At 31.0% G+C, this 60948-nt stretch overlaps 10 protein-coding genes across 13 annotated transcripts; 3 read left to right on the forward strand and 7 right to left on the reverse strand.

Annotated features, from left to right (window-relative positions):
- Positions 1-2434: 2434 nt before the first annotated feature.
- On the reverse strand, positions 2435-4594 carry LOC137831675 (UDP-glucose iridoid glucosyltransferase-like). Its single transcript, XM_068639449.1, has 2 exons — positions 3955-4594; positions 2435-3633 (listed from the first exon to the last, which is right to left on the reverse strand). Exons 1-2 carry the CDS (start codon positions 4445-4447, stop codon positions 2684-2686), a joined length of 1443 nt encoding a protein of 480 aa, XP_068495550.1. The 5' UTR covers positions 4448-4594; the 3' UTR covers positions 2435-2683.
- Positions 4595-15028: 10434 nt separating this feature from the next.
- Positions 15029-15796, forward strand: LOC137831681 (copper transporter 6). The gene has a single exon (XM_068639462.1). The coding sequence runs from the start codon at positions 15177-15179 to the stop codon at positions 15627-15629; it is 453 nt and encodes a 150-aa protein (XP_068495563.1). The 5' UTR covers positions 15029-15176; the 3' UTR covers positions 15630-15796.
- Positions 15797-21953: 6157 nt separating this feature from the next.
- LOC137831690 (uncharacterized) lies at positions 21954-25891 on the reverse strand. Of its 2 annotated transcripts, none has more exons than XM_068639482.1 (4): positions 25337-25891; positions 24935-25225; positions 24472-24729; positions 21954-22445 (listed from the first exon to the last, which is right to left on the reverse strand). In XM_068639482.1, the coding sequence occupies exons 1-4, from the start codon at positions 25520-25522 to the stop codon at positions 22434-22436; spliced, it is 747 nt and encodes a 248-aa protein (XP_068495583.1). In that variant the 5' UTR covers positions 25523-25891; the 3' UTR covers positions 21954-22433. The 2 variants fall into 2 exon arrangements, with proteins under 2 accessions (XP_068495583.1, XP_068495575.1); XM_068639474.1 differs by lacking the exon at positions 21954-22445 and adding an exon at positions 23477-23748 and having other exon boundaries at positions 25337-25888.
- Positions 25892-31583: 5692 nt separating this feature from the next.
- On the forward strand, positions 31584-33176 carry LOC137831706 (universal stress protein PHOS34-like). The gene is made up of 4 exons (XM_068639493.1): positions 31584-31910; positions 32011-32120; positions 32277-32395; positions 32834-33176. Exons 1-4 carry the CDS (start codon positions 31736-31738, stop codon positions 32922-32924), a joined length of 495 nt encoding a protein of 164 aa, XP_068495594.1. The 5' UTR covers positions 31584-31735; the 3' UTR covers positions 32925-33176.
- A 2029-nt stretch (positions 33177-35205) lies between these two features.
- LOC137831715 (protein THYLAKOID ASSEMBLY 8-like, chloroplastic) lies at positions 35206-37382 on the reverse strand. The gene is made up of 3 exons (XM_068639505.1): positions 36861-37382; positions 36158-36548; positions 35206-35515 (listed from the first exon to the last, which is right to left on the reverse strand). The coding sequence occupies exons 1-2, from the start codon at positions 37233-37235 to the stop codon at positions 36159-36161; spliced, it is 765 nt and encodes a 254-aa protein (XP_068495606.1). The 5' UTR covers positions 37236-37382; the 3' UTR covers positions 35206-35515; position 36158.
- A 962-nt stretch (positions 37383-38344) lies between these two features.
- Positions 38345-39259, reverse strand: LOC137831724 (uncharacterized). Its single transcript, XM_068639517.1, has one exon. It carries the CDS (start codon positions 39090-39092, stop codon positions 38484-38486), a length of 609 nt encoding a protein of 202 aa, XP_068495618.1. The 5' UTR covers positions 39093-39259; the 3' UTR covers positions 38345-38483.
- A 2854-nt stretch (positions 39260-42113) lies between these two features.
- Positions 42114-44929, reverse strand: LOC137823938 (pentatricopeptide repeat-containing protein At4g01570). Of its 2 annotated transcripts, XM_068629305.1 has the most exons (2): positions 43644-44804; positions 42114-43496 (listed from the first exon to the last, which is right to left on the reverse strand). In XM_068629305.1, exons 1-2 carry the CDS (start codon positions 44688-44690, stop codon positions 42387-42389), a joined length of 2157 nt encoding a protein of 718 aa, XP_068485406.1. In that variant the 5' UTR covers positions 44691-44804; the 3' UTR covers positions 42114-42386. The 2 variants fall into 2 exon arrangements, with proteins under 2 accessions (XP_068485406.1, XP_068485399.1); XM_068629298.1 differs by having other exon boundaries at positions 42114-44929.
- A 760-nt stretch (positions 44930-45689) lies between these two features.
- On the forward strand, positions 45690-48046 carry LOC137831253 (ras-related protein Rab11C). Its single transcript, XM_068638853.1, has 3 exons — positions 45690-46182; positions 46344-46536; positions 47356-48046. The coding sequence occupies exons 2-3, from the start codon at positions 46372-46374 to the stop codon at positions 47839-47841; spliced, it is 651 nt and encodes a 216-aa protein (XP_068494954.1). The 5' UTR covers positions 45690-46182; positions 46344-46371; the 3' UTR covers positions 47842-48046.
- A 4568-nt stretch (positions 48047-52614) lies between these two features.
- Positions 52615-54410, reverse strand: LOC137807169 (metal tolerance protein B-like). Of its 2 annotated transcripts, none has more exons than XM_068607685.1 (2): positions 54270-54410; positions 52615-53850 (listed from the first exon to the last, which is right to left on the reverse strand). In XM_068607685.1, the coding sequence occupies exon 2, from the start codon at positions 53818-53820 to the stop codon at positions 52651-52653; it is 1170 nt and encodes a 389-aa protein (XP_068463786.1). In that variant the 5' UTR covers positions 53821-53850; positions 54270-54410; the 3' UTR covers positions 52615-52650. The 2 variants fall into 2 exon arrangements, with proteins under 2 accessions (XP_068463786.1, XP_068463863.1); XM_068607762.1 differs by having other exon boundaries at positions 54193-54368.
- A 790-nt stretch (positions 54411-55200) lies between these two features.
- On the reverse strand, positions 55201-56962 carry LOC137807357 (tropinone reductase homolog At5g06060-like). Its single transcript, XM_068608004.1, has 5 exons — positions 56774-56962; positions 56283-56490; positions 55936-56152; positions 55743-55849; positions 55201-55506 (listed from the first exon to the last, which is right to left on the reverse strand). The coding sequence occupies exons 1-5, from the start codon at positions 56860-56862 to the stop codon at positions 55330-55332; spliced, it is 798 nt and encodes a 265-aa protein (XP_068464105.1). The 5' UTR covers positions 56863-56962; the 3' UTR covers positions 55201-55329.
- Positions 56963-60948: the final 3986 nt, after the last annotated feature.

Consider the following 60948-nt stretch of genomic DNA (forward strand, 5'->3'; position numbering starts at 1 on the left):
GGTTGGGAAGGAATCGTTTCCTCAAATGATTGTTGGTGGTTCCAGTTTTCGATTGTGGTTCTCAATCTCGGTCAGAAGTAGGATACCTATAAGAGGTACTCTGACACTCAAGTTATGATTATGTATTTGAAGGTTGAAGTATTAATTGTTGTAATAAATGCGTACCTTTATCTTGGACAAATTGCATATTTATAACAATGGACCTTCAATTTTAGATCTGAATCAAGATAAGTTATCCAATTAATCTCGATTTTAAGATAACATCTTGTATCATAATTATGTTAATCATGTTATATTGAGGAGTGTTCGTTATGTCTTGATATCTCATTGGCTATATTAGCCAAATGGTATTTGAGTGACTGAATCTATGTTCAGCCTTTAAATTGTGTCGCTGAAAACCTCTAAACTTAGTCAAACATATTGGAAAATTTAATATGAGATAATTTTTTGTAAGTGAAATATTTATATTATTTGGTAATACAAAAGAAAGTTTGTTCCCCTTAGAATATATTTGGCCAGTTCAGTGTCCTGTTGATAAGAAGTAGAAAAAAACAAACAAACTTGCTGTTACATTTTAGTCATAGCATAAAGCAAACAACAGATGTGAGTGTCTGTTTTTGGCTAAATTTGTGGTAAAAGCTTACCTTTTGAAGGGTTCTTTTTTGTTTTCACAATTTTGTCATGCAGAATGTATGAGTTAAAAAGAAATCGATCTATTTATTTCCACTGCGTGTGTTTGGAATACCTTTGGAGGTGTTTTATCAAAGTTTAAAGCCTTGAATCCATATATTAACAAAAAAAAATGATGAATTTGCAAACTATGGCTTATGGAAATTACACACAACTCAAAATTTACATGCACTGTATTCTTAATTGTTATATATAAAGTGAAAAGGACTATCTACATACAATTTCCTAGAAGGAAACATGAAAATGAAGTTTGCCTAAAAACCCTATTATGAAAAGAAAAATGTGAAATGTTAGGGTCCCTTTCTTCTTCAAACCTAATTAACATGTGTTGTGTTATTATTGGAGCTAGGAGTCGTAAGCATGAAGCAACAATAATAGAATTAGTGCAACCCAGCCAAATCGAATCTTGGATATCAATTAACATTAAATTTGGATTAGATTTGTCCTTATCAAATAGCAACACTTACTCCTTTTCAAACCATTCATTAATGCATGATTATCAAAGTCAAAACTAATACTCCTTCCAATTCATATATAAGAATACGTAATCTTACGATCATTAAAGATGTTAGTTTTTTAATTATATATATAATTATATTTGTTAATCACGTTTAAAATATTTTTTAGAATGATAACATCGAATTGAACTAATTAAAATTTATTTGAATTTTAACCCATCAAAAGTGTGTTTTTATTTTATATTTTGTTAAGAAATAATATCTGAACAAGATGAATATAATAGAAGTAAAGTGACGAAAATAAAAGATTATTTAATAAAAATATGAAAGCTAAACTCTTATTTGATTATTCTGTTTCTACTTTTATTTGAATAAAAAATGAAAGTTTTGCAAAACACATTTCGTTTGATGTTTGAAAATATCTTTAAAGAAAACGTTTCTAAAAATACTGCTAAGTTTGAAATGATTGAATTAGCTGACTTTTCAAAAGTAACCAATAAATGAAAAAAAATGATATAATAAATCACTTCAATTGTTCATGAAAACAGGAACCCGTGCCTATCGATAATAAATAATCATAAATTCATTGAAATATTAATTATTAATTTCCTCTTCAACAAATAAGAATATTTTATCCTTCACTTAGGTTGTGTTTGGACTAGGAAGAGGATGTGGGGAGATATAAAAGAGTGGATGTTTGAGGATTTGAGAAGAAAGTGCGAAGAAAATTAGTGTCTTTGGATTGAGGTATTTTAGACTAGATTTTTTAAGAAAGTTTATTGGAGTTTGTGAGTGATGTGATGGTTGCGAGATTTTTTTAATTTTTTTAAAAAGTGTAAAATATAAGTTTACAAACTTATCTTTGTATTTAAAAATATTTAAATAATGAAATATGATGTATTTTTTGTGTAGATTTAAATTAATTAAAATATTTTAAATTATATTTTGGTACAATTAAATAATTTATTTCGATACTGTTAAATAATTACTTTTGAAAAAAATACGAGTTACTTAATATTACCGAAACATGAAAAGAATCATAAAAACAATATTATCTAAGCATATGCAAATTTATTGTTATATTTATTTATACATTTGGAAAGCTTTCTATATTCATTGATTTAGATTGTATGTAGATACATAACCATGTAGCTATTTTAGAGGACATTTTATAATAAAAAAATATTATATATAGAGTAAATTGTACAACAAATTTATAAAAAAAGAAAACATATATAGAATAAAGTATGAAATATCATAATATGATGATTATGATGGAAAAATAATAAAAATAAAATATATTATTATATATATTATTGCATGAATGACAAATCAAAAAGGAAAAACACCACCATCGTAGGTGGTTTTCCCCTCATATCTTTGTATATGAGAAGGATGGGAGAAATCATTATTTATGCAGATTCACTATTCATGCAGATCCACTATTCCTCTTCCTTTTTCTTGTACATCCCTTAATACAAATCATGAATACCCATTCACATAATTTCTCTTAAATACAAATCATGAATATCCATTCACATAATTACTCTTGAAGCCAAGAATCTTGAATCAAACATAGCCTTAGAGAAATGAAATCCATTGAAGAGATGTTGATTTTTTTTCTCTTTCTGAAAATGGAAAAAACTAAAAGTGAGGTCTAAATTTGTAATGTTGGAAATAGCTATCTTAATTTCATTCTTCAATTTCAATGCTTTCTGCCTCATCTCCTTTCCTTCAGGATTCACCATCAATCTTCTCACTGCCCCTTCTATTTCATCCCTTTCCATCACATTGGACCACTCTATGCCTACCTTCCATACATGGCTCAACAACCTGGCATTTACCCTCTGATCCCCAAAATGAGGTTGGCACATTATTGGCACCCCTTCAGACAAACTCTCCAACGTAGAATTCCAACCACAATGGCTCCAAAACCCTCCCACACCTTGGTGTGCCAAAACCTCACCCTGAGGTGCCCATTTCACAATGCAACCCCTTTCTTCTATTGCCACTCTAACATCTTTAGGCAGTGATTGTAGCCATTCAGAAATATCACTGATTGTCCCTGGTCTAATAACCCAAAGGAACCTTTGCTTGCTATTTGCTAAGCCCCAAGCCACTTCAGTCAGTTCTTTCTCTTCCCAACTAGCTATACTTCCCAAGCTCACATACAACACAGATTTTCTTGGTTGGTTTTTCAGCCAATCTATGCAGCTATAATCTTCTTCCACAAAGCTACTACTAGGAGAATCTTCTCCAGCAATCATGTGTAAAGGGCCTATGGGGAAGAAACTCATTTTGTAAACTTGGTGTAGTCGATGCAAGGACTCCTCTTCAAGACAGTCCACTGTGTTGCAGATAACACCCAAAGAAGGTCTTACTGCAACTGTTTTCGCAATTTCTTTCAGCATATCACCCGAATTGAACATTGGCAGGTCTTTGAATCGGAGTGGTTCAAGTTCTGGCACCAAGTCCAACGAAGAATCTGCATGCAACGTGGAAGTTTCGTTACCACTAAAACCATCGTGCTGATCGACAAAGCTGAAAAGTTTCGTTACATAGTTTCTTTTGATTGGCTTTGGAATCATTTTGGAAAAAGTCAAATTTTAGACTTTTCTATGTAGAATTATAGACACTGAAATATTAGATTTAAATTTTAGTAGTACTCATAGTTCTCTAAACCAATTCTTTTCAATCTATGTTTATGTAAAACATTATTTCCACATTAGCCGCAAAAAATATAAAGGATTACTCGATTACATTAATATCATTTGGCAGAGTCATACGAGTTTATAATAATTAATACCTTGCAAGGGATGGCAGCCACTGGTTTGTCTCTGAAAAGATGCATGATAAGTGAGAAAATTAGTAGCACTGGTGGTTCTGAGGACTATGCTGGGTAGTTTCAGTTCTCTGGCCACAGAATCAATGGAATAAATTAACCCATCGTAGATGACGCAAGCGATCTTTTCATGGTTTATATTTGCTTTCTCAATCTGATCAACCAATACCTCTGTGATTGGAGACACACACTTTTCATTTAAGGTTGCAGTAATATCCACAATATTCTTGGAGGAGACGTGAGTATCAGATAAACCATAGGACAAGGGCAGAAAGCAAAAGTTAGGGTGATTTAAGTTAGGGTGATTAGAAGGATCGGAGGAATTGAAATGGGCATGTGCCACGGTTATGGAAAACCCTCTTGAATGAAGGATGGTGGCTAGCTGAAGCATTGGAGTTAAGTGGCCTTGAAATGGTGGTGGTATAAGTACCAAACGGTGCCTTTGAGTTCCCATCATTTTCCTAACTCAGACAAGAGTGTTGTCTGGTACTATGTCTATGAAATTGGCGTGAAAAAACATATGGGCACTACACATCCTTATAAACAATTTGAGAGGTGCATGAATCTTTCACATGGTGAAACCACTGTCTCTTATGTCTGTATTGACTTGTAATCAACGACTTTGAAGCTTTAAAGCTTTAATTAGTAATTCCACAGTATGGATTTCACACGCAACACCTACCTATATTACCTTGATTTCAACGAGCCTATGCTACGAAGGTGCACGACTCTGAAAACTCGTGTTCTTTATGATTAAAATTATTTGACCAAACTTAGTCATGAGTTGTTTCTATCTAGACTGGTACGAGTAGCATCATCACTCATTTATTCAAGACCCTGTATCTGACATTGACATTCAAGTTCTGGTCACATCTATACTTTTAGTGTCCCGAATTTACCCCATGTTTGACCCTCTGTCTCATCAGATATGTTCGAAAACCAAGTTGTTTACATGGGTATTTAAGTACTTACACACATGTTTAATTAATTAATAAACCTATAATTAATTATTGCCTCTAATCTTAATATAATTTACATGCATGGGAATTTTTTTTTTATCACCAATAAAAAAAAAATAGAGACCACTTCAGGAATGGTCCAACCCTTATACAGAAATACTTGATACCAATCTCCTATTAAAACGCCTATCAAATTAGCAAAGGGATAACCATACCAACACTAACCAATATTAATGAATCAACCTCATACAAGCCAGAAGATTTAAAACCCAACTAGAATAAGGAAAATAAGCAGAATGAGACTTTGCATAAATCCAAGACCATACATTTACTTGCACCGAAGCGAACACTTCAGACACATCTGTCACACCTCTATTGAAGATTACCGAGTTCTTATGTTTCCATATTTCGCTCACAATGCCAACCCAAATTGTATTCCAAACTTCGTTAACCGAAACAGAAGCCTGACTCATCCTGAATTGTGAAAAAATTGACTTAGGTTCCTTGTGAATTACAGACGACACACCAAGCCACTTAAAGCACAGACACCAGACACCAGACACGTCAAGCAAACCTGCAAACAAAGAACAAGTGACAAGACGACTCCTCCTCCTTCACACACAAACAACACAAGAGATTTTCTACCGCCACTTCGCGCGGGTATGTGAACTTGCCCTTCTGCTGTTCCAGTTGGCTCTTTTCCATTTGCTTTCATCCTCTTTTCACCGACTTCTACTTATCCTTCATAATTACCTTCATTAAGGTGTTGTTCCAATAAGCTTTTAGTTACAAAACAAGAAAATATCTATTTTCAAAATTTTCGTTCAAAGGTGATTAATTTATTTCTATTAAATAAAATATAACTAGTATTATCTTTTATTTTAAAATAATAAATATTGAAAATATATAATAATTAAATTTATAATAGAATAAAAATATTAAAAATAATAAATAAAATAAAACTAATTAAATTTGAATATAATTTTATTTTAAAATATTACTTTTTATTAATTAAATTTTTATAATAATTTTTTTTTTAATTTTAAATTTATTTTAACTCTAATTTATGTTTTTAAAAATTCATGAAATATATTATATGTTTTATTTGTTTATAATTATTATATTAAATATATATATTATTTTTTTATTTAAGCAATATCTGAATTTATATTCAAAAAATCTCACATCAAACAAAGCATTAAATAATGTTTCCTTACTTTGTTAATTTCACAATCACCTTCAGGTCAAATGGTAAAACTTTATATTACATTTCAAAATCTACCTATTTTATTAGTTTTCAAAAGAATTTACACTGTGTTGTAAATTTATAATTTTTATCAAGCATTATCTTTAGAAAAAAAATATCAATATAAAAAATAATACATTTTTTTCTTATTCATAATTAAATTATGTATTATACTATAATAATATATAGATTACAATAATAACAACAATAAAAATAATTGTAACTACAATGATGATTGAAATGAGTGAATATAATCATAATGATGATGTAAATAACAATAGATGCAAGGACAATCATGATAATTATAATTTGCAATTATTTTTAAATTTTTAAAATATAGATCTGTAATAAAAATTAATTTTATTTAAATTGAACAGGGATGATTCAAATAATTTATGTATATCTAACTTTATATTTCCACTTTCCTTTGAAGTTAGAAATAAAAAGAATCTTCCATATTTATTTTTAAAGCATACAATACTTTGATGTGATGATTCAACAAGTATTATCATGATTTTATTTTGGTATAGATGACACTAACAACAATAATTATGTTGATAAAAGATATACAAAAAATTTATAATAAAAGCACTCATTATAGATTAATTAATCTTCACGTTTTAAATTTTAAATAACTTTAAAATAATAATCTGCACAAACTATTTCATTAGAATTAGATTGTGATTAAATTGATTTAAGATTCCCTTTATAGTTCAACATCATTTTCCTAAAAAACATGTTTTTAATTTTCATTCTCCACCTTTTGTGGGATTTTGGAACATATAATAATTTCTTCTAAGTATTAGCTATAAAATATGGTCACCTTATTAATTAATGATATTACGAAATAAGTAATAATTAAAATATATTACACTCTCATTTAGCTACAAATTACAATATTAACATATTTTTTATTTTAAAAGCAATAAATTTATTATAAATAATTATTTGTGATAGCATGTAGATGTAAATTTATTTTATAAAGGAGATTAAAAAAATCTATTTCTTTTCCCCTAACTTTTGTTTTGCTGTGGAAATGTTTCTTCTTTCCACTTTCTTTAGTGTCTCTTCTATCCTTTACATATCATAATTAGAAAAGGTCATCACTAACCTTTCCCTTTAGCTTCCATTTCTCTCTTCACAAAACTTCCCTTTACTGAAGCTCTCTTCATTGATCTTCTCTTACTAAGGATGAACCTTGACATAAGAACATACATATGAAACTGATAATCAGTCAACATTGACACCGAAGACAAAAAAAGGTGAAAAATATTGCATAGCTTGTTAAAGATAATTAATAATGTAACATCTCACTATTTTTATTAATTAATTATTAATTTTTTAATCAAATATAATTAGTTTATTTTTTATATAAAAAAATTCTATAAACCCTAAACTCTAAACTTAAAAATTTAAATAAAATATTATCAAATATGAGAAATAATTCTGAATATATGTTCTTTTAAAATCATCTAATTACAAACCTATATAAAAATGAAATTTGTATGAGTTGATATCTCACTACATTATAATATAAAACTCTCTAAAAACTTAAAATATGTTTTTCAAATTATATGATGTATTCCTCATCATATGCAATTCAATATTATTCTTCACATAATGTATTTTACTATAAGAGAAGTGTAATGTATTTCACTATAAGAAAAGTGTGATATAACGTGGACCAAACATTGACAAAAAATTAAAAAAAATGAACGCTACATCATAAATAGCATGGGCATAGCGTCTTTGCACAATGGATGTTTTTCAATGAAGGTAATTTTTTTGCATCGATATGTAGTTATGAGTGTAGACTAAATCCTCTGTAGGTAAAAGCAAATCATGTAAATTAGACCCTCACTAATAGAGTGAGTTGAGCCCTTAAGTGGAAGCTAAAAGTCAAGGCAAAACTTTAGTTTAATAGAAGGTGAAAGTTAAAAGTAAGGGTCAAGCCTAATTAAGTGAGATGTAAAAGCTAATAGATTGGGGGTCAAGCCCTAGTTGAGTCAAACATCAACAAGGTAAGATATGAAAGGTAGTATTAAGGTCAAATCCTAATTGAACCAAACCTAAAGAGGGTTAAGTTTTGACTAACCTAATCATAGAAGCAAATTGCAAGGGTCAAGTTTAATAGTTGATATATAGTATCAAGGAGGACCAATTTCTTGACCTTGGAGTGGGCTTGGCCCTCGCTAAGCCCATGCAACCTAGAATTGAAAAAAAATTGTTGTTTCTATATAAAATCTCATTAGCTAATTATACATAAACCAATATCCTCTCATCACTCACTAATTGTATATACATTCTCATTATACATAATCAATATTATCCAATCACTCACTTAATTATAATTTTCAATTTTAAAGTAACAATAACTTTATTAGGCAAACAATAATTTTTTAATTGTTTAAAATGAAAGTTTGATAATTGCTTTCAGTGACAACTTTACGAAGCACTAGTAATGTTTGGCTATAACATCATATAAATTATCACTAATTCTCTTTATACATTTTATGATGACATTTATAACATATAATTTTAGAAATAAACATTTTATATTAAGAAGTTTTGTTACTAATACAATTTTGTGACAATGTGTAAGATGAAGTATTTACAGACAAATATATATATATATATATATATATATATATATTAAGAGTTGTTAAAATATTTATAAAATCTAATTCATTTTATTATAAAAAAAAATGTAAGACACTACCAAAAAATCATTAAATAAAAATTAATTTAAAATAAAAAAATAATTAGTTACTAGATAAAATTATATATTATTTTAGAGAAAAAACGATTAATACTTAAAGTAGTTTTTATTATTAATAAAATTTATAAACTAATTTCTAATTGATATCTAATTAACTACTAAAATTTTAGCTATCAACTCTAGAATAATTGATATCTAAAATTAAAAATAAATTAAATATCATTAAAAATTAATAAACATGATTAGTGTTTGAAAATTAAATAATATAATTATAAATTAATAAATAAAATCAGTATTTAATTGAAAATAAATTGTGTGACATAAATATAAATAAATAGGGAAGACTTTTAAATGAAGATAAATTAAATAACTTAAATATAAAGAATAATATGTAACTATATAAATTAAATAACAAAAATATATAAAAAAGTAAAATTATAAATAATTTAAAATAAATAAAAATTAACAAAATATATATTTATTAAGATTAATATAAAAAATTTAATCGGACTCTCCGTTGCCTTATTAGACCATGCTATTATAAAGTTATAAATGCTTGTAAAAGTTATCATTTTTTACATATATGGTTTCAAATTCTCTCATCCTTCCTATTATTACCTTCTCTTCCATTACTTATAAGTCAAATTTTATTTTATTTTAATTATTTTAAAGTCATTATTAGATGCATTAAATGAAGACACAATTCTTATCTCTTCCTATCTTATCTTCTTACATTTAAGAGATAATTCTTATATATTCCTATCATATCTTCTTACATTAAGATGAGATTAGAATATTCTTTTAAATAATATTTAGTAATTTATTTTTTAATTATTTTAATTATTTCCTTTTTCTCATTATTTATTTTTATTGTAATTTTTATATTACTTAATCATAATGCTTCTTAAAAACTATTTAAGTTGTTTTCTTATATTCAGACTTTATCTGAGAATAATACAGAACACATTTAAAAGATGAATTGAATTATAAAAGTTAAAGAGTAAATTTTTTAACTTTTATATTTAAAATAAAGATAAAATAAATAATATTTTTATTTAAAAATAGAGATACTACATGAATTACATATTCTTATATATTGTAATTTTAAAATGTAGTTAAAGTAAAAATAAATAAATTATTTATGTAAAGTAAACATACCAATCTCCGTTATTATATATTGTTATAAATGATGACAAGGATTTCTATCATAGGTTTCATTTAATAGCATCAAAACTTCAAATTTAATCTTTCTTTGTTAGAATATAATGAATTATTGAGTTAAATTTATGATGTGGAGGTAGGAATATAAAAGTAAATTATTGTTGCCATAACTGGTTTTTCTTAATCTTTCTTAAATTTTTATCTTAATTTGTATCAACAATTAAGGCTTGGTGTTACATATGAAATTGATTTTAAAAAATTCAAACTTTATTATACTTAAATTTTTGTATGAATTAAAAATGGATACATGATAGTGAATACTTTTAGTTTTTAAATATTCGTGTAATATATATGTACTATTGCTTTAAAAACATAATTACTTAAACTTTTATTTTATTTTTAATCATTATCTGAGAGTTACTTTCTCAAAATTTTGAAATGAGACCAGGTCTTATTAGTGTTGATGTATCCAAACACATAAAAAAATGTATAAACACTTTCATCGTACATATGGAAACACAAATAGCTTATTGAATTTTAAAACTTATTGTATAAGTTAGCTTATAAAAAAATGGTACACGAAATATTGACTGATGAGTTATGTGTTATTTTAATTTTAATTTAAACAAATTCAGTGTATATTAGATAAATTAAAATCGATTTCAATGTCAACTCCATATTCACATCACCTCTTCATTTTTATATACTGAAAATAAAAATTTTAATCATCATTGTCGTAAAGGGATGGATCATGCCTTCTGTGTATACTTTTCATTAAAAAAATGAAATATAAAAAAAAAATCTTTTAAAAAATATTTTCGTATTAAGAACAATGGGTAATTCTTTTAAGAGTTGAAGTATATTGAAACGATTTTTTGTCTTTTACACAAAATTAGAAGTGAAATATAAGTGGAAACGAGAGTATTTTTAAGAGCACACAAATATTTTTTACTCACATTGAGTACTGTGTGACTTTTACTCACAGTCAAAAGAGAAAAAAAAGTTTTCTCTTACTTTTACGTGTTCTATTTATGCTTATTTTTGTTCTAAAATTTATTAATAAATTAGAAAGTATTTTATCGGCATCTAATACTCTGTTCGTACAAAGTTACAGTGATAATTTTCTGCAAATGATTCGTTTTTAAAGATCAAATAAATAAATTAAATAGTTCAATATGAAAACATTGTCACTGTGTGAAATTCTTTAAGTTAATAATAAAAAATAGATATTTAGCACAATAAAAAATCCACGTTAAATTTTATTAATTAATAACTTCAAATTTATCATTACAAAAAATTGATTAAATATAGACTAATTTAAAAATAAAAAACAATTAATTATTCTATTGAATAAATTAAAATTTATTTTATATATTAAATTTATTAATACTTAAAATAATTTCTAATTAATTTTTTTATAATATAGCTAAATACTATATTTTTAGTAACTAATTGTAAGACAATATTTTTGAATCTCTCGTTAAGATGTAGAAAGTGAAGAATTATAATGGTGTTGAACATAATTGATTTTTACTTGTCTAATTTTTTCAACTTATTTTTTTATATAATTTTTTTAATATGTCATTTGATACTTGAATTAGTTATCTTCATATTTTCATTTTTTCTGTTTTAGATGTTAAAAAAAAAAGTTTTGATTTGTAATCTTTAAAAAAAAATTACTTCAAACTTATTTAACAAATTAATTAAAAAGTATTTACAATATGGGTTAGTAAAAACAAATCAAAATGTAATTAGAAAATTGTTTCATTCTAGATAACACGTGATACTAAATAGAGTATTTGGGATTTTTAATTTTTTTCAAAACATTTTTTGTTTTAAGAAAATTGAAAGATATTTGAAATATATTAAAAAAAATTATTCGCAAGATTTATTTGATTTTTTTTTTAGGAAAGATGAATTCTATATTTATACGAAAAACAGGATCGAACATACTCGTTCCACAAATATGTATATTGAAATCTTTTCATTTTTGCCATAATATCACTTTGATTGAACATTTTTTTTAGATTTATGTATTCAAAAGATTTTGTTTATATGTTATAATAAAAAATTTCTTATTCTTTCAATATGTTCATAAGACCATGTAGCATGAAAAAAACTGCATATACTAAATTTAATATTAATTGGTAAATAAGTGGAACTAAAAGTTTATTTTGAACAATTCAACCTTTTTAAATTGTTTCTTCTTAAGAATTGAATTTTTTTGTCCTAAAATAATATATGACAAGAAGAACAATAGACCTTGTACATGTAATGGATCTTGAAGTACTATTTTCGCATCCCCTGATCAAATCCACCAATATTAGGATTACTTGTTAATGGTTGATCAAGTTTGATACCTTTTGGAACAAGAAGTTCTAGTCCTAGAGGTATAATATCAATCACTTCATGCCCATAATGTTTCTACTATATAGATTTCGTATTCCCCTTTTTCTTTTTGTATGATTTTTTTTACTATATATGTTGTTGTAGCATTATAAACATTATACTACGGTTATACAAATAATTATTAGAACCAAATAAACTATTTAGGTTGTTTTTTATATTATCAAAGGACAAACTCCTCATATGATCTTCTAGTAATTAGACTGTCTAATGGATCAACAGATCGTCTAAGGATTTTTTGTCTAAACATATCATACAGATCGTCCAATGTCTTAACAATCTCTTTAATTTTTATGATGACAAAAAACACGTATTCAATTAGTAAAACATACCAAAAGTAATCAATTCAAACACCATCAATAATCAATTAGACGCTAGACATTGCAATTTCACCCCCTTTTTGGCATAATCAAAAAGGGATTTTAACAAGAAATCTTCACTGCATATTCCATCTTTAGAGAGCATAGAATTAGAAAAAATTATTTAAGAAAGTAAAGAATCAAGAAAGATGTGAATGTAAATCCTTAAGATTTATCAAAGAAGAAGGTAGCTCAACAAGAAAGATGTGTATATGCATTAAAAGAACTTTATGCAAGCAAACACTACCATAAGCTTAACAAGATTCTAATATTTACAACATTTGAGCAACATGTCAAAGATCAAAATGTCTTTGTATATGTTATAATGGTAAGAAACTATGAGATAAAATGCTTCAGTTTTATAGATAATTGAGGAAAGATTTCAAAGTAGTATATGTCTCAATTAGACTCCAACTTTTCTACTTTTTTAATTCAAAATTTCAATTTCTCTTCCTTTTGATATTTTTAGCATATTTTTTTTTTTGGTTTCTAGACATTTTTTTTTCTTTAATTTTGCATATCTTTTCCTTCTTTATTTTCTTTTTAATAAAAATTTATATACATGAATAAACTAAAATGAAATATACCCTCATAAATTATTCAAGAAACTTATTTCTATAATGATTCAAAAAATCTTTTATCTTTTAAGGTAAGAACAATTATAGTTTTTTTTTAAAGTTTATAATGTGGTTAGAAACAAGAAAAATAATAAAGTAATCAATGATTTATAAAATTAGACCAATATTATTGTTAGTGACTCATAAAAACAATTGCATCAATCATATGAAAGTATGGATGTGATCAAAGTTACAAAACATACAATCATTATAAGTTCAAGAGTATAAACAAACGAATAAATAAAATCACATTTAGCTTATAAAAAAAATGGTACACGAAATATTTACTAATACGTTATGCGTTCCTTTAATTTAGAATTAAACAAATTGAGTGCATATGAGATAAATTAAAATCGATTTCAATGTCAACTCCATACTCACATCACTTCATTTATATACCAAAAAATATAAAAGTTGTCGCTGAATATGAATCACAAAAACTTTTCAAATATGCCCTAAAATATTTAATCATCAGTGCTGAAATGTCGTAAAGGGATGGATCATGCCTTCTATGTGTACTTTTCATTAACACACAAAAAAAAAAAAAAGATAATATCTTTTAAATGTAGAGAAAAATATTTTCCTATTAACAATAGATGGGTAATTCTTTTTAAGAGTTGAAGTTATTGAAACGATTTTTGTCTTTTACCCAAAATTAGATGTGAAATAAAAGTGGAAACAATAATATTTTTGAAAGCACACAAATATTTTTTTTGTTTAGTAACAAGGGCAGTGTAGTTCTATTAAAGGTTTACAAGCTATTGAAATCAAATTTGTCGTTTTAGTAAAAAAAATTAGCTAACAAATAAAATCTGACGAAAAGAATAAATATAAATGGAAATATTAAGATACTCCAAATCATATTAATTGTTTTTATTATATATTCAGATAGAAATATATCTTGTCTTTACTCTTCATATTAAACAAGTAATTTATATCGGATTATTATTTCCTAATAAAAAATCAAAACCAAAACCAGCAAACAAAATTGATGTACGATGTATTTTACTATGTAAATAGTTTGTCAGTAGATAAAAAAAGAAAAATAATAGTTTCACTGAGTTGTATACACCTATCACTTTTAGAAATAAATATATATAATAAAAAGTAAAATTATAATTAAATAATATGAAAAATATTAAATAATAGTATTAGAAGTTAATTTTAATGTGATGGTATAAAAAATTGTAGTTGAATATATAAAAAAAATTGCATAGGCATAATAAGGAAAGATTGAAAACTCTTTCGAGTCATTAGTGGCGTTCGTCTCTTCACATCCATGTAAAGCCATGCCAATTTCTCCAACTATCACCACAGCATTGCCCAATCCAAATCATCAATAGAGTTTTTTTTTTTTTTCAAAAAAAGGGCCACAATATTAGATATATATTCAAGTAACATTTGAATTAAAATAAATTGGAAAATTTATAAATTATTTTTTTTAAACTTTGACGAAATAGAGGATGAATTTTTTGAAAAATATTATTTATATTTGAAAATTAAAAATTTAAAGCAAAAATATTTTTAATTTATTTAATCCGTTGTATAAGAGAGAAAAACTATCCATGATCATCATGTATATATTTTAGAGAAGTGGTGATAGTTGTAGTACCACACCATTGTGCTACTTTCTTCCCTTCTCTAATCTGATTTAATTACTCAGCCACACCTGCTTCTTCTCCACACTCACAAATCATTTCTAAAACCTAAACTATAGCCATGGATGAACACATGCACGGCATGGGAGGGATGGCGCCGTCGCCGCCAACCACAAACGACACCATGATGCACAGCAAGATGATGATACACATGACCTTCTTCTGGGGCAAAGACACTGAAATTCTCTTCCAAAACTGGCCCGGAGGCAAATCGGATATGTACGTCTTGGCCCTCGTTGTCGTTTTCCTCATGTCGGTTTTCGTCCAGTTACTCTCTCACACCCGTTTCATTAAACCCGGTTCCGACCATATCTTGGCCGGTCTGTTCAAGACCCTCTTGTTCGCTTTCAGGGTTGGTCTCGCTTATCTGGTTATGCTTTCAATCATGTCTTTTAATGGTGGCGTGTTCTTGGTTGCTGTGCTAGGTCAGACCTTGGGGTTTCTCATTTCCACCTATGCCTTCAACAAATCGCCCCACAAGGACGGTTTTGATCTTCCTCCAATTTCTTGTTAATTAGATTATGTTCTCTGTTCTTTTTAAGTTTTCTTTTCTTTCCTTTTCGTATTGGTTGTAACATATGCATATGTTTTTGTGTTGAACTGTAGATGACAATAGGGTTGTGTTTATGCGAATAGTCGTTGATGTTGCTGTTAATGAGTTCATTTGTGTTTGTTTGTTCACTTTGCGTCCAACCCACTATTATTCGCTCCTATATACCAGAACCAATTATGCTGACAAATATAATGAACGGTGCAGCAGAGAGAACCATGGTGACTAATTACCCAGTTTTAGCAAATTAAAGTTCAAAAGCACAGATTGAAATTTTGATTCAATTTCCAGTCAAGAAAATTTAACAGATTTTTTATCCTTAACAGATTAAATATTTATAACAGAATCAGCCAATGAAAAAAACAATTGATTGATTTGTAAAAAATAATTAAAATTCACATTAGATTGCATAGTTATGCTTAAAATGAAAAGAGTCAATAAGAAAGTTTTAAAGCTCTCAAAGATTTATACTGGTTTACTTAAAACTGAACTACATCCATTTCCATTATAATGAATTTCACTAAATTAAAAGAATCTTTTACAAAAAGTTTATCAAGAACAACTTTTTAACCCTATAAGAACTAAAACTACAACCTTTTAAAAACTATTACATCAATGTTATGCTTCAAGAAATACCATCTTACAAGCAAATAAATACAATCTTACAAAGTATAAGAAAAATCAAATGAATACACTTTTCTTGCAGACACAACAGGGATCTTCCAAACTGCAACACCTTTATGAATCCTTGATCTCAAGCTAGTGATGAAAATGACAGTATAAAGAACTCACAAAGACTTTTTAAAACCAGTAAACATGTATGTATTGAAGAGATGTCTAAGACAAAAAAATAAAAACAAGTCTTCCTTTTATAGATTTAAAACTGAATCTAAATCCAAAACAATTTTGAAAACTCTTAAAGAAAATAAGAGGTTGAAAAGGGAAATAACAGGTTGGTTTTCTGAAAAACACTTAGACAGTTTAAAACAGATTTTTGAATCGTTAAAACTGAAAATGGAAACAAAACTAACTCAAAAATAACTTTTGGAAGAAAACACATCAGAAAACTTTTAATTGATTGTTTCTTCAAATAACTAATTGAAAAGTTGTACTTTTCAGGAAAAGAAAAAATTAAATCAATTGAAAACAATTTTAACCAATTGAAAAAGTTGTAGTGTTTCTAAAGAAGTTAACAACACTTTTGAAAAACCTTATAGTTATTTAAAAACAGTTTAACTCTTTTGTTGTGCTTTGATCATTCATCATGTGCTTGAGTTAGAAGATAATTCAAGATACCAAACACTAGTCTAATCTACCTAGACTCTTTATGAGGTACCAAGTCTTCTTTTCAAGACTTATGACTTCATCAACTTCTCTTTAAGACTTATGACTTCATCAACTTTTCTTCAAGGCTCATGACTTTATCAAACATATTTAGTTGGATAGCTTGAGATATCCAACAAGATCAAGAGATCTTATACAAGGTATAATTAGGCCAAGGTGAAGGTAGAAAAATATGAGATAAAAGACTTAAGACCCGTAGATAATAGAAGAACTTTGAGTAAAGATTTCAAAGTAATGTACATCTCAATTAGACTCCTTCCTTTATACTTTTTTATTCTAAATTTTAATTTCTCATCTTTTTTAGATTTTTAGCATATTTTGTTTCTTTTTTTTCTAGACATTTCTCATTTTTCTTTTATTTTCTTTCTTTTCTTTTGCATATAATTTCCTTATTTATTTTCTTTTTCAATAAAAACTTTTTTACATAAGTAGACTAAAATGAAATATACCCTCACAATTGTTAAAAACCTATTTTTAAAATGATTCCAAAGTTCCTTTACCCTTTAAGTTAAGAACAATCATTATTATCTCATGTGACCCAAGTTACAAAATATAGAATTATTCTAAATTTTGGAGTAAACAAACGTAAGTAAAAGCACCCAAAAAAAAACCCAATTAGCTTATGAAAAAATGTATTTACTCATCATATATGTGCTCTTTTAATTTAAAATTAAACAAATTCAGTGTATATTAGATCAATTAAAATCAATTTCAATGTCAACTCCATACTCACATCACCTCTTCATTTACATACTGAAAAATATAAAAGTTGTCGTTAAATATGAATCACTAAAGTATTTAAACATCATTGCGGGAATGTCGTAAAGGGATGGATCATGCCTTCTGTGTGTACTTTTCATTTACCCAAAAAAAGAAATATAAAAAAGAAGAATATCTTTTAAATGTGGAGAAAAATATATTCGTATTAAGAACAGATGGGTAATTATTTTTAGCAGTTGAAGTTATTGAAACAATTTTTGTCTTTTACCCATAATTAGAAGTGGAAACGAGAATAATTTTGAAAGCACACAAATATTATTATTTTTGTTTAGTAACAAGGGGAGTGTAATTCTATTAAAGGGTTGAAGCTAATGAAATCAAATTTGTCCTTTTTGTTAAAAAAGTTGGCTAAGAATTAAAATCTGATGAAACCCATTTAAAAACAGACGCAGATTTTAGAAATAAGAGCGTCATGAATGTAAAATTAGGAAAATGTAAATATTTTTGTGAGTAAATAAAAAAATTACACAGATAGGCAAAATAAGGAAAGATTGAGAACTCTTTGGGTTCATTAGTGGCGTAGGTCGCTTCACATCCACTTAAAGCCATGCCAATTTCTCCAACTATCACCGCAACATTGCCCAATCCGAATCATGATAAAATCTTATCAATAGAGAATTTGTTTTTCAGAAAAATAGCCACATCAATATCTAGATATATATCTAAGTAACATTTTAATTAAAATAAATCTATTTTTTTATTAAATATCTTTTTTAATACTTTTTAAAACTTTGACGTGATAGAATGAATTTGTTGAAAAATATTTTTTATATTTGAAATTTAAAATTTAAAGCAAAAATATGTATTATTTATTTAATAAGTTGTGTAAGAAAGAAAAATTATCCATGATCACGAAGTCTATATTTTAGGGATTCTAAACTGATTGGATCATATTTTGTTCGCGTTCTATCTACGTTGGATTCCTTTTCTTTGTTGTTTTCTCGATAAATAACAAAGAAAAGGAAATAAACATGAATTTATTGTTTTTGAAAATCAATTAAATTGCGTATTACAGTACAATTGGAAAATACGTTTGGTTGTAGAGGAATACGTAGTACCACACCGTTGTACTACTTCCTTCACCAATCTCATTTAATTCACCCAACACACTCTTGTCACACCTGCTTCTTCTCCACACACTCACAAATCAATTTCAAAACCTAAGAAATAGCCATGGATGGACACATGCACGGCATGGGAGGGATGGCGCCGTCGCCGCCAACCGCAAACGACACCATGGACACCACGATGCACCGCAAGATGATGATGCACATGACCTTCTTCTGGGGCAAAGACACTGATATTCTCTTCCAGAACTGGCCCGGAGGCAAATCGGATATGTACGTCTTGGCCCTCGTTGTCGTTTTCCTCATGTCGGTTTTCCTCCAGTTGCTCTCCCACACCCGTTTCATTAAACCCGGTTCCAACCATATCGCGGCCGGTCTGTTCAAGACCCTCTTGTTCGCTTTCAGGGTCGGTCTCGCTTATCTGGTCATGCTTTCAATCATGTCTTTTAACGGTGGCGTTTTCTTGGTTGTTGTGCTAGGTCAGACTTTGGGGTTTCTCATTTCCAGCTTTGCCTTCAACAAATCGCCCCATGATGAGGGTTTTGATCTTCCCCCAGTTTCTTGCTAATTAATTAGATTATGTTCTCTGGTTTTTTAAGTTTTTCCCCCTTTTCTTAATTGGTTGTAACATTTGCATATGTAATGAAATTGAAGCTGTTTTGTGTGGAAATGTAGATGACAATAGGGTTGTGTTTATGCGAATAATTTGGTTGTTGGTTGTTGATAATTAGTTCATTTTGGGTTTGTTTATTGACTTTGCGTCAAACCCATTATTCAGTGGCTACTATGGCAGAACCAAGGATGCTGGCAATGTAATTAAGAACGGTGCAGCACAGAGAACCATGGTGGTACCACACCTTTATTTTGAATGATTCTCTTGTATTCATTTCCATTGGTGAGTATTTTTCACTGAGTGACTAACTTCTAACTTTATTGTTGCTGACAACGATGACCAACTACACTGACAAAGCCATCTTCTGGTCCTTCTTCGTCTCTGTTTGATTTGGTCAAGCCTTTGTGTTTGGATATGCGGTGGACTGATTCTCCACAATGTTTGGTTGCTAAGCTTAGGGGTTTATGTTTCTGCTCAATAGTGCTCTCTCCTAAGTGTACTTTATTTCAGATTCAATATTTGTCTAAAATTTCTTAGAGTGTACTTTATTTACGGTGTGGGGTTTATATGTTCACATACCAGATTACAACTTAATATAGTTTTTTTTTTCTGAATTATGTACTCCATTTATGGATGAATTTTAAAAAGTGTAAAAATTTTGTGACACGAAATTATAACCGAAGAAATAAATAACTTTTTATAAAAATAAGCAATTTTGAGATTATATTGTACCACAACACTTATAAATTGATACATTTTCACTCATTCCAATGTATCGAAAATACAATTATATTGCATTACATCATAGTTATAAATTGCGCTTTTCTTTTCTAGTGTTAAGTTTTTATGAAGATAGATACTCATATGAAATAGATATAATCTCTAAAATATAAGATATGAGAATAAAGATTTATATATTATATAATTATAAATTATATAAATTGATGATAAAGATTTATGTATATAAGTATGTTTCAATTTTTTTTAGCAGAAATGATTGGCTCAAAATGATTTGTTCTTTATTTTTATTGTTCTCGTAAGCTCGAAGTATGGATAGGTTCTTCTCGGATTCCTTTTGGTGTTCGGTCGGCCAAATGGATGAGGTGCTAGTAATTGCCTCCAGGCTTTAGCAAACCAATTTTCTGGGAACGATGGGGTTTCACCTGCGATTACACTCCGATACTCAAGTCAGTGAGTGTATATAGTGAAATTTATTGCAAAGATGCAAGTTGAGATATTCTCTTGTGGGTGGTTGTCTATTTATAAGCCTTCATGAGTTTGGATTCTTTAATAAAGAATATTGAGCAAATAAATAAGAGCATTTATGTGACATAACCAGGAATATCGTGCAGACAATTTTCACATTAATGAGATGTAATCGGAGATATTAAGCGGACATTGGTGGTAGGTGAGAGCTATGTTACGTTGACCCTACCACTACTACCGTTGCAGGGCTTGAAGATAAGGTCCATTGGGCTCAGCCTGTCACTTGGTCGGGCCCATACTGTTCCTGAGGGGATGTATGGTCGGGTCCATGCTGTTCATGAGAGGATGTATGGTCATCCATACACCTAGCAAATATGGGAAGATATATTTATAATCATAATTAAAAATTATACAATAAATTTGACTTTTTAGAAAATTAATGTATTTATCCTTTTTAAAATTATGTTAAAACTGTGTTATAATGGTCAGAAACACTATTCAAGAGGTGTGTCTGAACCTCATATTTTAGTTGTCAATATAATATTTTTAATTTAAAATTAAACTTTATATATTAATTATCATTATTTTTCTAAATTTATTATTTAAATAAAATGGAAAAATGGATTAAAATAAAAATCAAATTTAAATAAATAAATTTTTAATGGATTAGATCAAAATGTAACAATTTGACAAAGTTTTGTCAAATTGAATTTTTTGTTCACAGTAGTTATCACAAATTATTCACATTGTTATTGAGTTTCACATTAGGCGTTAGATCTCAAACTAGAGTATTCATAAGTGTTTTTATTTATAATAAGAAATATATTTTATAAGTAGTTAGTTGTTATCTTATCCTCTGGATTTTAATTAATATTATTTAATATTTAAATTTTTGTTATTTTCTCAACTTGTTTTAACTACCACAAGTAAATGTACTCGAAATTTTCACCTAAAATCTTAGGTAGTTTTATTAAATTCGTTATAGTAATTAGCAAGTCTTATAACTGATTATTATGTAGATAAATTACATTTTTTCAATCGGAGATTAGATTAACTAACTAATTTTACACTTTCTTTTGCATATATTTTGTTCACCATCTTTTTTCTTTATTTTTCTTTCTTTCACCGTGCATAGCATAAGATTCATATTTGATTATTCTTCGCATGTTTTTGTTATTTGTTGTCTTGCTAGAGAAAGTTTTAAATCTTCCCCTTCTGTTGTCCTATGCAGAGTTAGTGAAAGCAAGAGAAACCTAAGGAGAAGTTAATTAGTTTGTCTAGATCGAGTTGACAATTTTGTTCAATGTTTATTAGAACTGCAAGGGTTAATCAAAACGAGAGAAAGATGATGTGATTAAACAAGAGAGATTAAAGCCACATTATTGAGAATATAGGTCCCCTCTCTGATACAATATTTTATTCTTATTTTTTAATTTCTGTATGATCCTTCTTGATCAATAGTAAGAACTATATAGCAGACTATTAGACTTATCCCCAAAAGAAAGAAGCAAAGCATAAAACATGTAAAAAGAGTTTTGCCATTTATTGATCCAGTGTCTTCAATCTTTCACTGTTTCTCCTGCAGAAACTTCCAAAATGTTACAACATCTGTTGAAACTAGGAAGAGAGGTAGCTGTGAAGGCACGTCCTTCAATAATCAATAGGTCCATTCTTGAGGCAGAACCATCTCATTCTGTATACATGGCAGTTGGTTCTGTGATTGTCGATTTTGTAGTGAATACATGCCATCCCTGTTACTCACCAAAACATCTGCAAACATAACAATAACATACAAACTCAATTATAAGCAATAACTTTCACATCTAATCAACTTTTTAATTTTTATGAGTACCAGTTTTCTAAAGCAAAATCTGATAACCCAATTGTTTTACAACTCCTTAGAAGACTTCTAACCAAACTAAACTTGAACAGTGGAGTAATATAAATATATATATATATATATATATATATATAATAATGATAATAATAATAATAATAGATATAATAGGTTGGTTTGTAACATATTTAATAGCTAGCAAAGTTGGTTAAAGTCAACTATAACTGTTGTCTAATAACTATGGTGAATTACAGTTTATTAAAGTGAAGTCTAACTTTGTTTTTGATAGAGTTTTAACAATTTTTAGAAAATTTAAATATATTACTTTTTAATTACTTTCATTTCAAAATTTTAATTAAGATCATGGGAATTTAAATTTATTAAATTTAATTTTTTTTATTTAATATATTTCTATTACCACAAACTACAAAGATATTAAATGCAAAGCTTGCCAAATTATTCATTCAAACATCAATAAAAAATAATTATTATAAATTTTAATAAGAAATCTTGACATTTATAAAAAATAATCTCACTAATAATGATTGAATTTTTTTTTATAAACATTATGTTAAAAAATAATCCTATTTTTTTTATTAATAAAAAATAAATAAAATAAAATAAGACATTTCATGAGTGTCCTAACTCTTATACAAACACATCAGATGTTTTAACCCAGTAACAAATAATCCTAAACTTAGATTGTTGGATAAATAATCTTATCAAATATCAATACAAAAATAATATCTACTAGCATTAAATTAAATTAGAAAGAAAAAAAACATTAATTTATGTAGACTTGCAAAAATAGTTTTTGGTGTGAATAAAAGTCTCGCCTTATATATTTGAAAATAATCTCGATTAATTAATGTTAACATAAAAAATAAAAATAATATGTGAGGAGTTTAAAATTGATAATAATTAACTTTTCTTAACATCAGTAAAAAAAAATATGTCTTAATCTTAACCTAATGGATTAGGTATAATTGAAGTTGAATCAATTATGTATATACTCATATTAAAAAAACATAAATTTATATAGCAATATTAATTGTTATTTTGAAGTAAAATTTAAAATTTAAAAAGGTGGAGGAGAGAATGATGAGAAGGAGGTATCATGGAGGGGAGCGAAGGTAGCAGGTTTAGTAGGGTCAGACGTGGCAGCCATTTGGTGAAAGTGGAATTGCAAAGCCTTTACTACTCTGCTCGGTATAACAACTCTCGAGCATCCTTTACCTATTCAAATCACAAACCATCAAACAAAATATTTTTTATAAAAGAAACAACCCAGGTATATGAGATTTCTCATATTTTTTATACAACCTTTAATATTAATTTTTAATATTATTATTTTAATACTTTTTTATATTATTTAATTACAAATTTATCTTTTATTATTGTACAGTAATGGACCTGGACCGACACATAATATGAGAATCGGAATCCTATCCTTAACAGGAAACATGCATCATCCTTTATTCATTAGACTTAATCACCTTTAATGGCTCAATAAAGATAGAATTGAATTACGTCACATAAGATATGGTCAATATATATCAAAGGAAACAACAAAAGGATCTATCTTTTACACACTTATCATAGGTCACTTGGAAAGTTTATAGGACTAAGTCACAATTCGGTCCATCTCATATAATCTAATACACAAAAGAGAAAGTACTCTTAACTCATATTCTATCATATACTCATTATAACTTTGTTTTGTGTTTTTAATGACTTGAGCGTTGAAATATAATCGCATAACTAACCTTCGTTTTCCGAAAATTAAATTACTAAAAATGACCATTAAAAACTCATCAAATCCCTATCAAGCTCGAGTTGGCAAGAAAAATTATATATATTTAAAGTTATAAAGGAATATTAAGTCAACCACCACTGAACAAACAACTTGTGACCCAAAAACAAAGAACCGCCAAAATGTTATGTGAACTGAAACGATACCTGGTCTCTTACATGACCCGAAAGGGGCACTAGTTTCTCCACGAGGAAAGAAAACCCCAGTCCCAGAATATGAACCAGTCTGCTGGTGTGAACGAGCGTGCTGCAATGGTGGGCTAATCCTTCTTCCGTAATCACACCCAACATTAACTCCTTTAGCTTTCTTCTGAAATTGCTGTGATATCTGCCCTTGATTTTCCCCCCATATGCTGTTGGGTCTTGCTTCTGAGACAGAATCTCCTCTTGTCTGGTCCAAGACAACTATAATAAGGAAACAAACAACTTAAAACTAGGTTGTTGGAATGGAGTTTATGAATTAAATTATATTATGAACTAAAATTTGGCGACAGAACTTGGTTGCATGGCTTAAATTTAACTGAAAGATTAATGCTTTTAATTTCTTTATGGCCTTGCCAAAAAAGTAAAAAAAAAGGGTGTCAAATCAACGTTACTGTTATCATCTCACTTGAATAGATCGAATTTGTTCCTGAAGAAGTGAGTAGAGTCCAACATTTGAGGCCTCCAACCTCTGATTCACATAACCATAATGGTATTCGGAACTGTCCCTTTCGTCCAGCTTCATCTTCTCTAACATCTCCATCGTATCATAGGTGCTTTCCCAACAGAAGTCCTGGCTGGTAGGCGATGGTTCCTGAGAAGAAGAAGAAGAAGATGAAGAAGAACCTTCAGGACTCCCCTGAATTGAGCTCAAAGTTGAAGAGAGCGTTGACTGGGGCGAAGTATTTGAGTCCCATAGCTTCGGCAAGAGAAAAAGTACATGATAAGGCCATAGCAAGAAACCAGGGAAAAAAAGGCAATTTTAATTTTTTTTGACAGGGTGGAATAGTAGAAGAATTAGCAGATTTACCGAATCCAAATGATGAGAATGATTGGCTGAGAAATCGAATTTGAGCTGGTCTTGAAGCATGGTGTTGTGTTGGGTGTATGGGTGGGTGGAGCAGGGGAGTGAAGTTGTAAAGGATCGAAATTCACGGGGCTTCAAATCTGGTTCGTTGGTTTGATTAGTACGAGGTGATGGTGGGAGAATAGACATGATAAAGGGAGAGATTACAGTTGTTTGTGTGAGGATGATGAATGAAAATGAGATAGGTAAGGTGGAACTTTAATGAGTTGCAATTATGGTTGTCATGGGGAAGAGATTCAGTGATCACTTAGACACAGAAAGTGTAGACTCTTTGTGTGTATGCCCCTTGATAATGGCACAAAGAAGGTTTTAAAAAGGGGTGTTACATAAATTGAGATGTGTTTTGGGTTAAAGGTTAAGAATCCATGGTACTATTAGGACAGGGTGGTGAAGGGTGGCCCAGTGGCGGTTGAGGCTTCTGGTACAGCCATTTCAGGCTCAAAGGTCGGGGATGTGCTTTTAGCCAGCTGTGACTCTGATCTGTCTTTTCTTCCTTTCACTTCAAATTGCAACCACTCTTCTACTTCTACACTGTATTTTTTTCTCCCTAATATATGTATTTTTGTCACTTAAAAGGAGAATGTGACAATAGAGTATAAAATATTATACTTATAGATTACATTTTTCTTTAAGATTTCAACATTTTCGAAAACAAATTTAATGAATAATTAAGATGAACTCTCAATTTAAGGGACTTACACTCTTTGATGTTGCTTTATCCATGTCACATGAACTCTAAGTCAAGCTGACTATCTGCATAAACCTAAACAAATTGTAAGCTTAGGTTAACATGAAGTTTTTATAAGAGTAAAAATTTATTATCATAAAATAGTATAAATAAATTGTGATAAAATAAGTAGAAATAAAGTCCAATAGTATTTATAACTCATAAATATCATATAATAAATTACATCGAAGTGTATTTGCACTTACCTCTATCAAAAGCAAAATCAATATTACAAAATTATTAGGAAAAGAGACTATGACTTAGTTAGAGTGACTACGACCTTCTAAGAATAACATCTTTACTGTAAAAAGGTTTATTTAAATGTTGATATATGAAAGGGCAAATTTTCGGAAAAAAATTTGTATCTTTCATGATCGAACTTTTACTTCAACAAATAAGATGAATTTTTGTTGCCTTTTTTGCACGTTGCCAAGTAAAAACTTAAATTTCAATAAAAAACAGTTATATAAAAAAAAACTTAAATGACTATAATCAAATTAAATTCTATACTGAAACAGTTGGAATTGAATAATATTATATATTTTGAAAGAGTTAAAAGTTTGAGTCCACGTCTACACTTGAAAGACGAAGAGCGAAATTAAGGAGTAATGATGAAACATTATTTCAAACGTTTCGGCGTGAATTAATGCTTAACTTTACTAAGCGTACCTCCAACTGCAGAAATTTGAAGTAAACGAGACGGCGTTTATTCTTGGTATTATGTGGATGGGATATGGTACTATTGTGTAATTTTGATCTTAGGCCTAATGGAATATTTGGTACTAAACAGAAGGTTTAAGTCTAAGGTCACAAAATTAGCCACTTAAAGCACGGCGAAATTCTAAGTAATCGCAAAGAAGAAAAAGCTTGTATTTTAGTGCTGCTAAACTCCCTTAATTTAATTTAACATCTAAATTCCCATTTAGTTGACAACAGGTGTATTATTGTCGACTGGTCGTGTATGTGTGTGGGGTGGGTGAAGGGCGTGTGTGGGTTGTGTGTGCATGTATATTATTCTGGATGCACGTGTGTGAGTTGTGTGTATGTATCAAGTGAAGTTTTACATTAAAGATAATTTAATTTAAATTGAACGATTTATATAATTGTTTTAATTTAAAGATGAAGGAACTATTTATGAGATCATATTTCACATAAAGGTTTTTTTTTGTGTGTTTATGGTGTGTGTGTGATGCGTGCGTGTATGTGTGTGGGAGGGGTGGGGGTAGGGGGTGTGGTTGCGTGGGTGTGAGGGTGTGTTGTGTGTGTGCGCGCGTGTATTAAGTGAAGTCTAACATTAAATGAAACATACAAACATGACAACTTAATTTAATTTAAATAATTTACATAATTGTTTTAACTTAGAGATGAACGAACTATTTATGAGATCATGTCCCACACAAATGCCTTATTTGTTGTCTGTGTGGCGTGTGGCGTGTGGGTGTATGTGTGCATGTGTGGGTGTGGGTGTGTGGAGCAGTAGGTGTGTGTGCGCGCATGTATTGAGTGAAGTCTGACATTAAGTGAAGCACACAAACATGACAACTTAATTTAACTTGAACAATTTACATAATTGTTTTAATCTAAAGACGAATTATCTATGAGATCATGTCCCACGCGAGGGCCTTCTTCGTTGTCTTGACAAAGGTGAGCTATCGTCTTCATTATTTTCCCCTTCGTTGTCCTCACATGGAATATCAGACCCGTATGAAGGCATTGTGGATCGGTTGCAAACTAGACGAAATGTGGAGGATGGTATCGTTGTTGAAGTACCAAGCATCTATGATTGACCTGGAGAAAAAATACTTCCCTATGATGGAAAATTTGTGTAAGTTGATGACACTTGTTGGTAGGGAAATTGAGTGAAATATTGTGGTGATACTCCATAAACTTTAATATTTTTTATGTGGTGGTACTCCAAAAAGTTGAATATTCCTGATGTGTGTGTGTGCGCATGTATTAAGTGAAGTCTGACATTAAGTGAAAACACACAAACATGACAACTTAAATTAATTTGAACAATTTACATAATTGTTTTAATCTAAAGATGAACGAACTATTTATGAGATCATGTCCCACACAAGTACCTTCTTCGTTGTCTGTGTGTGGCATGTGTATGTATGTGTTGTGTGTGCGTGTGTGCATGTGTGGGTGTGTGCGTGGGTCTGTGGGTGCATGTGTGTGTGTTATGTGTGCGCGCATATATTAAGTGAAGTCTGACATTAAGTGAAACACACAAAGATGACAACTTAATTTAATTTGAACAAATTTTTATAATTGTTTTAACCTAAAGACAAACGAACTATCTGTAAGATCATGTCCCACACGAGGGCCTTTTTAGTTGTCTCGACGGAGGTGAGCTACCGTCCTCATTATTTTCCCCTTCATTGTCCACACATAGAATTTCATACCCGTATGATGGCATTGTTGGTCGATTACAATGTATGTTAGGAATTGAACGAAATGCAGAGGGTGGTGTCGTTGTTGAAGTACCAAACATCTGATTGACCAAGAGAAAAAATATTTTCCTGCGATGGAAAATTGGTATAAGTTGATGGCACTTGTTGATAGGAAATTGGGCAGACATATTGTGGTGGTAGTCCATAAAATTGAATATTTTTTATGTGGTGCTACTCCATAAAGCTGAATATTTTTTGTGATTGATGGGTGGCCGATTGAAAAAAGATTGTTCTCTTGATTGAAGAAGATTTGAAGAAAACTCCACATGACGATGACAACCTTCGAAATATTGAGATTTATTGTCGGGTTTGAATTAATGTAGCATTAATATATACATGCTTACCCTTTAAGATTACTAGCTACAATTTCGGACTTTACTACTCAACATTCTCAGTTTTAAGTTTCCACTTAAAGGTTTATAATTTATTAAGGTCTCATATTTATGATTTTTTCACCATAATTATTTTTCATACATTCTCTTCAATCAAAATAACACAACTAAATATTTTTTAAATTATTCCATCATTTAAAAAAATTAAAATGTTTTCTTTTAAAAAAATCACCATACTAAATAAGAGTTCAGTACAATATGATATAACTAAATTATACGTGACAAGTACGAGTTTAGTTAGAATTTTGAAAAGATCCTTTTTAATATATACGATTTCAATCTTATTATTATCTACCAATTAAAATCGGATGCATTTCTTCAAAAATGTTATCCGCTCAACACTATGTTCTTTATAAATTTCAAAAATCCTGAATGAGGTTAGCGATTTCTTTAAAATTGAATCGTAATTCTCATGTATGATTTATCCAATTCTAAAATATAAAAAAAACTATTTACTCATTTTTAAATATATGAAATCAAATTTCACTATTTTAGAACAAAAAAAACCTTTTGAATTGTTAGAACATTTAACAATGTAAATGGATTGGGCTAAATCATAAGTTTATGAACTAACCCATGGGTGTTTCTTCTTGCAACCTTCACATTTTATGAATTTTGAATTTTTCGAATTTATCATTCTGAAGTAGAAAAATGTGTTCTAAAAAAATATATTTCATAATGAATATTTTATCTTCCATGTTTCCTATTCCAAAAATATATTTTGATTACAAGACACCACTATTTTGAAATTACCCAAAACAATGAATTAAAAGTGTAGGGTGCTGGAAGAAACACTCTAACCCATTTTATAAAATAACAAGTACATCTAAAAAGAATTAAAAATAATATTATTTTATAAAAATATATTTATAATAATATATGTCAAATTTTATATTTAAAATCAAAATTAGTTTCAATAAAATAACTTAAATTTTTAAAATATATATTTTATTAAAGTTATTTATTGTTTTTACACATATTAGAATAACTGGTTATCTTGATATATAATTACACCACAAAAATATTTTACCTACAGAAAGAATCTAAAATTTATAATACACAATAATATATTTTATTTAAAAAATAAATTTTATTTTAACGTTCTACATTAATTTTGGGCATGAGTGCAAAGGCAAATGGTAGAATAGGATGAACAGTAAAAAGAAGAGAAAGAGAGAGAAAAACTGAATATTCAGACTTTTATTGAATGAACCTTTTACACGTTTTTCATACTTATCTACTTTACGGTTTCTTCCTGCACCTTCATATCTTCTTCTTTGTATCTTTCACTTTTATACATAATATGAAAATACATTTTTATTCTTCTTAATCATGTATATGAAAAAAGATTTTCGAATTATCATGTATATGAAAAAAGATTTTCGAATTATGTAATCCGAAAACTAATTACAAATTTAAAAAATAACTTCCGAATTATATAATCCAAAATAATATAGAGGAGTATTTTTTGAAATTTGAAAATATATGAAAGTGAGAGAAGAAGGTACGGAGGTGCAGGAAGAAACAGTCCTACTTTCATATGCAAAACAATGTATAGAAAAAAGAAGAGAGAAAAAGAGCAGAGCCCAAAGATCAAATAAGACGGCCCAAAGGAAAAAAAGAAAACATCAAAATTTTATTTATTACTATATTTTTTTTACATTATCTTATATTTGCTAACTAATTTATCAATTAATCTACTAAACACTAAACCCAAAAAAATTAGCTTTTGAACTAATTTTTCCCCAAAAAATCGTAAGCCCTTTTTTCCATGGCTATTTTCATAGGGAGAAGGATTTTCTAAAAAGAATTTTAAAATTTAATTAAATTTTAAAAAATTAACAAAATAGTTTTTCACTCTCATTAATTAGACTTATAATTATACGCATTAATTAAAGTTAGCTTTTAAGTAGCTAAAAGTACAACCTAATTCAATACTTTTTTCCTTATATTTTTAGTTTTTATTTGTTTGAAATTTGCAAACTAAACATTAAAAAAAAATATAATCTCGTGTAAAAGATGAAAAAATGTTAAGAATAAATCTTAAAATAATTATTTATTGTGTTCGAAAACCTTTAGAAAGGAATATTTTCAATTAATTTATAAAAATAATAATGTAAATTTGAGTTTTTCCAGTTGTTCCAAAAGAAAACTATTGTCAGTCAAGAAAGAATATAATATTTTTTTAAAAACAAAATAATCATTACCACCACTTGTTAACACTGATCATGATTTAATATTTCATAAAACAATAAATACTTATACTATAAATTATAATATAAAACATAGAAAAAAAACTTTAAATTTTCTCAATTAAGTATATTTTGTATCATCTCAATTTTGTTTGCTGGTTTATTTTCATCATTGATCTTGCAACGAGCAAAAAAATTCTCTCATGATCATCTCATTTTATTATATCTTTTTAATTGTTTATGTGCTTTAGTTTACAAATTTATTTCTATTTCTAAATTTAACCGATAATATTTTTAAAATCTATCAATGATAATTTTTTTTTATTAAAATTTAAATTATTTATATAATCTACACATGTAAAATATTTGTTTATTACAAGTTTCATTTTAATTATATAAAAACAAAACATTTATATGTTCATAGACGGAACACATGTTTTGACTTCCCACGTGTGACCGACAAGAATAAACGTTCATAAATTGGACTGTTCTTCCAACTGTGAAGCTTGACCAAACATTTCGAAAGCTTAAAGGTGAACAGTGAATTAATCAAAACACCAGAATTTGGTGAAACGATGAGCAGTGAAAGGAGAATTGGGGTGGCCTTGGATTTCTCCAAAGGAAGCAAGATTGCTCTCAAATGGGCAATTGATAATCTTCTCCGCAAAGGCGACACACTCTTAATCGTCCACATCAAGCACACCCAAGGCAGTGAATCCCGAAATCTTCTCTGGTCCACCACTGGATCACGTAAGCTCCTTTTTTATGCTACCCTTACCATAAATCCAAATATTTTTGTAGAATTTTGATCTTTGAATTCTGATTATGATGTGGTGTGGTGTGGGTGAAGCTCTGATTCCGTTGTCAGAGTTTCGTGAGAAGGAGGTGATGCATCATTATGAGGTGGATTCTGATGCCGAGGTGTTGGATCTGCTTGACACTGCTTCTAAGCAGAAACAGGTTTTTACTTTTTGACTTTACTAACTAATTACTCTGCTAGTGTACTACCTAGTCGTGTGTTGTTGGATTGAGTTCTTAGGTTTTCATTTAATTTTGTTAGGGTTGTTTTAGTCATATGTTGATTGTTGAGGTTGTTTGAATTTTCCTTGAAAACAGGTGGATGTGGTGGCAAAGCTGTACTGGGGGGATGCAAGAGAGAAAATTTGTGAAGCTGTTGGGGATTTGAAGCTTCACACTTTGGTAATGGGTAGCAGAGGCTTGGGTGCCATACAGAGGTCTTTCTTTTTCTTTTTCCCTCTAGTTTAGAGATAACTGCAACTGCATGCATCAAAATATGATTATGTGAACTTACAATAATGATTTAATAGTTTAAATCTTTATTACATTAATTTCTTAAATGAAATGGGATATAAACACTAAAAGCTCCCAAAGAACTGCATCTTGACTCAGGCTTTGGCTCTTGTACCTAATGTTCTAGAGGGAGTTATTTGATGAAAAGAAAGAGGGAGGATCTATTTTTTGTCTTTAACTACAAATAGTATACGACTTCCTCAAATTAAATATAAAACATTCTCATTTATCTTTCCATTGAAGGAATGTATTCCCAAACATATAAAAGAGAAAACAAACATACTAACAAATTTATAAGTTGTATTGATGAACATAACAGTGATAATTTAATGATGCTGTTTTTCAAAATTGGTTGATCGTAGGGTATTGCTGGGGAGTGTGACAAATTATGTCACCTTAAATGCAAGTTGCCCTGTAACGATTGTGAAAGACACTACCCCTTCTACCATCTGATATGCTACTGAATTTGGTTGGTCTTGCAATCGGTTGTTCCAGACTGTGTTTCCCTCCGTTCCACATGTGTAGTTGGGATTGTGAACACACTTGAAGATTAAGGATTCGTCAGGCATAATGTTTAGTGTTACCAGTCTCTTTTAAGTGCTTGGTTATGGCCAAAACTGTGCTTATAAATAAGCTTTGTGTTGGATGTGTACTGAACTTTACAAGTGCAAATGGATGTGGTGGTGTGAAATGTTTGATATTCTATTTGATTCTTGCTGTCTACGTTGCGTCACAATGATGTGTTTATGGTGATTTTTACTATGGGCTTTCTTTAACTACACATTCACCCCTACTTTTGTTAATCAATTTAAAAAAAGTTATTGATTCTGTTCTTACCACATAATTCAACCACATTTGTTTGTTTTCGGGTGAACTAAGGGGTTTGAAAGCATTACATGGATCAATACGTTTTCCTATTTTAATATATTTTGTTTTCATGTCACTTCACATGATTGGTGAAGTGTGTTAGTTTGATTGAGATATCAGAAGGATGGATTTTTATATAAAAAAACATGGATCAAATAACAACTGCCAAGAAACATAATAAGGAAAAAATAATGTAATGTTGTTCCTTAACAAATGACTGATGTTTGATGGAAAATTCTCTTATTTCTTTTAAGCAAATAAACTTCCTGTTAGAGGGCTGTAGATACACCAAATTCTTTAATGCAAGTTTAGGAGAAAGAGATTTTTTTTTGTCTAATCTCAGTACTATCCATACATGTTATTAAGTATAGCTGCAATGTTTGTCTTCTTAGAGTAGATGCTAGAATTAAGTCACAATCAAATCAATAATTATAACATAATTAATTATTTGGATTAGGAATAAATGTTTCGCATAATGTTTTAATGACAAGAAAAGTATAATATAATATTTAAGCCTTGTTATGAATCAATTTTAAGTTATTTTCATTTCTACCACAAACAAAAACTATTAATAATTTTTTATAGTATACATCAAGAATAGAGGTTAAAAATTAAACTAAATTTTATTTTATATATATTTATTAATTTTAAAACTTATTTAGTATTTATTTTAAGTGATTTAAAATAATGTGAACATGTCTTGCTCTAAAAACGTATGTATTAATTATTGTAATTAACTTTTATCCGAATATTAAACAAACGTTTTTTTTTCTTTGTGTATATATAATGGTAGGTAATATTTTAAAGAGTTCAATCTGTTACAAATTGTTAGTTTATCATTTTTATATGATAAAAAAATTAGAATTTATCATAGAAATAACAATCATAATAATTAGAAAAGTAAATAAAATTATCATACATAATAATCTACAAGTAGATGACAAGATCAAAACAATATTTGTATTAATCAGCATTCTAATTAAATTGTATGCAAAATCAAATATGCTCACGGTTAAAATTATTGTTTCTTATAATCTCACCTGATAAATCTTATGTAATATTCTTTCCTGATTTTCAATATCACAATTTATTTGACATTTTTATACTTTTAAGTACTATATTATGAATAGCTTCTTCCTAAAGTTTATACTAAGTAAAACCAGATATTTATGAATGTATAATCTAATTAAGTTTGCACTCCAGTATTAATATTTTTATTTTTACTAGAAAGTATTTTTTTTCTTCCGGTTAAATACTTTAATCTCAATCAAATATTTATTTACTTTAAAATATTCTCACACTCACACACACAAATATTTTCAACGCATTATTTTTTATATATTTGTAGAAGTATGTAAAATGCATATGTAATGAAACAAGGAAAAGAAAATTAATAATTTTATGTGGCTTATGAAATTCTTAAATTATTTAAATAGAAAGTCACGTATTATATTATATGTATGAAAAAACAAAAAAAAAAGTTCAAATAACTTCACGATAACCTACAAGTTATCTGAGTATTTATTGCATCCAATATAATCTGAAAAAAGTAACAGTCAATTGTGGGTGACTTTGAATTTATAAAAGTGAGTTGGGATACTTTGACAATGGAAATTGTTTGTGTCATTGAAAATTCATGTTGCATATATGACATATATGAAAGTTCTTTTCAATACTATGATAATAGACTGAAATTGTTTCCTGCTGTGTTTGCAATGGAAGTGCAAGTGCAGACAGAGTTGATAATGCAAGCAGAGTTGGAAGTGCAAGCATTGTTTTTGTGAAGCATAATTGCGCTTGAAGCAAGCCTAATTTTCCCAGTGAGTTGTTAGATTATCAATTTATACCATCTTCTTGCGCTCAAAGGTGGAAAAAATGTGATCATAGGTTTCATATTTTACTTGCTTCTGAACAATAGGTAACAATTTGTACATTGGCGACAGGGATGATGAAACTGAACAAAGAGCATTGGAATATTTCAAACTGAGTAAAAGTTTCAAAAACAAAAGTTTATCTCCATTAAGCAAGGACTGTAAATGGTGTAAACTCTCAGTCAACTAACCATCCCAAAACCACAAAATGCGAACAAATCTTGAAAATGAGAGCAGCCTCAATCCTTAATTCCTACAACATCTGTAATTTGATGATCCAGCTCTTCAGGAATATACACCTGGGGCCTGCGAGATATTAATAGAGGTGATAAGATTTTTTATAAGCAATACTACCTTGGAATTTGACTTGGGGAATTACTACTATGCTAGGGGAAGATGAAAAGCGTGCAAAAATTATTCAGTAACTCTTAAAACTAAGTAAAAGACTAATGATTGAAGCCTTTTTTTTATCTTAAACAAAATAAATTTGATCCTTAAAGATGAATAGATGGTACTTAGTAACATAGTCTAAACAACCAAAGTAGCAATCGTGATAGCATGTCGATAAGTGGAATTTGTTGGCATTGTCATATTTCTAATTTCTAATGACATCATGCTAAGTTAAAATCCACTCATTCTTCATTGTCGACTTTCTCCGTACAGTTTTAATTCAATAAGCCAGATTGGTGCTATCAAACTCGACAATCTTCTCATCATCTATTTGATGGAAAAGCTTATTATCCGATCATACCAACATAGAACCTATTGATCCACGGTCCCACGTGCATACCGGGTATATTCAAGAACTAGTAATTCTTTCACATTAAACTCGTTAACATTGTACTTTTTGCACATAACTCAGTTCATGAGCACACACAACGAAACACCATTTTTATTTGAAAGAAAATTATCGAACTCTTGGGATGACAGACTAAAGGGGGTTCAAACCTCAGCGGGCGCCAAATATCTCTTGTGGCGGATCATAGATACTTGAATCAGGAAAAATCTCCTCAAAATCTTGTTTCACTTTGTTTCTCAAAAGAGGATGTGGCAGGAGTCCTTTCAACAAAATTCTGAATGGCAACTCGTCAGGTGGATCCGGAGAATTCTTCATGTCCTCATATACATCCATCGCATCCGCAGGAGATCCATAGTTCAAGAAGCCCCTTATGACTTCAGTAAAAGTCTGAGAATCAGGGAACAGATTTTCCTTTCGCATGCTTTCCCACAAGTACGATACTTCTTCCATTTTTTTGGACCTTGCCAATGCAATGATTAAGTCCTTATAGAGGTATGTATCAGGTTTGTACCAATCTTGCTTTTGCATAACCTTAAACATCTGAAAATTCATTCAGTTAATTACTCGTAACCTCCGTACAATAAGCAGCGCACAGCTATAATAGGAAGGTTTAATACACCAGTATGTCCTAAACTTTTTTGGGATTTTTTAACGAGGTCCTTACAATTAGGTACTTTATTATACAAATTTATATATATTTGAGTCATTCCAGTTAATTTATGGTGATTTGAAATAGAAAAAAAACAGTAATTTGTGGCAACATAATTACAGAAATAAGAAGCATTATGACAAACAGGTGGTGGGTAAATAACATAAGAATTAAAAATGAAAAAGAATTAGAAGAGTGAATACCATGAGAGCGAGAGAAACTTGTTCTTGACGCTCAAGTTCAGTGAGAACGGCGATCATGTCCATCTTGAGGAGTCTGAGAACGTGAGATTTGATGAACTTTTGAAGCTTATCCTGGTCATCCTTAAACCTCTTCAAGCCCAATACAACAAAGAGCGCTTCTTTGCCAATGAGCTTCTTTCCCTTCCAAAGGGGGCCTCTGGGCCTTCCGTCGTGGTATAGCCTCCAAAACGAGGGCGTTTTGAATGAATTAGATTGAAGGAAGGACAATGGAGGTGAAGCGTGTTTGATAAGTTTGGTGGTTCTGGTGAAGTGTGGCACTAATAAAGAACCAAAATCACAGATTTTCCAAACTTTTGAGAAGGAACGACCAGCCATCACACACTGCACTGCCACTCAAATACCAACACACATAACCCTCACTTCACCTTCATTACGGGCTCTATTACGAAAACCAAAGCTGTGTTCTTTTTGGTGAGGAAGCTATGTTTTGTAACTCCAAAGGAAATGGCCGGTGATATTTTCACAGTAACTAAAGAAAATATCTAATTTCAAAACTCAAAATTACAATTTTTTTTTAATTTTTAATTATAATATATTATTATATTATTAAATTAGTGTTTTCTTTTGGTACGAGACTCAGACACTTTTCTTAAATATCGTGTCCGTGTCGGATACACGTATCGGTGTCAATACTGGTACGATATTCATAGAATACTTGTTGGTGAAGTGTTCAATTCAATAAATATTAATTGAATTTTTTAAAATTCTAACATGGTTCTAACACAATTTTAAAAAGTATAAATAAAATAATTTTTTAAAATTCAAATTTATTATATAAATTTTTATTATGATTATAAAAATAAGAAACAAATTCTTTTGAACAATTCATAAAAAACATATTTCTGTTCTTAAAAGAATCTAAAACATATTTGCAATAAATATTTACGGTCAATTTATATAATTTATAATTATATAATATATAAATATGTATTTTTGTGTCCTACATTTTATAAATTCCAACTTCGAGTTTGTATCTTGGCAATGTTTGTATCCGTGTATGTTTATTAAACTATTAATTTTTTATGTTCTCCTTTGCTCACGCGACCAAAAAATAAAAATACATAAATACTTTAAAACACCTCCTAATTGGTTTGACCCAGGCATTCCAGTTTCAGTGTTATTAAATAATACATTTGTGTATTTATTATAGTTTATCTTTGAAAAATGCAATTTTAGGTAAAAAAAAAATAGTTGGCAAAACCAAACACAATTAGTCAGAGAAAGTACTTTTTTTCTGGCAAGATGGGAATGAGAAAGAAGTAGTAATGTAAAAGTCCTGGTAACGTGTTGTCTACTGAAAAGCAATTTTAATATCAGTTCTCGTTGTTCCTCCCTCTCAAGCAAACACAGGAAGACACAAATGATAATATTAAAATATATATATCATATTTGATATATGCAAAAAGATGGAATGATGCAAACAATTGGTAGCAAACAATTAGTTTGAATCCGATCTGTTGATTTCATGAGCATTTCCATGAATGATCTTTGAATCCTTAATGATAAGATCATTCAGTTTGACACCTTGAACATGGTTGAATCATGGATATTTTTTTTATTTGTTTAACGAGTGAAGGCAAAGAGGACGAGAAAAACATAGATAAGAAGCGCAGAGGGAACAAGAACGAGCAAGGGAGTCACCGCAGCGAAAGTATGAGGACTCCCACAAGCAATGGTTCCCAATTTGATCTGCACCAAATCCACAAGAGCCACCACCAAAAACCCGCATCCAAAAACCGACCCAAAAGCCGAAACCAGAGTCCCCAACCTCAAAACCACCGTGTTAATTTTCGCAACGCTGTGGACCCAGCTGTTGTTGTTGTTGGCGGCGGCCAACACGTCACCATCGTCGACGTCCTTGCTGAAGTTGATCACGTTTTTGAGAGCCAAGGCGATGAGGCTTGAAAAGAGGAAGGAGCTGAAGGAGTACACGTGGAACGCGATGAGGCCTTCGGAAATGGAGGTTCCGGCGGCGCAGTCTGTGTCGTCGGCGTCGATGAGGGTGTTGGTGGTGCTGGTGGTGGTGATGCCGAGGAAGAGGGCTAAGGTGAAGAGAGAATTGACGTTGACGATGCCGTCTAAGGCCATGATGTGAATTCTGGTGGTCGTCATTTTCCGGCGAGACACGCTGGACATTCCCGGTGATGAAACGAAACCTAAGAAAGATAACATTATATTTTTCTTCGCATATAACCGCTGATGCGGTTTCAGGGATTGTGTGTGTTGTATTGCTTGCAAGCAACCATTTAACAAATGCGTTACTGTGTGTGCTGAGAGTGGCGTATAAGCTTACGTTTGGAACCAAACCCAGTTAACTTGCTTTCTTCTCAAAATTGTGTTAAAAGAAACAATGTTCAAACAATTAAATAAAGAGATGAACCTTTACTTTTGTGTTGAAAGCAAAGTTGCAAGGGATAAGTGTCTCAAATCACAGTCCATACGTAGCAGTGTTATTCTTCTTATGGTCAATGTAACCTCTTATATTCTTCACGTTTGTAGTTTTGAATTCATATTTTACATATAAAAAGAAAAATATTAGAACAATTTCAGTGGATTAAAAATTTCTCTTTAATGCAAAATTTTTGAACTTGAATATGAGACAGTCAGAAATTAGTTGAAAGTGCGGCAGATATCAAAGAATTTACTTATTGGATTCTAAAGATTGTTAATGGAAATATGAATTTAAATAAAATGGGTGAAGGCATAATTGAAATATCCAAACATCTCTTAGCTAAACATAGTGATTCACCTTTACTTAGCTTAGTTGAATTTGTGTACCCTAAATTCTTGGATAATATAAGCAATGCTAACTTTTTTTATGTCGGACAATACTTTGTCTAACAAGTGAATGTGTATATAAAGTAAAAAATTTATCATATGTTTAACATCTAGAGAATAAGTTACTTACTTAAGTTTAGACATATCTTACCAATCTAATGAACATGAAGACATTTAAGTTGAGTGGTTTACATCGGAGTTTTTAAATGATATTAGATGCTTAGGCTTCCAAATCATTGCCTAAAACTCAAAATTGGTGTCCCAACAATGCTTTTAAGAATATTGATCAAGCTAATGGACTATGTAATGGCACAAGATTACAAGCTAATGAGTTGGGGAAGAATGTTATTGGTGGTACAGTGATTACAGGCAAAAACATTGGTCATAAAATATTCATTCATAGAATGAATTTGATTCCTTCAGATTTAAACCCTAAACCCTAAACCCTAAACCCTAAATCTTGTATTCTTATCTTTGTGTACCCAAACTGTCAACACTTTTACTTCCTGTTTTTTCAAAGACTTAACACTACAAGTATGACAGGTACAAAATTAGTCTCTTATCTTTCATATATTTCCTTCAATCAAGTTTACATTTAAGTTATCTTTAGCGGTGATTGAAATGTGTTGACATTATAATCCAATATTGTTCAACACTAGATAAAGTAAGAAAATTGTTATTTTTGTTGTTTGACATGCTTTGTCAATTAAATTGCCTTTTTCTCTTACTTATTGTAATTTTTTTTCAAAAGCTTTATGTAATAGTTATTAAATTAAAATAATTAATGAGTTGGTTATTTTCAATTTGTTGATTAAATAATATAATGAGTTTTAAAGTAAAAATGGAACATACACATATAACTATATGTATAATGGGACATACACACTAGAACAACTTGAAACTGCAAAGAAAAATTGTCCAACTTCCATTTGTTTTTCGGGTTTGCAAAACCCTCCACTTAGATCTGAATTGGAACATGACACGTTCGTTGTGGAACTTCCACAACTTTTGTTTGATTTTTGCAACACTCTGTTTTGATATCTTTTGTGTTATCTAAAGGGTTCCAACAGTTAGATGGACTTAAGTGTGTCATTTCGATATAAATATCTTATGTTAGCTCTTAAAAAATGTTGTAAGGACCATAATTTTTATTGTCATATATGATTAACTTTTTCCTCATCATACCACTAAAAACTTCAAATGTTTCATTTTTGTGACAAGTTTTATCACAATCTATTGATATAATGTCTGAGAAGATGACGGATTGTCATCATAGTCTTTGTTTATAAACTTCAAGTGTACGACAAGCTTTCATATCATCATTTTTTAAAATATTCATGTGACGAACTATCATCACATATGAACTTTCATTATAATATTTGTGTTATGTAACAAATTTTCATCATAATCTAGTAATATTTATATAATAAGTTTTTATCATAATATTCAAATATTTGTCTGGCAATTTTCATCAAAATATTCAAATATTTTATATGGTGAATTTTCATCATATTCTTTAAATATTCATATGACAAACTTTCATAATAATTTTTATATAACAAACTTTCATCATAATCTTCAAATATTTGTATGATAAACTTTGATGGTATTATTTAAATCTTCATACGGTAAGATTTCATAATAATATTTATATGGGAAGCTTTTATCATAATATTCAAATATTTGTATACTTAAAGTGTTTGGTCTCACAAACTTCAAATATCTCACGCTATGTGACGAGTAGTATCATAATCTACTATAACATTAATAAAAATACAGATAACATTGAACGATAAACTTTTGAACCTACTTGTTAGAAAACCCACAAAAATTTCATCAAACGGTATCAACGAATCCATTGGAACATCGAGTCCCACGAAAGCTTTCTAGAAAATAACATCCATCGAACTACCGATCTCCCAACACTCTATGTATGTTGAGACTCCTCATTCCTTCTTCGAAATTGGATTCTTGCACTTGAATTGATTCATTTGGCATTTTTTTGCCACTTCATTTTACCTTTTGAGCTCTTCCTGCATCCTTTGTGACTCCTCCTTCTCTTGTGTCATTGTCTTTCTTGTTGCTCACATTTAGGAATATAGAGCAAAATTGATTTTCCTGTCCCATAATAGCCGCTAAAAGTTGTAGCTAAGGAATATGGAGACCCTAAGCCAGAATATTTAGTGTCTTAACCTCTTTTCTTTGTCACCGCTCTTTTCTAACCTAATGTTTGCCTTATCATGATTTGTATGTTTAGTTAATTAAAATGGTTTAAATGCCTTAGTAATATTATCAGGATTTGCCTATTGAATGATCTTAAAAGGCTCATATAAATCTCTTCTTCTAGCTCGGCTGGTGACCTACCAGGTATGGAGTTCAGGCCTAAACCATGACACTGCACTATCTTAAAGAAAATTCTTTCAAGTATAAAGCGTTTTAAAACATTGAATCAGAACGAAACTGTTACAAGGACATAAATTTTGGTTACTTGGGTCTAAAACATAAGATATTTGCCAGCTAAGGAGCCAAGACAATACAGTAAAATTGATAGTACACCACCTGTGATCACAGGAACATTTACAGATCACAGCACAATCAGATAATGCAAACACTAAATTACAAATTCCAATTTCATATACTGCCAGAATTTCATCCCATCTCCAGCACTTAAGTTACAACTGTGCCTTCTCAAGAAGGATCATCTTTTTCACTCAAAATCGATGCCCTTTGGAATCTCAATTTATCAATTTCCCTCCCTAGATAATCTAAAGTAGTATCTGTAACATGGTTAGGGGTGCATCCAGCATCCAGCATCATTTTCAAGAACTTATAAGCATCCTTCAATAACCCAGCCTTACTGTGAACTTCAATCAATGTATTGTAAGTGACAACATCAGGATTTATCCCACTACTCCTCATTTGCTCAAAGAGCTTATTCACCTCTTTGATTCGGCCTGCCTTTCCCAGAGCATTGATGAGAGTGTTATACATAACTATGTCAAGATAACCTCCCTGCTTCAGTAGCGTATCAAGAACAGCACTAGCTAGATCAGCTCGTCCCATCTTTCCTAAACCTTGAATTATCATATTGTATGTGGCTATATCAGCAGGACAAATTTGTTCTCCCATTTCAGTCAGAACAGCCCAAGCCTCAGTGAAATAGCCCTTTTTGACAAAGGAACTCATGATAGAATTATAAGAATAACTCACAGGACTCACACCTGCATCACTGAAAATCTCAAACAATTTGCAAGCCAAGCTCAACTTTCCCTTGGCCAAAAATATAGACAAGAAAGTATTCACCATATCAACATCAAAAGAATCCGGTCCTTTTTCTTGGACTCTTTGACCACGAGAAGGAGTAAACAGCTGGGAAGAATAGCCAGTGGAGCACATTTGATTGGCCAATTTATCCATGTGCGGCGATGATGACCACTCGTCAATCCCATCGCAAGAAGTTTCCTCGCCGTCATTAATGTTGGTGGTATCCTGGGCACGGGTCATGAAGCTCACGATGTCACTAAAATCTCCTTTGGAAGGGAACATAGGTGAGTAATCCTTTTTCTTGCCAGGAGGGTTCTTCATAGAAGCTTCCATTCCAGCTTTCCACTTTAGAACGGAAACTACCAAATCACCTTCCCTGATATACTTCATAAGCCGGTCCGTCCAATCCCAGCGACCGTGCCTATGAATGCTAATCAGCAGCGATGTTATGGTGACAAGGTCAACAGTAAAACCTCTACTTTCCATTTCTTCCACCAATTGCAGCGCCTCCTCCAGTTGACCCTCCTTACAAAGCTGCAACACAACAATGCTGTAAGTAATCCCATCCACAAATTGGCCCTTCTTCTTGAGATCACAAAACATAGTATAAGCAGCTTCCGCCCTGCCATTCCTAAGCAACCCATGAATGAGAATATTATAAGTCCAGCAAGAAGGTCTCACCCCTTCTTGAACCATTTTCTCAAACAGCTGGCAGGCTTCAACAACCTTGGTCGCCTTAAAATGTCCATCCAGCAGAGAATTATAAACAAGCGTATCCGGACGGAACCCATGGCTCTGCATGTGGTTAAAAACCCTTGTAGCATCACCCATCCTAAAAGTTCCGCAACAGGCATGAATTAGGTTTGTGTAGGTGAAGCGATCAGGTTGGTGAACTGAGGCATTGAGCTCCTCCCACACAACAAGCGCATCATCCACCTTGCCAAGCCTGCAAAGCGCAGTGATGAGACTGTTGTAGGTGCACAAATCAGGGGAAACCAACCCCTTACCATCGTCTTTCATCTCCTTGAAAAGCGCGAAGCAAGAAGCCAAATCACCCCAACAACCAAACGCGTGAATACACACATTGTAACCCCACGTATCAAACGAAAACCCTTTCTTCTCCCTCAATTTTGTAAACACTTGCTTAAACTCCACCCTCATATCTGCTTTTCTCAGAGCAACCAACAATTGGTTGCAAGCGATGGACTTCGAATCGACCGTGTCGAGGAGCTTGAAGAAGATGGATAACGCGAGAGAGAGTTGGTTTTTTGTGAGTAAAGCAGCGATGAGGGAGTTGTAGATTGTGGTGGCATCGAGCTGAAGGTGCTGCACGTAATCTAGTAATTGAAAAGCTAAATTGAAGTTCGAGGAGAAAATGAAGGAGTGGAGTAGGAGGTTGAGGGAGTGGGGATCGAGAACGACGCCATCTTCCGTCATGGAGTGGAGGAGGGAAGGGACATCGGAGAAGAAGCCGGCGCCGGTGAGGGAGCGGAGGACGAGGGAGTAGGCGGCCGGGGAAGGGTTGTGGTGGGAGCGAGACCATTCGAAGAAACGAAGCTTTTGCGAAGGGTGAATCGACTGGTTTGAAAGGATTTTCAGAATAAGGGGTTGGGTGAGTCCGAGAGCGACGGCGCGTGGGAGATTGAGCGTTGCAGCGTGAGAGTGGGATAGCGTGTTGGTGATAGAAGCCGCCACCAACACCTCTCCCAGCTGTTTCCATTGCCGCATTACAGTCTCAACGTTAGTCGAATTGAAACTCTAGATTCCGTTTCAAAATCAATGCGTCACCGTTTCGGTGCGTTAAGCCTCGGGCCCACCGATCCAACTAACTATATGGATATGGACTAGGCCCGGTTTTCTGTTACGGGTACTGGACACTGGTCAAACACTGCATTAACACTTATCGTAAAAATAAATAAATAGAAACTTTAATAACTCTCATTTTCATCCCTTCATTCTTCTACAACTGCTTTGGAATCATTTGGTCTGGTCCAGTGGTAGAGTAAATAACAATAAATTTATATTTTGACAAACTGTGTTTGATTTATTCAACAATTGAATAAGTTTATCAATATTTTATACTACCAACAAACTATAATACTATATACACTTATGTCATGACAGATATCTCCATGTAAGTTGACATTAAAAAATAAGAAAAAATTCGAAGTTTAATTTTCGTGGACAACTACTACTTAGAATAATTTTATGGCAGAAATAAAGGATTATTTTAATCTATTCAACCTCACATTAAATTTACTTTTTATTTTAAAAAAATCATATATTTAAATTATATAATTCGGAGTAAAAATAATGTACTTAGTTATCTACTTTATCGTGTCTACAGACCTTAAACTTAACATACAGAGGCACATATCATTTTTGCAATGCTTAAACACTGACACAGGAGCATATGTTAGGTACGTACGCGTGAGCAAGTATATACAAAGTACATACCATGTCTGTACAAGTATATACATATGTACGTGTTTATGTATATCTACTTTAAATACTTTGATAATGTAAATTGTTTGAAAATCATCATTAAACCTTGTGTAAAATAATATAGTGAATATATATATATATATATATATATATATATATATATATATATATAGATGCAACACAACATGCATTTTTACTAGTAACAATGATGCTATTAAATTTAAAAATTATATTTAAAATTAAAGTTATGTATATTTAAGAAGGTTGTGATTGGTTAGAAGAGGAGAAGAGAGGAAGAGCAGAGAAGAATGAAGAAGGAGAGGAGAGGAAGAAAGAGGGACACCCTGTCCTTAACGCAGAACACCCCACCCTCCACCAGCCAGCCTGCCACACCCTACACCTTCATCACACGGACTTTGTCTTTCTCTCATTCTTCAACTCCATAAATTATATTATAATTTAATAATAATAATTAAACCTTACATATATATATATACATATATTATTATTATTATTTTTTCCCTTAAAAAATGAACTTATTTATTTGCGTTGGCATTGCTTTCTCACTTGTAGACATCTCTGTTTTCTCGCGTTGGCCAATTCGGCCACTCTCCTTCTCCATCTCCACCAAAATCCCCTGCGGTTCCTCCGGTTATCCGAACCGCTCCGGTTTGCCACCTCTCTCTCCCTCTCTGAAGTTTCCTACTTCGCTTAGTTAACAACTAAGCACACTTCACTAAACGCATTTCGTTTACCAAATCGTCGCCGTTTCGCGGTGAGTTCTTTTTCTTTCCGATTCAGTTCGTAGATAGATCCGTTTCGTCGTTTGGAGAACGTATGTTTGTGCGCGTGTGGCCACGCGCCGCTGTGCTCTCCTAACGGTTAGGTTTTGGATCTGGATGAATAATCTTTGGTGTTTGCTGTTGGATCTGGCAGGTTTGAGAGATCGGAGGGGAGAGGAGCCATGACGCATCGAGTGGACCACGAGTATGACTATCTGTTCAAGATCGTTTTGATCGGAGACTCAGGTGTTGGCAAATCCAACATCCTTTCAAGGTTCACTCGAAACGAGTTCTGCTTGGAGTCCAAATCCACTATCGGAGTCGAGTTCGCCACCAGGACTCTTCAGGTAGTTCTGCTTCCTTTTCCTTTGCTGATTTTCCGTAATGAACACGTGTGCTTTTCCTGATTGATTGTATGCTTTTAGGATTTCTGGATTTTTTTCTTATTATTTTTTACTTTCTTCTTGGATTTCTGCCAGTTATTTGCATATATATGTATTCCAGTATAGTCGTTTTTTTAACCTTTGCTTTGAAGGATTGATTGATTAGCTTATTTATATCTTAGATCCTTTTCTGAGGAAATAAATAGTAAGGTTTTAAGTTGCGCTCGCGGCTTTGCTGTGATCTTGATGTTTCATGAATTTGCGGACAAAAACCCTGATGTTGTGATCAAAATTGCAATGGCAGAGTGTTTTCAAAACCCTTGTGAATATAATGTTTTGGAGGAATGATTTTAGCTTGCGGTGTTATGATCAAGTGGAAGAGGACTTTGATTTGTATTTAATGTAATATAATAATAAAAGAGTTGTTGGTCAAAAATTGATGAAGAAATTATTTTTGAACTTAGGACTAATATTATTATATGGTGAATGTCGTGGAAATTTTTCTGGTTATTTATGTTTGAAGGTTTTCTTAATTGGATGGATGGTTGTCAATTGGATGAACAAGGTTTTAAATTGCAGTCGAGACTGTATTTTTGTCATGATCTTTTGATGTTGCTGAAAATTACAAACGCAATACTATTGCAATGCCCGTTGCATTTGGAAACTCATGAAACCTCAATCTTGCTGTCTTAATCACGATTGCTGAAGGTTTTTTTTGAAAACCTTGATTATGAAGTCTTGTTTGTATCGCTGCATTACTAATGGCTTTTTCTTTGTGTACAGGTAGAGGGGAAGACTGTGAAAGCACAGATCTGGGACACAGCAGGTCAGGAGCGGTACCGTGCCATTACCAGTGCTTATTATAGAGGAGCTGTAGGTGCTTTACTTGTATATGACATAACTAAGAGACAAACCTTTGACAATGTCCAAAGGTGGTTGCGTGAGCTGAGGGACCATGCGGATTCTAATATAGTTATCATGATGGCTGGAAATAAATCTGATTTGAGCCATCTAAGAGCGGTTTACGAGGACGATGGTCAAAACTTGGCGGAGAGGGAAGGTCTGTCGTTTCTTGAGACATCTGCACTGGAGGCAACCAACATTGAGAAGGCATTCCAAACCATTTTGACAGAGATTTATCATATTGTTAGCAAAAAGGCACTCGCAGCTCAGGAAGCAGGTGTTGGTACCACACTTCCTGGTCAAGGTACCACCATCAATGTTGGGGATGCATCTGGGAATACAAAGAGAGGCTGCTGCTCCACTTAGTGTGACATTTGAGGGAAAAGCGTTGGTAGCAGATAGTATTTTTCCCTCCAATTCTGTTTTGCCCCTTTCTCTTTTTTTTATCTTTTTTAATTTTTTTTCTTTCTGGGTGAGAGAGACACATGTAGAGTACATTTACTCCATTGAGTTGCAAAAACGAAGTCTGTGAAATTTATAAAACAATAGTCTTGCTAGTTTCTTTGGATTATCTATTCTGTGATATGATAGTTTCTCGTGAGTTAATGTAATATTGGAGCGGCGAACAGAAATTGATGATATAGTGTGATGGTTAATAGTAGTCTAACATTTCATAGGGGTCATGTAAGATTATACGTAACTTCTGGTTTTTGTCGATACATTGTTACAAGGCTAAATTGTGACCTGCTTGACAGAGCATATGATAATCTCTCTTGCAATCTCTTCTTTTAGGACGGAAGCCTGCTCTTTCGCTGATTCCGGAGGTAAAATCAAGCACCTCGTTTGCATTACAAGCAACTTTTTTGTCATTATCAAACTGAATACAACACCAGATTGCTTTCGATAACGTCAGTCTGAAGTGTTTTTATTTTTTTCTAATGAAAAACTAAAGTTTCACATTGGTAACTCACGTTGTAAAGGTTGGTGTGGGAAATTGGCATGCATTACTAAGATAAAAATTTAATTTTGATTAGGGAATAACATCTTGTAATAATTAAATGGGCAGTATGACCTTAAAACATCTACATTATTGCAAATTTAGGGACACTTGAGGTTCGTGTACAGCGCGAGCAGTTTGGTTGTGTATTCTGTTTGACAAACTGCAGTGTTGGGTACAGCAATACAAAATTTACTACAAAATTTTATGTTCAGTACATTGTTTGTGTTTACACTATAATTTGACCTTAATACAACTGTTTTGTTATTTTATTTCAAATTTTCACATTCTAATCTTCATATTAATATATTAGTTAGCGGATGAGTGAATATAAGGGTTAAGAATAATGCACTTACATAAGACAATTCATTCATGTAAAAAAAAAAAATCTTAAATTCTTGTAACAGTCTAATTTCTTGCAAAATACGTAGTTGGACAAAAAAAAGATCAGCATATTAGTGGTTTTTACAAAAAAGATATCAGCATACGTAGTTGAACAAAACACGTAGTTGGAATATTAGTAACACTGAGATTTCATGGACACTCCTCTAATTTTTTTAACTCGTAATAAGTTTATATATAATAATATTTTATGACTCCACTCAAAAAATGTGTTTGTCCCCCTCGCGATAAATGTTGCCTTGTGATATATATTTGATGTGTATAACTTTATGTAACAAATACAACTTGGATAATTAAAAAAATAAGAAAATTAGAGGGATAAAAGAGAGACAATTGCTAGTGTAATGAAGGAAGGGCATGATAATTGATCTTAATGATAAGAACATGAGAAAATGTGTTATAATTCACACAATTAACATTTTATTGGTTAGTGTTCTTGCAAAAAGGGGTCGAGGACTCTTGTTCAAGCTAACAACACAATCTTCACAGGTTGATCTAGACTGGGCTTTCGGCTTCTCCTATCTAGGTTGAGCTCTTGGCTTCTCTTCTCACGGTTGGACTTTCGGCTTCTCTTCTCATGGTTGGGCTCTCCAAGTTGGGCTTTCGGCTTCTCTTCTCACGGTTGGGTGTGTGTACCTACAAGGCGGTCCAATGCCAAAATCAGAAATAGTTTATGTATTCATCAGATAAAATTCACTTTTACTTACCTCTTGGATTGATCATCTATTTATAAGGTTTCTTATTGGGCTTATACCTTATTTGGGTCTTTCTTTCTGCACCACTTATTATTTTAAACACACCCATTAATTTGGGCTTTTACTAATTTGAATCTTGCTACGGTGATTATATATATATATATATATATTATTCTTTATATATATAGTTTTCGTTATAACTTCTCGATGTATTTTTTCGGTTATACCTCTCAGTCTTAATAGTACTGTTAAGATCTAATATAAATTATGTCGGGGAATGATTGATTGGAATATTTATGAATCTTCTTTTATTCGTAGCTTTCTTGTTTCCACAGTTATGTAATTTTTATGTGTTTGCTATTATTCTAGTAACTTACATTTTAATATAAGAAATTCACCATTTTCATAGTATTATTTATAGAGATTAAATATGGTTTTCTCTGTCTATAGTTGAAATTATTTGACTCTCTTTAGGGGTTTATAGTTCATTGATAGGAGGTTATGCTGGTTTTAGAAAAACATTGGCTACAATCTTGCTCAATTTCATTAGAAGGATATTCAAAAAGATATTAAGAAGTTTGCGTAGACTTACTTTGTTGGTCAATAGGCAAAAGTTACCATCCTTCTTGTTGGGCTAGTACAACCATTACCAATTCCTGAGGATTTGAGAAGATTTAGAAATGGATTTCATTACTAGTCTTCTCGCTTCTAATGATTTCATTATGATACTTGTGGTTATTGATAAGCTATCAAAGTATGTTCATTTTTCTGCTTTAAAAATTGACTATGCCAACAAACTAGTAGCAAAGGTTTTCATGAAAATTGTGGTGAGACTACATGGGATACTTAACATTATCATATATGATAGGGATAGGGTGTGTACTAGCCAATTTTAACTGTTCAAATTAAGTGACACTTCTTTGAACATGAGCACTGCATGCAACCAAGATCGCATATAAAGCCTTGAATACGTGTTTATAAATGTACGTAAGATGCTTTACTTATAATTCTCCAAAAGGCTGGACAAAGTTGTTGCCTTGGACAAAGTATTGGGTTAACACTTCTTATCATCATAGCACTGACATGACTCCAATTAAGATTGTCTATGGGACAAAGACCATTCTATTCTGGTCAAAGACAAAGTCGTTGCCTTGGACAAAGTATTGGGTTAACACTTCTTATCATCATAGCATTGAGATGACTCCAATTAAGATTGTCTATGGGACAAAGACCATCTATTCTGGTCAAGTAAACTTTTAATCGTAGTGATCTTACTTCAGTTCAAGAATACTTACACAGTGTTTGGATCTGGGATGGTACTCTTGTCGACGACGGATGTTGAGTGCTACCTCTGTTTGGTTCCATAGTTGCATATAGGTGAGGGAGGAGATTGTAAGAAAGTGAAGGGGCTAGTGGTTCATGTGAGGAATGAAGAGAAATGAGAGAGTATTGAAGGGAAAACACATCATACATGAGAAGTTACCATGCTACCATTCATTTTATTCATTTGATTTTTCACACATGCAACGCCAAACCACAACTATCATGCACCGTTTACGCATGCAATGAAAAGAAAAGAAACTTAACAAATGTTGAAAAGAAAAGGAAAATATTGGAGTTGAAGACCAATGTCATGGTTTTGGTGAAATTGAAACCCTACAAACAACGTTAGTTGCTCTTAGGAAGAATACAAAACTTAATTTGAGCTATTTTGGTCCCTTTCTCGTAATTGAAAGGATTGGACATGTTGCTTATAAATTTGTTTTACCAGAAACTAGTAGATTTCATGAAGTATTTCATTGTTCTTATTTGAAGTCTTGTAAAGGGGTCACTCTCAACCATATGTTCCATTACCTATCACTAAAACCTTTAACTTATTTGCAACCTATCACTCAACATGTTTCTATATTGCAATCTCGAGTCATATTGAGAGGATAACAACAAATTCCAACAGATGTGGTTCAATGGAAGGTTTAGATGCATATAATGCAACTTGGGAAGATCACTTAGATTTACAAGAGGCTTATCGAAATCTCAACTTCAAAGACAAGGTTGATATTAATGGAGGAGGAATTTTAACAAAAGCAACTTAAACAATTTAAAGAATGAGGAAACAAGAGGAATAAAGAAGCAATTGCAGGCAAGGAAGGACACATGGCATTTAATCCCAATGATAAGGATGTGAGGAAAGACATGAGAATCCACATAACTAACTCTACAATAGAGGATTTTGATTGGCCTAGGATCTAATATATATTCTATCGGTTAAGAAGAGAGAAGACATGAATGGAATGATTTTGAATTCCTCCCTTGATTGTTCTGTTACAGATTTCCTTTTATGACAATTTTTCAATTTCTCTATGCTTGCTATTGTCCTAATAGCTCATGTTCCATTGTAAGAAATTCATCATTTCCGTAAGATTGTTTTGATCATTGTTTATGTTAAACTTGTAACCATTACACTTTTCACAACATACTTAATTACCAATGACTAGTACATCTCCCTCCTATTGATATTCCATGCTCAAAACCATTCTCATGCTTACCCAACTAGTGTTTGAACCTTTCACTAAGTTGACCAGTCCACCCGAGGAAGGCTAGTCTGGCCCCAACTTGACATCAGGCAAGCAAATCCTCATCTCTCGGTGGTGCAGCTTTAAATGCATGATGGTGATTTCTTCATATTCATCCACATCAGTGTTATGGTGTTTGTTTTTGCTGTAAAGAGAATAGGGAAAGAAAGGGTAGAATGAGAGATTTGAGGAACAGATTGATGAGTTCATCCACTCTTCACAACTGGTATAAAGAAGAGGGATATTAATGAGAGGAAAAAATAATTGACAATTATTTAATTTTGGATGATGTTGAGCTTAATAGTCTTTTGATTAACAAAATTTGAACTTGTCCTATGCTTAGCAATTTTAAATCAAACATGAAACATTTTTTGTGCTGTCTTAATCTTTTAGCATATCAAATTCACTCTTAAGTCAAGATATAAAAGAATAAATCCCATTTTTTGAATTTTTATGACGATGCATCAGCCAATTATTCATTAGTAAAGGAAAGGAAAACAATTTAGCATTATTCAATTTGTATGGTAACATGCTGTATTTGATATGTTTTTTCACAGTAATGTTTAATAGCGCCTAGTAAATCAATGGAACTTATGCCAGGCTCAGCCACTACATGGCAAGAAAGAACAAGTTTTCCAACAGTTATAGCCCAAACGTGCAAGTCATGAACATCCCGTACTCCCTTGATATTTCTAATGCCACTTCCCAACTTGCTAATATCTATCTCACTTGGTGTCCTTTCCATGAGAATGCCATAAATATTCCTAAGCATGGGCAGAGTAGTACTTAAAGATAAAACAGAGAATATAAGAGTGCACACAAGGTCAACTATAAACCACTTAGGTTCAGCCCATATTATGGCTCCAGCAATCATCACTCCAACAGATTGAATCATATCAGCCATGACATGCAAATACGCCCCCTGAAGATTTATGTTCAAGACATTAGTATTTCTGTGACTAGTTGAAACCAGGGTAACATTCTCCTCATCACTTATTATAGATAGCTCCTTATCCCCATCATCATGATCTGTCTGGCATTGATGATGACCATGACCATGACTATGATGATCATGATGACTATGACCATGACCATGATGGCCATGACCATGATCATGACCAATCCATGCAACCATGATAAAGTTAAGAACAAACCCAAGTGTTGCAATTGCAAGCATGAGCTTTCCATTCACACTGGTATTTTGTACAAGAATTCTACCAATTGTTTCATATATCAAATAACCAGCTATCAACCAAATTAACTGCACAGATATAAGAGCCCCCAAAACCTCGAGACGACTGTATCCGAAAGATTGATGTGGTGTTGCCTCCCAACCTGAAGCCCACACTGCAAAGAGAGAGATAGAGAATCCTGTAATATCAGAAAGCAAGTGTGCTGCATCACTGATGACAGCTAGGCTGTGAGCTTTTATTCCACCAACAAGTTCCACAACCATGACAATAGCATAGAAAACAATAAGTCCAGAAAGCTTCTTTGCCGACTTTGAAGACTCGTTTGATGTCACAACACTATTTTCATGTCCAGAAAAAGGACAGCCAGAACTGCAAGATAACTCTGCCTTCATACGAAGAACATCAAGTGTTTCAGAGGCAATGGGACTATCAATTTCCTGCATTATCCTCTCTTCCCCCACAATAGGGGCTTTCCCGTTTTCCATTTGCTCCAGCAATCTGGGTACTTATAAACCCTAAACAAAACAAGAAAACCATTTAGAAAAAGTCATCCCCAAGGCTCAGTCTATTGTTAGATTGCCAACACCAACATCAGGAGGAGCATTCAAAATTACATTCCTATGTAGAAACAGCCACAATTAGATAAATTGTACATTTTTATACCATTTCAAACTGAAGCAATAAGATAAAAATGACATATTTGCGGGTCAACGATGAATTAGACTACTTCAATTTCAAGTGTGCAACCAAAATAAAATAAACACAGATGGCATAAATCCACAAACGCCAATTACATAATGAGAGGAATGAGTATTTTGACACCTGAAAAATTTGCGTTAATCTGAAACTTGAATTACCTTAGAAGACAACACTCTGAGACATGGAAGCTAAGAAAATGTGATTTTGCAGAAAAGAAGAGGAGGGAAAACCTTACCAGTAGAAGTGAAGCGGTGGAGGAACCGAGGAAATTGATTTGAAATTGAGAATGGTCTCAGGAATCGAGGGCTTAGGTTTGCAATAGCCGGCAACAACCAATTGCAAAACCAAGCAGGCATCTTTCTTATGTAGATTTCCTCCCGCACAAAATTATGACCAAACTATACCACTACCATTCGATAACTTCTTTTATTTTCTAAAATAATTTCTACGTTTTTAATTTAATTGCTTCACCCAGAAAATGCTATTTACTTTTATTTATTTACCAATTTAAAGCTAATCAATAATTTGGATTTCTCGTTTCTTATAATATAAAAAAAAAATCTGTTTTAGGAAAAAAAAAGTGCTTTACTTCCCTATCTTGAATTTTAAGATGATATAATGTCTTTTATTTTGAATTGTAAGAAAATTTTAGTTTTAATACAAGTGTACCAAACTATGAAGCTCAAACACTCCTTTTAAATGGTGTGTCGGTGTTCGATGACACTCGTATAACACCTTTAGGACACGTATATATATGAAGTGTCCAATTCAAAAAGTATTTGTTAGATTTCTAACAATTTTAATACGATTTTAACATAATTTTAAAAATAAAAAACACATTAATTTTCTAAAAAATCAAATTTTATTGTAGAAATTGTTATTATGATTATAAAAACAAGAAACAAATCATAATGAACCGGTCATGAAAAACATCTTTCTATTTCAAAAAATAATTTTGAACATATTTGTGCACATAAATTTTTTATTGTCAATTTATATAATTCATAATTATATAATATATACATTCGTGTCCCCCTGTTCTACATTTTAAAAATTTGATGTATTTTGGTGTTCGTGTAATATTAGTGTGTACGTGTCCTCTATTAGTATATGTGTGATACCAACGTTTTCTATTGATAGTTTCACGCAACCAGAAGACATATAGATTGAACCAAGGGACTTCCCCCTATTTATTCTTAGTAACAATAAAATAAAACTAAAGGGACTTCCCTCTATTTATTCTTAGTAACAATAATATAAAACTACTAATACGAGTGCTTGCTTCTAAGGAAGGTTTACCCAAGGGCGTTCACAATGAAGCCACCATCAACATAAATGGTTTGTCCTGTAATGTAAGAAGCTGCAGGCAAGCACAGAAATGCCACCAACGAAGACACCTCCTCTGCCTCTCCAAGGCGTCCAAGAGCGGTTCTTGAAATGAAACTATTCAGAACTTTTGCATCTTTGAAGACCTGCAAGAAAACAATGATAAGATATCTAGGAAAGGAGTTATAAAAATGACTTAAAAAAATGGAGAATTTTGAAATTACATTGGCGAAACCAATGTTGTTCATTTTCCTTTCTGAATATGTTGTGTCGTATGAAATTTAGTCAAAATCACATGTCAAAGTTTCTGATATGATAAAAAGTGTGTTCCTGCTTCTTTTCACAGAATAATGCAAGTCACTAACGATATGTAGAAAATTACCGTGTCTCCGAGAGGGGTTTTGATTGGTCCTGGTCCAACGCAGTTAGTCCTTATATTGTCTTTGGCCCACTCGCATGCCAGGTTTCTAGTCAGTTGGTTAATTGCTCCTGCATGCCAATTACATCAATGGAATTAGCATCTACTCCTTCTATAACTCTTCCCCTTCAAATGTAATGATGAAACAGTTAATTACCTTTTGTTGCACCATAAATGGATCCTATATTTACTGATACCTCACCAGCAACGGAGGATATAAAAACTATGCTTGCAGCCTCTGAAGCCTTTAGGAGAGGATGTGCAAGTTGGCTTATGTGATAAGCAGATTCAAGATTTGTGTTGATCAGAAATGAGAAATCTTCCTCCGTAAAATCCACGGTCTGTTTCTTTATGTTTGTTCCCACATTGTTTACCTAAACTCATACACAAAAATTAACGAAAGAGAATGTTATAGTCCTTCAAGTTGGATCCCAAATTAGTTCTCATTGTTGTCATAGTTAGCCAAGTTGAAGTAAGAAAAGGTGAAAAAAAAGATGGCATTACAAGGATATTGAGTTTTCCATTGAACTGAGAGGAGACTCTAGCTATGAGCTCTTGTCTGTTTACACGAGAGGCCACGTCACAGACCGAACCAGTTACTCTGTATCCTTTTGTGGTCCATTGGTTTAAGGAATCATTGAGTTCAGCTTCGTTTCGAGCACAAGTGTGTACAGTTGCACCCAGCTGAGCCAACTCCTCCACGATAGCATTTCTAGGATGAAGTACAGATAATATACATCAGAGAAATTAACAACAACAAACAATTCTCATGCAATATCTACTTATTTTGTACTTCTTCTTGTTACTAACGCTTATGGATACAAACATTATATTATTACAGATCAACACAAAAAAATGAAGCACTTTTTCCACTAGCTTTTGTTGTTCATTGATAGTTAACAAATTAATAGGTATTTTTCATTAGCAAGTTTCAAATATTCAGAAACAAAAAGTGAAATGAAAACTGTGGAGAAAGAAGAACATATGATAGTAACCCGATTCCTTTGGATCCACCAGTGACCAGAGCTGTCATCCCCTGCAGACACCACCTGCTACTTTTGCTACCACTGTTTGTCTCACCCATTGTTTTCTTTTTGATGAAGGAGATGATACGATGGATGAAACTTTAAAATATGTAATAATTGTTATTGCTACCTTCTAAAGGGCTTGTCTTTATAGTCATTATCATTCTCTCCATGCAGAAAGTTAAGAGTTAAAATGTAAGCCGAGAATACAAAGAAAATCAAAACAAAAATACAAAACAAAATATGTCAAAAAACTATTAAAAAAAAAGTGATGATATTTTGACACTGCTGCACCTTAAACCCATAATAAAATATTAATATTTATAATGACAGTGCTTCCTCTATTACCGACGTGGCACAACCACCTTCTATGCGTAACATGTGATTCTCCTCATACCTGCACTCTCAAAATTCCCTTCTTCTTCCTCTTCCTCTGTCTCTTTCACACACTCACAAACTTTTTCAAACATTTTCTACTGTCTAAACATGTGGTCTTTATCCCAAATTTTCTCTCTTTCAAAAAAATAAAAAATAATGATACATTGAGAACTATAATTTTTTATATAATTATATTACAACTTTCAGTATTATTATTTTAATATTTTTATATTATTTAATTATAAATTTATTGTTTATTATATATATATATATATATTTAAATTCATTATATAAAAAATTATATACAATTCCAAAAGTTTTAAAACTAAAATATTTTTCTCTTTATGATAAGATGACTAATGAAACTATTCTAAAAATGTACCGTCCCCTGCCTAATTTTTTGAGCAGCAAAGGTCTTGATTTATTATTTTCACACTAGCTAAAGGATAGAGAAAATATAATCAATGGTTGAGATTTTTCGAGGATATTTTTAGAAAGAAAAAAAATAAGAGGGAAAACTAAATATATTTTTCCATAAACTACATTAATTTTGCATAAATAAATTTATAGAAAAAATCCTTGGCTTTTGTAAAATGATAACTTTTAACTCATTTACAAGTTAATTGTAATTATAGATAACATTCATTTTCTTTTTCGTTTCTTTAAAATAATATTTGTAAAGAAGTTTATCTATTCAAATTAGTTTATGTATAAAATTAATTTAAATTTATTTCACTTTTCTTTATCTGTATAAGTATTCATAGAGTTGTTAATCTAAACCAAATTGTTAAGTGTATGTTTAACATAGTGTTATTACTTAACAAAAACATGAGGAAATCACTTTAGTGTTTTTACAGTGGAAGGATAAAAATTTATCAGTTTAATTAATTATTAGCTTCAAACACTTGTTTATACTTTACATTTTAGCTTTCATATTTAGAAATTTTATATTTTAGTGTATTTTTTCGCGTTATAATCTTTATAATTTCATTTTGTGAAAATTATGGACACAAATTAATCACTTAAGAGATATCCGGTTTTATCACTTAATTAATAAATATTTTTTTAAAATGATGCCCTATTATGTCATAATTAATTTACTACTTACTAAATAATTTTCCACATGAAATTAATGAATTCTAATTTCTATGAGAAAGATTCTTGATTAGTGAAGAAAAGATCACCCACGTCCGTGACAACAATTTAAGAACTGAAATGAACCGACAGCACTAAACCTAAAAAACCAAAACATGCCATTTGTAAAACCCTGTCTATGTTGCTTTCTCATCCAAATTTTTTATATCCAAAAAATGAAATAACATTAAAAATAAATATTTAAAGAATGTTTCAACTTTTATAATTTTTTTATTAATAAAAAATAAAATAAAACTAAAAATAAACATTTAAAATATTCCAACTCTTGTCATTAAATCGTTACACTTTTTATCCATCTCACATGAAAAACAGATTTTTCTAACGCGCATAATAAATCATGGCAAAATGGTTATCAAACATGTTGAAAGCCTCATAACATTCAACCCACTTGTATGTATGTCAACTAAAAATGCAGATACCAAAATCATACAAAACCCCGTCTCTTTCAATAAAGTTATTTTAATTAATTTTTACTATTTTTTTCCCATCTTCTTTTAGTTTAAACATATTTTCTTTGAATTCTGAAAGTTTTTATCCTAAAAGTAAAAAAAAAAAATAGTTAAGTTTTACTTACATTTTTTAATCAATGTGCAGAAATTATGATCATCATAAATATAAACTTAATTCTTATAGTAATACTTACATTGATTATTGTGCTGTAAATTTATAAAATCTAAAAAAAAAAAAACCTAGGTTGAAAATTGTAAAACAATACCAATCTAATAAAAACAGCTTATAATTTTATTTAATATTTAAATTATATTTTCACACAAAACAAGAATAAACTTGTTAATTAAAGGAGTGAGTCTCTTTATTAGTGAATCTTATATATTTCCTAAATACAAAATTTTAAGAAAAGAAAACACTGTTATAGTCTATGAGGCTGAAACACTTCTCTTAAATGACGTATCCATGTCGGACACACGTATCAGTGTCGACACTCGTAGGACACTTATTAGTGAAGTGTTTAATTCAAAAAATATTTGTTGAATTTTTGAAAATTTTAGCACGATTCTAACACAGTTTTAAAAGGTATAAATACAATAATTTTCTAAAAACTCAAATTTATTGTATAAATTTTTATTATGACTATAAAAATAAGGAACAAATTCTTTTGAACCCGTCATGAAAAATATCTTCATGCTCCCGAAAGAATCTCAAACATACTTTAGCACATAAATATTTATTTTCAATCTATACATAATACAAATGGAGAGAACTCTCAGGGTAAGTTTAAACATGTGTCCTCTCCACAAAATTTCAGAAAAAAAAAACATTTAATACCAAAAGTAGAAAAAATTCCACCTATCAACACAATATACCTGGACTAACCAAAACGTGCCACGTAGCACTTTTTAAAAGTAACTTTTTTCTCTCTCATTCTGATTCAATTCTCTTCTCTCTATCATATTTCGTTTTCTCCATTCTCTCTCTGAAACTCTCTTTTCTCTAAAACCCTAATGACAACCCTTCTGCTTCTCTCCTTTTCCTTTACTCATTTTCACCATTTTGACAACTATGTCACTCATACGGAACTTCTGAAGGGTTCACTGCTTCACAGTTGGCCCAAAAGCAATATCTTCATAATCGAGGATTAGGGTTTCGTTCTTCTCTCAACAAAGCTTAAATTGGGGTCTTTTTCCGCAAATGTGTTTGCAGAACAATTTGCAGAAGAATCATAAATCACAAAAAGGGTAATGTTTCTTCAAATTCAAATTTGATTTCAGATGAATTGTGACACCTTTTTTGGACTACATATAGCTCCTCTTATGGATTGATTTTGCACTCCATGAACGAGGTGATCTTTTATACCGTTTCTTCATCTCATTCTCACATTTCTACTATGTTTTTATACTTTTTTGTACTATTAAAGTTTCTTGCTTTTATCTTTTCGACTGATTCTCTTGATCTATTTTATGGTTTGTTTTTTACATTTTTTGTTCTCGGTTTCTTACATGTTTTCGTAACTGATGCAGTTTATAGATTTTGCTGATCAAAGTTTCTTGCTTTTATTTTCTTCTTTTTTCCGATTTTCTCCATCTCTTTTACCATTATTTCTTCTGTGTTTATCATTTTTTTGTTCTTTGTTTGTTACATTTTCGCTTTTTCTAGGGTTTTCTTATCAAAGTTTCTTGTTTTTTTTTTCTCAAGTGTTTTCTGATGCTGTTTTTTTATTTATTTTCTGATCAAGATTCTTTCATTTTGTACATCTCTTTTTTCTTAAGTGTTTTTTGTGTTTTCTATTGCAGTTTTTTTGTTTTTGTATTTTTGTTCAAGATTCTTGCTCATTCTAGACATCTCTTTTATCAAAGTTTCTTGCTTTTATTTTATTTTTTTATTTCTATTTATTTCTTGCTTTTGATATTTTAAATTCTTCATCTCATTTGTTCTTCTGTTCATGTCATACTTTTTTCAACCATTTCATTTGCAGGTTTCCAATCCAGTTTTGTGCTTTTGATTCAAGTTTGAAAAGGTTTAAGAGGTAATTGTGTTTTTGTATTATTAGCTTTCATTTTATTATTATTTTTATTATTATTATTATTTATTCTTTCATTTTTTGCAAAATTTACAATTCCAAGATCATTAATTATCTTTCTGATTCATATATTCTT

Source organism: Phaseolus vulgaris, chromosome 11 (assembly GCF_000499845.2).
Source record: "Phaseolus vulgaris cultivar G19833 chromosome 11, P. vulgaris v2.0, whole genome shotgun sequence".
NCBI lineage: Eukaryota > Viridiplantae > Streptophyta > Magnoliopsida > Fabales > Fabaceae > Phaseolus > Phaseolus vulgaris.

Excerpts from the sequence above, each read along its gene's own strand:
- LOC137831715 (XM_068639505.1), bottom strand. The coding sequence starts at position 37,235 with ATGGCTGGTCGTTCCTTCTCAAAAGTTTGGAAAATCTGTGATTTTGGT. Across the intron at positions 36,549-36,860 it reads AAGTTTCTCTCGCTCTCATG|ATGTTTAAGGTTATGCAAAA; the intron begins GTATTCACTCTT and ends ATGAATTTTCAG.
- LOC137831690 (XM_068639474.1), bottom strand. The coding sequence starts at position 25,522 with ATGTCTATTCTCCCACCATCACCTCGTACTAATCAAACCAACGAACCA. Across the intron at positions 25,226-25,336 it reads ATTCTCATCATTTGGATTCG|CTATGGGACTCAAATACTTC; the intron begins GTAAATCTGCTA and ends CTCTTGCCGAAG. Across the intron at positions 24,730-24,934 it reads AACAAATTCGATCTATTCAA|TTGTCTTGGACCAGACAAGA; the intron begins GTGAGATGATAA and ends TCCTTATTATAG.
- LOC137831706 (XM_068639493.1), top strand. The coding sequence starts at position 31,736 with ATGAGCAGTGAAAGGAGAATTGGGGTGGCCTTGGATTTCTCCAAAGGA. Across the intron at positions 31,911-32,010 it reads CTGGTCCACCACTGGATCAC|CTCTGATTCCGTTGTCAGAG; the intron begins GTAAGCTCCTTT and ends GTGTGGGTGAAG. Across the intron at positions 32,396-32,833 it reads GGCTTGGGTGCCATACAGAG|GGTATTGCTGGGGAGTGTGA; the intron begins GTCTTTCTTTTT and ends GGTTGATCGTAG.
- LOC137831253 (XM_068638853.1), top strand. The coding sequence starts at position 46,372 with ATGACGCATCGAGTGGACCACGAGTATGACTATCTGTTCAAGATCGTT. Across the intron at positions 46,537-47,355 it reads TCGCCACCAGGACTCTTCAG|GTAGAGGGGAAGACTGTGAA; the intron begins GTAGTTCTGCTT and ends CTTTGTGTACAG.
- LOC137807169 (XM_068607685.1), bottom strand. The coding sequence starts at position 53,820 with ATGGAAAACGGGAAAGCCCCTATTGTGGGGGAAGAGAGGATAATGCAG.
- LOC137831681 (XM_068639462.1), top strand. The coding sequence starts at position 15,177 with ATGGATGAACACATGCACGGCATGGGAGGGATGGCGCCGTCGCCGCCA.
- LOC137807357 (XM_068608004.1), bottom strand. The coding sequence starts at position 56,862 with ATGGGTGAGACAAACAGTGGTAGCAAAAGTAGCAGGTGGTGTCTGCAG. Across the intron at positions 56,153-56,282 it reads ATGGAAAACTCAATATCCTT|GTAAACAATGTGGGAACAAA; the intron begins GTAATGCCATCT and ends GTATGAGTTTAG. Across the intron at positions 55,850-55,935 it reads CATTTATGGTGCAACAAAAG|GAGCAATTAACCAACTGACT; the intron begins GTAATTAACTGT and ends ATTGGCATGCAG.
- LOC137831724 (XM_068639517.1), bottom strand. The coding sequence starts at position 39,092 with ATGTTATCTTTCTTAGGTTTCGTTTCATCACCGGGAATGTCCAGCGTG.
- LOC137831675 (XM_068639449.1), bottom strand. The coding sequence starts at position 4,447 with ATGATGGGAACTCAAAGGCACCGTTTGGTACTTATACCACCACCATTT. Across the intron at positions 3,634-3,954 it reads TGGCTGCCATCCCTTGCAAG|ATTCTTCGTTGGACTTGGTG; the intron begins GTATTAATTATT and ends CGTTGCATGCAG.
- LOC137823938 (XM_068629298.1), bottom strand. The coding sequence starts at position 44,690 with ATGCGGCAATGGAAACAGCTGGGAGAGGTGTTGGTGGCGGCTTCTATC.